Raw genomic sequence first — 60,948 nt, 5'->3', positions numbered from 1 at the left:
TGGAAATTCTGTCGGGTGATGTCATTCCCTAGGTGCTTGTACTTGTTTCAATATTATCTTCTTAATTGCGTGATGTTAGCGTGCATTAATATTTGAATTAGATGAGATGGTGATGGCCAGATGAATGGGAAAATTTGGTGGAAACCCACTTCTTCATCGAATAATCGAGAGTTGTGAAAGTACCTTTATATTATGGGTGTGTATCTTGTTCTTGCTAGTTGCTTGTTTTTTTTTGCATCATCACCTATTTTGGCCATCCGATGGCAAAGATCCAAACGCCTCATTGGGCTTTGTCGAGGCCTGAAGCGTTTTCCATGTCACCTCTATCATCTCCGTTCACCAGCAGTGTCGTCATCTTCTCCCAGCGTCAATATGGTAGCCTCCGCTTATATAAAAAAATTATGGTGAAGTTGGGGGCGGGGGGCGGCAAACATCCCCGCTGCCTGACACCGCCCACACTGAGGCTGAGGGTACCCTGCCTGCCTCCAGGAACACCTTCGTTGCCATGACGTCTCTCTCACCTCCACCGCTGGCCGGCGATCTACCCCGATGCTCCCTCTAGGTCCGCATGCCATATGTGTATTCCCCAACTCCAAATCTTCATTCCATTCAACCTCCACCGCTAGTGCAAGTTTAGAGACAACTGATAGATAACCAAAATCAGTCACCCGAAACAGGAATAGAACTTTAAAAGTGTATATATATTCAAATCCTTAAAATTTTGTACACGTAGAGAAGTTGGTGATATGCAACTATATAAGTTTTCAAGACTAGCCTGACTCAAGATCATATATGAGTTATGGACTTTAAAAGTAACAGAGAAAGACAAAAATACAAAATGGATCTCATCCTGGTTTACATATCTAGCCTTGCAAGTTCTTTCTTTTTAGAGCAGAGCCTTGCAAGATCTCAATATGCTTGGAAGTCATCAAATTTCAATTAGCTCCATAGGTTCTTTTGGCCACTCTTGAATAAGCAGTACGATGTGGGTGGTCCTGGTAGATATTTCGTTGAATCAAGGCAAATTTGTTAAATGCTATTCCTTTTGTTTCAAAAAATAAGTCATTTTGATTTTTTTAAATACATAGTAGAAATTATTTATCTAGACATAATGTATGTCTAAATGTAAAGTAAAGATTATGAAACTAGAAAAGCAATTCCTTTCACGGGTCCCTTCATGTAGATGCGGTAGAAACAATAAAGTTCATATTCATTCATAACTAAAACTTTGGGCTACTCTCTTAGATTTACAATATAAGTGTGAAGTGACGCATATACTCTTAGTTTGGTATAAAAAAAACTTATTAAAAGCTTCTTGGTCCTTGATTACCGGCCATCATTGTCAAATCAAGCTCTGGACGGAGCTTCTACCAAGTGATTCAAGCTTACATGGTTCTCCTTCGCAAGAAACAGGATGCGTCCACCATTGGTGATTACCGGCCGATCAGCTTGATACATAGGTTCGCCAAGTTGCTTACCAAAGGTTCTCTATCGGTATAATTCTTTCGCAAATCCTACAATTTATGGGCTCGAGAAAAATACCAAAACTTTTAGACGCCACCACATACATGTGATGTGATTCTCTTCTTTCTATAAAGGACATTATCTAAAATATTATATCCCAAACCTAATGAAACCAAATAAGAGAATAGAAAAAAAAATACATAAACCAAACCTACATCACCTTCATACCATCCTATGTTTTTTCAATACATGTTGGCCGCATGATATGATCGGGAAGAAATCTTAAGTATATATGCCACTTAAGTCAAATGAAACGTAAGAATGATCAAAACTGAAAAGATATATGAGAAAAAAGTGCAAATTTTCTTATGAGAGTTTTTTTTCTACTTCGAGAGACTTTTGTCACACGTGAAAGAGCGTTCACACGTGACACGTCACACCTTTTGTCAGCGTTTACCAGAGTCAAGATGGAGGGGGAATGCAGTAGACATGACCAAACCGGACCGAGTTCCTGTCGATCTCCGTCGGACCAAACCAAAGCTGTCGCTTTCCCCACTCACTGTGGCCGCCGGAGTCCCCAATGCCGCCGTCGGCCGCCGCGGCCAGGCACCCAAGGGTGCTGCTGCCCTTCACCTCCGACACCCTGGTGCGTGCCCAGCGCTCGTCCGATCCGCCGGCGCGCGCGGCTCCGGCCCGGCCGTGGTACTGACTCATCTTGTTTTCTTGCACCTGCATGCTTTATTCGCAGCGCATCCCCGACGAGCTCGCCGCGGAGGTCGGCAGCGATGAGGCCCTCGTCGTCGGCCCCACCGGCGGAAAGGCCAAGCCTTGGCGCGTCGAGGTCGGGTGGGACGGCGATGGCGCGTTCCTGGGCCGTGGGTGGCCAGGGTTCGCGGCCGCGTGCGGCGTCGCCCCGAGGTGGCTCCTCGTCCTCCGCCACCGCGGCCACGGCGTGCTCTCCGTCAAGGGATTCGACGCCGACAGCTGCCTCCTCAGGGAGCACGGCGCGCGGCCGCCACCACCATCAGCAGCAGGTAAAGAGAAGATGGATTCCCCATGCCATATTCTCTCAAGTTGTTAATGTCGAAGTAGTAGTATCAGTCAAATTCCCCGTAATGTCATGAATATTATAACGAGTTCTGATAAAATGTTTTGAGTACCCGTCTGTGTTCTCCACGTTTTCTTCCCTTGTAACTTGTAAATGCAAACCCTCTTCGTCCTTCCTGCTGTAGGATTGTTTTCTACTGGGAAAAAAAATGAGAGGTCAGTAGTGTTAGTAGTCTTCTTGGACACTGAAAAGCTGGTTTCCAGCATCGAACTCGTTGTAATGTGGTGCATGATTATTGAAAGGCAGAAAAAGATCTTCTAAGCAAATGAGGGTCAAGAAGCTTTTTACCAGACGTGGAGTATACTGGATGTTGGCTAACTTCTATAGTAGTTCCCTGCTAGGCTGCTACCAATTCATGATTACTCGTATTCAGTCCAAAGTGATTGTTTGTAACTCATTTTGTTCAGTTGAAGCAACCACGGGCAGCCAGGACACTGCCCGTAAGCTGCAGTTCCTCAGAGTGCTTCCAAAAGATTTCAGGGAAAAGATGGTTTGCAGACTGTTGCTACTAATTTGTTTTTCTCACGTTTTCTATTACCGGAATGGCCTGACTTTCCTCTTTTTGTGTGTTCTTGCAGCTAATACCTGCTAAAATTGTGCAATACATCCCCAAAGAGCATTTGGACTACCGTAAGGCCATTGTTTCTGGCCCCCTTGGCAAAGTTTCTCCCATCGAGCTCGAGATGAATCAGTCAGGAGTGTTCTTCAGAGGTGGCTGGTCACAGTTTCTAGTGCTTCATGGCATCACTGAAGATAATTCTTTGCTGTTGAGGTATGAGGGCAACATGATGTTTACAGTCAAGGTCTTTGAGGCAGACGGACACCAGAGAGAGTCTAAACATAAGGACATTGGAACGCAACAAGGTGAGCAAAAGATGAATAAGTTTTTCATATTTTGAATTGGGAGTGTCTATACAACACTTGAGTGTTTTGGAGGATTTCAACACTTGACATTGGAACCATCCAACTTTTTAAGATCTATTTCTTAGACTAGTTCTAACTTCGTGCTAGAAAATAAATCAAGTGTTATGGAGGATCTTTCACTATAACTTAGTTACACCATCATAATAAAAAGTGGCTGTAACTGCTTTGTAACTGTAATTTTGTTATAAACTATCCCTGCTGGCAAGCCCTCTAAAGCACTCATGTGAGATTTAGCTTTTCTCTTTGAATCCGTTAGCAGTGAATTATATCATGTGCGGAATACTGAAGTGCATGTCTCTTTTGTCTTATCAAGTATCAACATTACCAGATATTCGAGAGCGGCAGGAAGAATCATCTGTTTCCATTCAGAAGCGTTGCAACAGTAATTGGCTTAACAACGGTGGACAAAAGATGCAAAAAGGTCCCATTACTCGTCTAAAGAAGGCACCATTATGGAGGAAATCTGTCTTCAAGATTGGGCCGCCATCATGGATAAAGAAGGAGATAAATGCCAACTCACTTAAAAGGGAACTTGTAAGCACAACCATTTCCCTATTGAATAAGATAAATTATTAAATTGTATTTCCATGTTGAGTTACTAGGGAGTGGCATATGAGACTTGATTCAACAGATTTGATTTACATATGGAGAAACAAAGGCCAACATGTTCTTTTGATCATTTGATGCTTTAACTACAGCTAATATATATGCATGCTAACAGGAAGGGACAAATCAATATTATTAATTTTTTATCAGCAGTCGTATTTGTCATTTATATCAGTATATGCCCTCGAAGAACCTTTTATTAAACCCAGATAAACAGTGTTCAGATCTAGCAGTCTGCAGTCAGTATTCATCCACTGTAATATAATGTGTATCCTCGCCTGCTTACTAAAACCAACATGATTGCAATTATTGCAGGCTTTGTCAGCAGCTTTCTGTGGTGCAATTGGGCTGCCGGAACATTGCACGATCACGCTCAAGACCTCAATGAGCAGTACCGAATCCTGGCAGGTGCTTGCTCTCCCATCGAAGAAGGGGAGCTACCAGCTTAGGAATGGTTGGATGAGGTTCTGCAAGGAGAACAGCCTCAAGATAGGAGACATCTGCACCTTCAATGTCATCGAGACCACAATGTGGCACGTTGTTGTCACACGGTGTAAGGAAAAGATGAATCAGCTCTGTTATGTGAGTTAGTACTGAAACACCTCTCCTTTTATCCTATGAAACATCAACATTAACACACATCAAAACAGCAGGAATATCCTTCTATTTCCAGTCGGATGCATATGAGCAAGAGCAAGTGGCCAAGAAGTAGAAGGAACAAGAGATCAAATGGCTCCAGGAGTTTTTTGAACAAGACAGCATTTCACAGGAAATCTTTCTATGAGATTGGGCCCCCATCTTGGATAAAGAAAGTGATCAACGCCCACACCCTTGAAAAGTATCTTGTAAGCACAAAAGTTTCCCTATTTTGTAAGATAATATGTTCAACAAGAATATGAGCTCAAAAGTTGCTAAGGGATTAGATCTGAGACTTCTGTAAACAGTTTTTACTTTCCCTATAGAGAAACAGAGACCAACAGTACATGCACATGTTAAGAGGAAGAAATAAATCAATATATTGATTTTATATCAGATATATATAGCATTTTTCATGTATATGCACTTGTGGATCTTTTAATCGAACCCAGAATCTGAGTTTTGATCTAGCAATCAGTATTTGTCCACTGATAGATAGTGAATCGCAGACTGCTTACTGAAACGATTGTGATTGCAATTAATACAGGCTTTGGCAACAAGTTTTTGTGATGCGATTGGGTTGCGGGAATCATGTATGATCACACTTAAGACGACAATGGACAGTACCATATCTTGGCAGGTGCGTGGTATCTCAATCAAGAATTGTCGCAGCTACCTGCTTATAAAGGGCTGGAGGAGGTTCTGCCAGGAGAACAGTCTCAAGAAAGGTGACATCTGCACCTTCAATGTTATCGAAACCACAGTTTGGCATGTCATTATCACGCGCTATAAAGAAAAGATAGATCAGCCCTGCTATGTGAGTTAAATACTGAAACACTTGTCCCTTTTTCTATCACAAAGTATCAGCATTAACATTATAACATATACTCAAAACCTGCAGGAAAAACCTTCGGCTTCTAGTATGAAGCGTAAGAGAGAGGATGACAGGTCAATTAGTGAAGAACAAAAGAGGCCAAAAGGCTCCATGACTTCGTGGTGCAAGGCGTCATCAAAGACAGGATGCATCTTTGAGATTGGACCACCAGCTTGGATAAAGAAGGAGATCAATATGTGGGCAATTAAAAATCGTCTTGTAAGCACAGTCACTTCTCTAAAAATGTTAGAAAATTAGAAAGAGGATAAACATATTCTAATTTTTAGAAGAATCCAAACTGAAATTTTAGTATATAAGGTTACATAAACAAAAAAGCTCGACCAACCTAGGAGGAACTAGATGGCTTTTTAATTGAGAAGGAATAACCACCCAAATTCGCCTTGATGAATTCTTGAATTGAGTGATCTGGGCATCCCCACCCTTGACCAACTGAGCTAGTTCCTTGGCATTTAAAGTTTCTGCAGACAGTTACATTTTCAAATGCAGAAACAGGAACCAACACTTTCACTTGATGCTTTAAATAGTGATAATATATATGCAATTGCTATCACACATATCAATTGATAATACATGTGGACATGCTATATATGAAACAGATCAATGTATTAAGTGCTCCAAGAACATGTTATCAAATCCAGCATGAACAGGAATTGGGATCCAACAACCTGTGTGATACATGGATCATTGGCAACCGCCTACAGAAATAAATTAACTGACCATTGTGATTACAATTCGTGCAGTATTTGCCACCGGTCTTCTGTAAGGCGATTGGAATCAGGGAACCTTGCAAGATCACCCTCAAGACCTCAATGAGCAGCACCACATCTTGGCAGGCACGTGTTGTTCCGTACAATAGGAGCAGCCACCATGTTAGTGGTCTCCAGAGGTTCTGCCGGGATAATGGGATCAAGGTGGGGGATGTGTGCACCTTCAAAATCGTTGACACTACCCTGTGGCATGTCATCATCGAGCCTCGGTAACCTAGTACCAGTTAGCACATCAATTCACCTGTGTTTTGGTATCTGTTGTTAAAAAAACACAGGATGTTACTGTTCGTAGCATTGGATGTACAGGTTTTACCGGTACCTTGACTTGTACTGTTATAAATGCTTGATTGGAACACTTCAGGGAGAGGTCCTGTCTGCAGACTCAGGGTGCAGTTACAAGATCGATGTCATTGGCTTAACTTCATCGAATTGATTAACTTAGATCGGGTGGTGATGGAGAGGAAGTTTCAGGTTTGTAAGCTAGCTAAGATTCAGGTTCTAGCCAAGGTTGAACCTTAGAGAGCAATCAGATGCAGCAAAGGTCAAAGTTCACGTTGTTTGTGAACCTACTATGAGGCTAGAAGTTCGGTTTCATTGTGGTGGCTTTGAACCTGACTGAACTATATGTTTTTAATCAAGAAAACTCTTGATTAATACTTATCAAACTGTGCTACAACCAAAGCTTATATTTCTTTTTTGGAAAATGGTAAATAATGCTGACAGTGCACGCATAATTAACCTACTAAACACGGTGTCATACTGGTGATACTATCTACACATAATTTACCGGGCAGATTACAAAAACCCAACATTAACCTACTTAAACTGTCAATCTTAGGTCAACAACGAACCCTTCCAACGTACATACATAAACTGAAAAAAAAATCTAACCTTGGTAAATGCCCCCATCAAACTACAAACAAATAGAACTAAATAAAACATTGCAATCCTTGGTAATATACTCCCGCTAAATATTCCTAAATGGAAAAGTCTAATTTGAGCCCTCTAGTCTCGTGATTTCGAGTATACAAGAAATGGAAGGGGAGGTGATGTCAAGGGAAGGGGAGGGGACGTCGGGAGGGGGGGGGGGGGAGTAACAAATTGATGCACCTTCAACTCCGGTGACGGGTGACCTCTTCTTCGACGAGCACCTCTTCTCCGACAACAGCACCAATATCGATGAGCACATGAGAGTTAGGGTGGAGTTTTAAGTTGAGAAGAAGTTTTGTGGCTACCGGAATAGTGGGAAGGATTGAAAGCTCGCCGGCTTGGGGTTTAGGATGGTGAGAGGATAGTGGCGTCGTCCTATCACGGTGGTAGAGGAGGCCGGTTGGGAGGATCAATGGCAGGGACCATTAAGGTAGTGGTTAGTAGTGGCGGTGGTTTTGGGCGGTGGACCCAAGTCAGCAAGGGAGCCTCTACATCTTTTTTAAAAACAAATATCACATACCCGTTTAATTCGCTCTCACAAAAATCGGACCCAGATCTGCTAGATGTACTCAGGTGCTGTAATCACTAGGCTAGAGACTAGTTTCAGGGGCGTTCTTAACTAATCCATATTGGAAGAGTCATACCCTCCTGGTTGCCTCCATTTCTAAAATTTATATCCAAACTTATTCTAGTTAAATGTTCTAACAAATCCAGCTAAAAAAGATTGGAACCCAGCCACCCAGGTGACCAAATGCACCTGGGCAGTTGTAGGTACGACCCAATGTTCCAAGGGGAAATTGTGTTCTTGCCACTATTTTGAACCCTAATCAGTGTTATACTAAACGCTAAATGATAAACAGTCGGTCACCTCCCGTTTAGCTAATTATTTCGGTAAAACAGGTGTTTAAACAGGCAAAATGGTTGTTTAAACGGTCCAAATAACAGATTAAATGGAAATAGTGTATCACTGTGTATCGTTTAAACTATGTAAACGAGTTAAACAACCGTATAATTTAAACTATGTAAACGACCGTTTAGGCAAACAATGACCCTAATTGTGATTTTACCGCCACATTCTTTCATTTTGCTTTTTTACCCTCATATTTGGAAATAAAGTCTCATTTTACTCCTACACCGGCAACAACACATAACAGTGTCAAAGAAGACAATTTTGCCCTTGCAAATATACCCCAACTTTTTTAGAACCCCATGAATATACCCTTACAGATTTTTTTAGGTGCTTGTTTGTCTGTTTCGGAATATCTATTTGAATAAGTTGTACCGAATCTTGCAAAAGAAGAAGAAGAGTTGTGCTGATCAATGAATACCTTTTTTGCCGAGCTTGTCATGAAAAAGTTTGTCGTGAAAAACTTGCATTGTTCGGAACGGGAAAAAGAAAAAGCGGTTCTATAGCCTATAGGAAATTACAGAGGGAACGGAGGGTGGGGGGGGGGGGGGGGTGATGGGAGAAAAAGGCTAGGGAAGGGTTTAATTTGTACGGTGGCTGTTTCACTGCTCCTGGATCCAAGAACTAACACTCGTAGTAGACTAACTACGGCGCTCCATTGGCGATGCATGCGATCTCCTGCACTCGCACCTACTCCCTCCGTTCCAAATTATAAATTATAAGTCATTCTAAGAATTTTGGAGGGTCAAATCATCTCAAAGTTTAACCAAAATTATAGAGAAAAATACAAAGATTTATGACATCAAATAGGTATACTATGAAAATATAGGTAACAAAGAATCTAATGATACTTAATTGGTATCATAAATGTTATTATTTTGTTATATAAATTTGGTCAAATTTGGAAAATTTTAACTCTCCAAAATTTTTGTAATGACTTATAATATGAAACGGAGGGAGTAGTATGTAGCTAGCACGTACCTACGTACGCACACATTTGTACCCCCTAGTGCAGCCACAGCCAGTCAGCCACAGCTGGCTACAGAAGCCTACGCAGCAGAGAGAGAGCTAGAGAGGAGCGTGCGTGCTGGTGGATGCTGCCCTGCCACTCGCGCCGCCTGAGCCCGCCCGCCGCGCCGCACGGACCTGGCGCGCACGCTGCCGCGGCTAGGAATGAAAATGATAGGGAAATAGAAAAATGGATATTCGAGATATCCGAATATATTTTTATACATATTCGATTCATTTCTATTCTAAGAGGTGGAAACCGGAAGGAAACAAAAAACAGATATCCAAAATATCCGAATCTATTTCCATACTTAGCCGCAGCCACCGCACCGCCCGAGCCCTACCTCCGCACTGCACGGACCTGGTACGCGAGCTAAAGGTAGCTGTCGCAGCCGTAGCCTCCGTGCAGGGCCCGTGCCGCCGCAGCTGCTGGCCGCCACGCGCCGCCTCTGCTCGAGGAAATCGTCTCCTAAACCTTCGTGCATACGTCAAACTTTAAATTTATCTTTTAAAAAATATTTTATTCTGATCATCGAGATTCTCTATTCTATATCCAGTTCTTCAATACTCTTTCATACCCTACTTTATACCAACTAACAACAGCACAACCTACTTATTAGATTATTTTTTCTCTCACCCCTACTTCCTTTATTTGCTGCACTCCCTACCACATCATTCTCTCTCTCCCATCTCTTCACCCTTCTCTCTAGTCTGCCATCCCCGCGCCTCCTACCTCACCGGCGGCGACAGACCTCTCCCTTCACATGGGCTTACGCACAGCCACTAGTGCCGTCTCCCTAACCGACGGCGGCAGATTGGTGGAGCAGAGCCCCGACGGAGCTCTCCTCCCCATTTGTGGCCTCCCGTGCACCTACAGGCCTCCCCTTCCCTCGAGCTCCGGCGGCGGCGACGGATTGAGCGGCTCGGCTCTCTTCCACCATCAGATCAGTGACGACAAGCGGTGGCGGCGCGGCCTCAATTTCCCCAGCTCACTTTTCATTTCCTTTGCCGCCCCCTATGCACCTCCTCCCTCGCCGCCCTCTGCTCCTCCTCCCCTATCCACTCGCGCGAGCGTCGGTTGTGGCGGTGGAGCCCCGACTCGCGCGCACGCCGGCCGCGGTGGCGGAGCAGAGCACAGGGAGCAACGGCTGGAGGTGAGGTGGGGCTAGCAAGCGGCATAGCGCTCCTCCTCTATCCCGCTAGGAATAGCGGACACATTTTCCCATCCTCTTATTTAGCATTGCTTATTATAGAGTAGATGGTGCTGGGATTTATGCTACCCTGTACTGGAGGAAGGGGTAGCGTACCTAGTGCAGACAACCTAAGGTTCGCACGGGATGGGAGAGAATGTCGGGGAGAAAAGTAAGGGAAGAACCACACAAGTTGAAGGGATACAGAAATAAATGATATATTTATGTTTTCTTATATTAAAAAGTGTCTTTTTCTAAATATTTTAAATTCTTGACGCAGGCACGCAGCTAACGGAGTCAATACTAAAAATAAACGAAGACTTTAGAGTGAAAAAGTAAAAAACAGAGATAAAAATATAGTGAAAAAAGTAAAATAAAATTACAATTAGAATTTAAAACAGAAGCAACGCAATAACCCATCGTGTCCCAATTATCAACGGGGGAAACCTTTGGGTTACCCAGGTGCCTCTACATGTCCCCGGCGGAAAACCCCACTCAACCCAGGCATGGCTTCGTCCGGCGACCACGCCGCGGCCGCCAAGCACCTCAGGGTGCTGCTGCCGTTCACCTGCGACAGTCTGGTCAGTAAAGACCGGCGCCTTCTCTCGCCGCCTCTGGCGATGCTGATCTTTTTCTTCCACTCTGCAGCGCATCCCCGACGAGCTCGCCGAGGAGATCGGCGCCGAGGAGGCCCTCGTCGTTGGCCCGATGGGCGGCAATGGCAAGGTCTTATGGCGCGTCGAGGTCGGGCGCGACGGCAACGGCGCGTTCCTGGGCCGCGGCTGGCCCGAGCTCGCCGACGCGTGCGGCGTCGGCGCAGGGTGGCTCCTCGTCCTCCGCCACCGCGGCCGCGGCGTGCTGACGGTCAAGGCCTTCGACCGCACCCGCTGCCTCAGGGACCTCGGCGCTCCCGCTCCGTCTCCAGGTAACAAAGATTCCGCGCATTTGCAAGAATCTTAGGATTCAAGACTTGCGAATTCGGTTCCCTCTCCGGTTGTCGGAGTCTCAGATGAATTAGAAATTAGTCACCTGAATTATAAATGGGGATCAGGAGCTTGCGACAAGTTACCTTTACAGAAAAGAGTATATGATTTCCGTTTAGTGATTAATTGATGTAGCCTAGCAGCCCACAGAATTGCACGGCTAGTTTCTTTTTGTGGCAAGCGTTAACTATCTTTTTGTTTCTTCTCTTTCAAGCCCAAAAAAATTTTGCTAATCAATGTGGACTGACTTAATTAAGGGGGTGCATGCTTTTTTCTTGGGTGGGACTTTCTAGAGAAACTCTAAAAAGCATGTTATCTCCTTTTATGATAAAGTAGATTTCTGTTTTGTGTTCAACTTGGATGCTATAAAGCTAATTTTTACATTGTGGGTCCTTAAAATGTGCACCTGATTTTGTAAAGATTTAAAACATTTTTGTTAATGATTGGGGACAGGGAAGCTTTGCAAGAAGATATTTGAACCGAAGTGGTATATGGGACCTTACCTGCTTCTAATTCTAAAGTGCTAAGAATGAATTTCTATTTCCAGTTCAAACTGGTTGTTTCTAACTCTTACTTTATTCAGCTGAAGCAGCCGTGAGTGGCAAAGCCACCGCTCGTAAGCCACAGTTCATCATTGTGCTTTCAACCGATTTCATGGAAAAGATGGTTCGCAGACTGTTGCTGCTAATTCTTTTTGCTCACTTTATTTTCATTTACTGGAATGGCCTCACTTTACTCTTTTATTGTATTATTGCAGCCAATACCTGCTAAGTTTCTGCAACAGCACATCCCCAAAGAGCACCAGAACAATTGTATGGCCATTGTTCTGGGCCCCCATGGCAAAGTTTATAACATTAAACTTGAGACATATCGATCGGACATGTTCTTCACAGGTGGCTGGTCGCAGTTTATGGTGTTTCATGACATTACGGAATCTAATGCCCTGCTGGTGAGGTATGAGGGCAACATGGTTTTCACTGTCAAAGTGTTTGGCACTGATGGAATTCCGAGAGATTCCAAGCAGAAGGAAAACAGAGCTCAACAAAGTGAGCAAGTGATACATAACTTTATTATATTTTGAATCTTCTAGTAATGGATTAGAATGAGTTAAATATTGAAGTGAATGTCTCTGTTGTCTTATCAAGGATCAACATTACCACATAGTGAGAAGTTGCAGAAAGCACCATCTGTTTCCATTCAGAAGCATAAGCGTAAGAACAAGACATCATTAGGAAGGAACTCGATCTACAAGATTGGGCCGCCATCATGGATAAAGAAGCAGATCAACACCAACACACTTGAAAAGCATCTTGTAAGCATAACCTTGCATTTGATTATTAAATAAGATAAAATCATCTGTTTGATAGGAATATGAGCTGTAAACATTATAGGTCATGGTTTTATTGGCATCAGAGACTTCTATTACCTTCGTCTTTTCATTATGGGGAGATTGAGCCAACATCTTCATTCCATTGCCTCTAACTACTGATAATACATGTGCATGCTAACAGGATGAAACTAGTCAACGAATTGACATACTAGATTTGAAATAATGCTAGATATTGTATTCATTTATGCATTTGCAATTATTGCAGGCTTTGGCAAAAGCTTTCTGTGATGCTATTGGGTTGCAGAAACCATGCACAATAACACTGAGAACCTCAAGAGCAGATGGTACTAAATCTTGGCTTGTGCATGGACTCACATGCAAAACTAGCAGCTACCTGCTTGTGCAGGGTTGGAGACAGTTCTGCCAGGAAAATCATCTCAAGGAAGGGGATACCTGCACCTTCAATGTCATCGAAACCACACTGTGGAATGTACTTATCACGCGCCATGAGGAAAAGATGAATCAGTTCTGCTATGTGAGTTACATGCTGAAGCACTTATCCCTTTTTGTCTAGTGAATTATCAATATTTACATGTACTTGGGATCAGCAGGAAACCCCTAAGAGCAAGAAAAACAAGTCAAATACTGATGGACAAAAGATGCTTCAAGGCTCCATGAATTATTTGAACAAGAGTAGGACAAAAAGTGTCTTTGAGATTGGGCCACCTGCTTGGGTAAAGAAGGAGATCAATGCCAGCACAATTGAAAATCACCTCGTAAGCACAACTATTTCTCTATTGATTGTGAGTAAAAAGTTGTAAATAGGATAAACATGTTCCAACTTTTAGGAAAAACTGAACTGAAATATGCTAGGATATGCATGCAAGACTTTAAAGGGCTTTGTTACTATTGTATATGCATGCAAGCCCTCTGCTGAGTAGCTTACATGTCAGAATGCCGAGACATGAACTTACTTTTTTATTTGATGCTATAGTTACTGATAATTTATGTATGTGTGTTATCACAACAGGAAACAAAATGATAAGAAACTACAGCACTAGGAGTCATTATTCATCCACAGTGATACATTGATTGTCAACAATTGCTGACATAGTTTGTTGGTTGATTGGACTTCTGTGATTGTCAACAATTGCTTACATGCGACTGCAATTCTTGCAGAATTTGCCACTGCCCTTCTGTAAGGCGATTGGATTTCGACAACGCTGCATGATCACGCTCAAAACTTCTACCAGCAGCACCAAATCTTGGCAGGCGTGTCTAAACCTGTACCAGAATTGCGGCCAGCTGGTTGGAGGCTGGAAGAGTTTCTGCCTCGATAATGGGATCAGGGTGGGCGATGTCTGCACCATGGAGATCATAGAAACCACCCTGTGGAATGTCACCGTCGATCGTCGAGAAGATAGGACCAGGTAGTGCTGCTGTTTGAAAGCACTGGAGTTGGCCAGTTTGGGAGAGCTTTTGTTTGGGGCTTCGTTGTAAGTTGGCCAGTTTGGGAGAGCTTTTGTTTGGGGCTTCGTCGGAGTAGCTGACACTCCTAGAAGCTCTCTCCCAAACAGGCCTAAGTGCCAAGCCAAGTTAAGGCATGCACCAGTGTCCACTGGACTCCCTCTTGGAAGTGTAGATGAGGCCAACTGCCGAAGTTGCAGTAGCCATAACAACTGCAGGTCGATCTGCTCAAGTTAACAAAACACAATTATTGAGGATGATGGCTATAGAACACTCGAGTAGAGTTTATTCCATTGGCCACACGTTACCATGCAGTTGCAGAGTTGATCACGCTATGTCGTCTGGCTTTCCTTCTGTTTAAGATGCACCTACGGTTTACTAATGTGCATTGGTGGTGCTGATGAGTCACGAGTGACTGATGCAGAATGTACGCGTGGCCACAGCCGATTGTACTGGAAACGTGCCATGATGTTTACCATTGGCCTCTTGATTTTTTTTACTACAAATATCACGTACGGGTAGCTATATAAACTCATGTTGTTTTCGCAAATTTACATCGTACAATACCTTTCAAAGAATATAATTCTGCTGGTAAATTTAGATCGTACAAATTTACAGAGAAAAATACTAACATCTAACACAACAAATGAGTAAATTATGAAAATATAATTCATAATGGATCTAATTATTCTTATTTATTTTAAAATATATTGCTCTTCTCTATAAAGATCAAATTTAGAGCAGTTTGATTTAAGACAGACCAAAGTACTTTATATTTCAGGATGGATGGAACCAACGTACTTTACATTTCAGGACGGATGGAGTACGATGGATAGGAAATTATAACAAATCAATATCTTCCATTATTTGATAAGAGAGGATGTTAGTGGTTGCATTGGTCGCCCAAGATGAAAGGAGTCGAGTGGGGACTAGTGTGGACTGTGGAGTGAGACCATAGAGAGGGGGAGAAAGAATCGAGGTGAGAATTGAGTATGTGTCTACTAAAGTAACCACATTTGAAATTTATAAAATCTAATTGCATCTTTAGAAATTTATAAGAATTTAATTTAGTTCGATACAACGGGGCGTGTTTGGTTCCCATCATAGGTCGCGGCGTTAAAATCATGGTCGCACCATAAAGCAAGTTTGACTTTTATTACAACTCCCATTATCTCTCCCGCTATCCCCCCCCCCCCCCCCCCCCCCCCCCGGCAATGGCTTCGTCTGGCGGCCGCGGCGCAGCCGCCCGCAAGCACCTACGGGTGCTGCTTCCTTTCATCTGCGACAGCCTGGTGAGAACCTGAGCGCCCTCGCCGTCGCGCCGCGCGCTTGGCCGCCGGTGACTCCGGCCGTGGAAACTAACTCATCTCGCCGCTCTGCAGCGCATTCCCGACGAGCTCGCCCAGGAAATCGGCGCCGGGGAGGCCCACGTCGTCGGCCCGCCCGCCTCCGGCAAGGAGGTCTGGCCCGAGGTCGGGTGGGACGGCGACGGCGCGTTCTTGGGGCGCGGGTGGCCGGAGTTCGCGGACGCGTGCGGCGTCGAAGGTGGGTGGCTCTTGGTCGTCCGGCACCACGGCCGCGGCCTGCTCACCGTCAAGGCCTTCGACAGAAGCTGCTGCCTCCGGGAGATCGGCGCTCCACCTGCAGGTAAAGATTCCACCTTTCATTTCCCCCTCATGCAAGGTGCCAAATGATTCAAGAAAACCCTCTTTTTCAGTTCATTGTAAATGTGAAGTATACTTGACTGAATAGCATCTTTTGAGTTCATTGTGCAAGTTAAGCCTTCACTAAATCCGAACCTTGCCTCTTCTTGAAGTTGGATATCTGTGCTAAAAAAAGACGATGGAACAGAGAGACCAGTAATGTTGGTGACAATCAGCTTGAACTATGAAACGGCAATTATGATATTGAATGATAGAGTCCTTACATATATGGCTCATACTTATAAGATTGACAAAGAAATGATTTTAGTATATAATTGGGATCAGGAATCCTGAATATTTGTCTGTACTTAGTATATGCGCTCTTGATTAAGTTCTAGTTCAGTATTGCCAATTAGAAATTACTTGTGTGATTCTGCTTTCAGTCAAGCTGATTGTCTGCAGTTACATTTCATATTGTGCAGTTAGCGCAATCCCGAGCGGCAAAGGTTCCCTCCATAAGCCACAGTTTATAAGTGTGCTTCCACCAAAATCCTTGGAAAAGATGGTTCGCACACTGTTCATTGCAAATTGTTTCCTTACTTCTCTTACTGGAATGATACGACTTTAATCTTTTTATGTGTCCTTGCAGTTAATACCTACTAAGTTTGTGGAACAATGCATCTCTAAGGAGAACCTGAACAGTTACATGACTGTTGTTCTCAGACCCCCTGGCAAAATTGGTCAGATTGAGCTCAAAATGGATCAATCAGACCTCTTCTTAACAGGTGGTTGGCCGCAGTTTCTGGCGTCTCATGGAATTACTGATGCTAATGCTTTGCTGTTAAAGTACGAAGGGAATATGGTATGTACAGTCAAAGTCTTTGAGCATGATGGATGCCAGAGAGGGTCCAGAAACAAAGACATCAGAATGGAACAAGGTGAGCAAAAGATAAACATGTGTATAATATTTTTGATATTGTCGAGTGAATTAATGAATTACATATTTGGTTTGTTGTACATTACTAGATATGGAAGAGCAGCCATCTGCTTGCACACAGAGATGTGGCAGGGACAGAGGAAAGAATCCAAAAGGGCCCATGACTCGTTTGAACAAGGCAACATTACTGAAGAAATCTGTCTATGAGATTGGAAATGGATCTCCATCATGGATAAAGAAGCAGATCAATGCCAACACACTTACTGTCTGTTTGGTTGGGTGGTGGAGTCCAATCCGAATGGAGCCAACCCCTTTTTATGATGTTTGGATGAGAGTGAGAGAGGTTGGAACCAACTTAGGAACCGAATATTCTTGTAATATGCGGGTCGGTTGCATCCGCCAAAATCTGGCGAACGGAGCCAACCCCATTTTCTCCGTCCCTCACCCGTCGGTCTCCATCTCCTTCCCGTGCCCGGCCCTCGAGCTCCATCGCCTCCACTGCCGCCGTCGCGTCGTTCCTCTCCTCGTTCTCTCTCCCCCAGCCTCGAGCGCATCGAGCGCCGCCGTCCCCAGCGCTGCGCCTCCCTCCACCTCCCTGCATCGCCGGCGCCCTCCTCCCTGCCCCGACGCCCTCTGCTCCTACTCCTCCTGTTGGGGCGCGTCGGCCGGCGCGAGCAGAGCTCCAGCTCGCGGGCATGGCACAGGCAGAGCTTCAGCTCGCGAGCATGGCGGGCGTGGTGCAGGAGCGCGGGTGGAGGCCGGCGCAGGCGAACGTCGGCGGCGATGAGAGCCAGCCCCCCTCCTGCGCGCACGGGAAGCAGCTGCTCCACCTAGCCGGCCTGGCCTGCGCCGCCCCCAACGGCGTGGCCTGGCCTGCGCACGGCCTGGCCTACACGGCCGCAGGCCGGGGCGGCGGAGGTTGGCGCGGGCTCGGCGAGCAGCGCGCGCGGCCGCGGGCTGGGGCGGCGGAGGTCCGCGGCGGGCTCGGCGAGCGGTGCGCGCGGCCACGGGCGGGGGCGGCGGAGGTCCACGGCGGGCTGGGCTAGCGGCGTGCGTGGCTGCGGGCGGCGGAGATCCGCGGCGTGCTCGGCGAGCGGCACGCACGGCCGCGGGCGGAGGCGCGGGGGTGGGGGTGGGGGGGCGCTGAGCGGATCCGCTGCGGTGAGGAAGAAGATAGGGTGTGACCCTGACAAGTGGGACCCATGAGTACTGTAGCAAACGGTGTCAAATATACCATCTGACCCCTTTTTTCCAATCCCTCCAACCAAACAAAAAAATGGGATGAAACCAACCCAACCTAAAACTATTAACTAAACATAAGATGGGTTAGAGCCATCCCAAAACAAAGGATGGAACCAACTCAACCCACTAGGTCCCGGAACCAAACACACGGTTAAGGAACTTGTAAGCACAACCATTATATTAAAACGTGTCTGATAAATTTGCTAACAGAAATATAAAATTATATAAAAGTACAGGTTTAGATATAATATAAGATGATGTAAAAAAATTGCCATGCATATGTGCTTCAAGATGTTATTATCATGCCCAAGAAATGTAGATTTTAGATCTGGCAATCTATATTCATCTACTGTAATGTATAGTGAATCGTCAGCCACATACTGAAACTCATGTGATTGCAATTGCTACAGGCTTTGGCAACGTCTTTCTGTGATGCGATTGGGTTGCGGGAACCTTGCATGATTACGCTAAAGACCTCAATGATCAGTACTGAATCTTGGCAGGTGTGTGGTCTTCCACGCAAGAATAAGAGCTACATGCTTAAGCAGGGTTGGACAACGTTCTGCAAGGAGAATAATCTCATGGAAGGTGACATCGGCACCTTCAATATCATTGAAACCACATTGTGGCATGTCATTATCACGCGGTATAAAGAGGAAATGATAAATCAGTTATTCTATGTGAGTTAAACACTGAGGCACTTGTTGCTTTGTCTTATGAAGTATCAAATTTAACATAAGACTCATAACACTCAGGAATCTATTTCTGCTTCTAACCAGAAGCGTAAGAGCGAGAATGACAAATCAAGTAGTGAAGAGAAAATGAGGCCGAAACGCTCCATGGCTTCTTTGAACAAGGCATCATTGAAAACATCTGCCCTTGAGATGGGGCCACCGGCTTGGATAAAGGGGATTAATGGCAGCTCAATTCAAAATCAGATTGTAAGGACATCTTTTCTCTATTGATATGAGCAAGTTACAGTAAAATAAATTGTTCCCAATTTTAGCAAGAATATATGAACTGCATTTTGCTAGGATATGGCATCTAAGACTTTCACTGACAAGCTTATTGGAATAAATATGCTTTAATTGATAATCACTAATAATATATATGATTGCGCTATCACAAGAGGAAAACAAACCAATATAGTAAAGCCCTTATTTTGACAAAGTATCTGCTTAATTACTGAAGCACATCTCTTTCTACCTCTAATCAGAAGTGGAAGAGCAAGAGCCAAAGGTCAGGTAATAAAGAACAAATGAGACAAAAAATCTACAAGACCTCTTTGAATGAGGAATCATCTAAGACAAAGTGTGCCTTTGGGATTGGGCCACCAGCTTGGATAAAGAAGGCGATGAACGATAGCACAATCGAAAGGCAGTTTGTAAGCACAATCATTTCTCTATTGACTAGTTACAAATTGAATAAGTTCGTTCCCAGTTTTAGCATCTTTATGAACTGAAATTTTGCTAGGATATTGCATCTAAGAGGAAGCCGATATTTTCATTTGATGCCTTCATTGCCGATAATATGTATTTACTTGCATGCTGTCACAGGAGGAAACAAATCAATATGTTACAGTATTTATTTCTGACATATAATATCAGCTCTTGATAATGTTTGTCATATATATACATTTCAAGAAAATGTTATCAAACTCGACATGATCAGGAATTCAGAACAGTTGCTTATTATACATGGATTGTCAACAATTCCTTACAGAAATCATTTGGTTGACCAATGAGATTGCAATTCTTGCAGTGTTTGCCATTGTCCTTCTGCAATGTGAATGGACTACGAAAACCTTGCATGATCACTCTCAAAACCTCCCCGAGTAGCGCTAGCACCTCATCTTGGTTGGCGCGTCTTCATCCCTACCAGAATTGCAGCCAGCTGATTGGATCAGGTTGGAATAGATTCTGCTATGAGAACAAGATCAGGGTGGGCGATGTCTGCACTTTCGAAATCATTGAAACTACCCAGTGGGATGTCAGCATCGAGCGCCGATAAGCTAGGCAAAGGTAGTACCATCAGTTCACCTATATGTATGATGGTGTCTGTAAATTGAAAACACTGGATACCACTGCTGTTCTCATGGAATACACAAGGTTATCAGTAGGTTGGCTTATTTGGGTGGGATCTTTTGGTTTTTGGGTGCCAAAGTTGCGATAGCTCCAGCAATTGCACATTTGCACCGGATCCAGGCTTCTTTGTGCCACCAGAACATTCAGTTCTTGGTGGTATAAAGTACTGTTAGTCCCAGAAAATCTGAATCCAAAGCTTTGCCACAGTGTAACAAGACTTTGAGCTACTATCCAGTGTATTGTTTATTATTAGTAGATGACTATCCGAACTTTAACATATCGTTGCTCTATGAATCTTTGCTGGTTTTTTGAGTTTCAGCTTATGTGACAGTAGTTTTTCCAAAAACATTAGATGATGGAATTTTCCGGATTCTGCCTTTTTGTTTCTAAGTGAGAGATCTACGTATCCGGAAATTCTGATTGTTCTTTTAGAAAATTGCAGACACATTACTCATCATAAGAAATCACCTTGTTGCCCCAATTATGACAATTGTAATTGAAAACTGCCGTATATTCTACCTTTTTGTTTCTAAGTGAGAGATCTATGAATCCGGAAATTCTGACTGTTCTTTTAGAAAATTGTAGACACATTACTCATCATAGGAAATCACCTTGTTGCCCCAATTATGGAAATTGTAATTGAAAACAGTGTTGTTTATTTGGTTTTTTTAGATCCTCAATAAATACATATGCAATGGTATATTTGATTGGCTTTATTGGGTTCTCTATATAATTTTTATTGGTACATGGTATTGCTTTAATTAGCTGGAGTAACTACAGCTAGCAGAGTTGGTTCATGCCCCTCGCCATGCATGGCATGGCGCGTTTGGCAATCGTGCCATTCATGCCCAAGCTCTTTTCAGTACAACAAAGCCATTAAATTGCTTATCATGTTGCATGCACATAAGCAATTTAATGCCGTGGCTTTACTGTAGTAAAGAGCTTGGGCATGAAAATGTTGGAGTGGATTTATCGGGAACCACACGTCCACGGCACCAAAATTCGCACATACTCCCCCCCCCCAAAAAAAAAAAACCCGCAGAGAAGCACGTGTCCCTCTCTTGCATTCTCAACCCAGGAACAATTCTAGCTAGTTCTGGGCATGCATATCAACTAAACTTGCTGTTACTTGTAAAGTGGAAGATGGCCATAAAGTTTTTCTCTCTTCAGCAAGTAAAATAGCCAATCAATACTAATAATATATGTGTCAAGAACAGAATGAGTTTCTTGAAAACTGGAAGCAACGAACTGGTTCCTTTGCCATTGCAATAGTTGAGCTTGCCGTCCGTTGCATCGTATAGTCATGATTGATGAAGGGGCCTTGTTCAACTCATACAGATGCTAGCACATCGTTGTCCTGCTCACCGTGGAGGTCGACGCGGCGGCGCACGCGGCCGCGCTCTGGCTTCAGTGTCCTCACGCATGTTCGGGTCGGGGTCCTCTGCCGCTCTGGCGCCGGCGACCCGAGGCTACCGCCCTCCCATGACATGAACTGGGCGTACTGCCCGCACGAAAGAGTCATGCTATTTTGGAAGCAAAAAACGTCAATATATTAGGATCAACATTTGTATGGCATCGAAACCACATTATGGCATGTTGTTATCATGCATTGTAAGGAAAGATATACTTGTCATGTTAGTTAAGTAATAAAACTCTAGTTCCCTTTTGTGTATATACTTTTCTCCACTTTCTTTCCAGGTTTGTTTTCTTTTTATGCTAGCTAAACTTCAGTGTCTAGCCAAAGTCAAACCTCATATCATTATCAAATCAAACATTAGATTTCAGATGCAGCAACAGCTATACCAATAGTTAAAGTCCACGTGGTTGTAACCCAGGACTAAAAATTCAGTTCAACTATAATGGACTGGAATCCCACCTTCAAATTAAACTTTTGGTAGAAGAACTTGACTCAACAGAAAGCTTACAATACTAAAGTTTCAGACTAATAAGTCTAATACTGCGCTATAATCAAGGCTTAGCTTTGTATTTTACTTGAAAGTGGAAATTTTTATTTAATAGTTGTACTAAAACTAATATCTTGGTAAGTTTTTTAGATAACTCCCTTCGAATTAAGTCCCCAATAGCACAAGATAGAACGAAAATCGAATCTCTCCTGGAGTATAGAGGATCTCAATGTAGAAAAATGCAGTGCCCCCTAACATTTTGAAGGCATGGAAGTTCTGTTTTGGTTCTCTAACGAACTATTAAAACTAGAACTTGCAAAGTTTTTGGGCTAGATTGAGCTTCAAAGAGAGTCTCTCGTCCTAGTCCTAGGCTTGAGGGAAAGGACTCGAGAGAAAAAGTTAATCCGATGGACGATCGTGGTGGTAGTTTGTCCAAAAGAGTGGACAGTTTTATCCTTGCTAGCAGATAATGCTTGGTACTCACTTCATCCTAAATTATTATTGGTCGTTTTGATTTTTTTAGATTTGTAGATTTCACTATGCACCTAGATATATTATATATGTAGATACATATAGTGGCGGAGCTAGCAGAATTTCATGCCTAGCTAGGGCCACTTATGTAAGCGCTTAAAGTGCTAAAATCAATCCACATACCGATAAATACAATAGCGATAGTCTAAAAGTGCTTAATTTGTTTGATTTAGAGTAAATCCCCAATTCCAAGTCTAATTGTACAACAAACTTAATAAATCTTAAAGAATTATATAAAAAAGTACCTAACTAGTGCCGAGTCCGCCTACCAATTTATCATATCTTCATCAATATATACTAGGAAGTGAAAAAATATAATTGGACGCAACATATCACTTGAGATGATCTATAATATCCACAGGGCCGATCTAAAGGGGTCACTACCGGATTCCGCGCATTTGCTGTGTGCCCCAGACACACGGCGAAGGCCCCAAAACACACGGCAAACATATTTGCCATGCGCGGCTCACGGCGAAGCTCCCACGGCCACTAGCCCTTTGCCGTGTGCTAGAGCGGGCACACGGCAAATTAAAGTGGATGACGGCGGGGTCGTGGCGGGGACAGTGACGACGCGATGATGGCGGCGCTGGCTTCCGGATTTGCCGTGTGCCGGCATCCAAGGCACACGGCAAAGATTCGAACTTCGTCGTGTGCCTGGATCCGAGGCACACGGCAAAGATTCGAACTTCGCTGTGTGCCAGGATCAGAGGCACACGGCGAAGCTTAGGTCGCTTTGCCTGCACAGGAATCCCCAAATGGTCACTTTGTCGTGTGCTAGGATCTAGGCACACGGCAAAGTGACCAAACATAATTTATTTATTTTGTATTTTAACGTGTAAATGACCCCAAACAAACAAATATCAAATGTAATATTTATATATCACAACAAATATGACAGGCATCATATATATAGCATAATAAGGCTCAAATATCACAGACATCATATATATAGCATAATAAGGCTTACAGGCAAGTCAAATTCACATCGTCTGACCTCAAGTTCACAATCCAGAGTAATAAGTAGACAAGTTCACAAACTGAAAGTCTAAAAGTAGCACGATTTCACAAATACAAACTTAAGTTCTACAATGGAGGTTGGTCGAACGGTGGAGGGCCGAACTGAGGAGGGGAGAATGGCGGAGGCCCCAACAGAGGTGTGAACGACTGTTGTCCAGGGAACATCGGTGACATGCCCGGTGACAACTCAAGCGTACTCGACGCCGTCGATTGATTCTGCAGAACAAAATATAGATTGCATTTAAGACAATAATCAAGTTAGAAAAAGTTATAATCTAAAACATTTCAAATTTCTTAGAATTATCTAAGTGACTCTAAATCTCTATGTTATTTAAACTTCAATCTAAAACATTCAAAATTTTATCGAAGTAGCTACTTTTAGTAAACTACAATCTCTAGGTCAAAGTGAGTCTAAATCTGTACGTTCTCTAGGTCTCTAATACTTGAAATGAAAGTACCAAGGTTGTCAAGTTCCTCATAGGAGGAGTTGTCGGAGCCGTAGCCGGAATCAGTGGGAATGCCATCGGAGGTAATTGTTGACCCATCTGAACCGAAAGACCTTGAATGAAGGAGTACATCTGGGCCATATGCTACTGAACCTCGGCCTGCGCCCTCCTCGCCTCCTCCTCGCGTATCCTCCTCTCCTCAGCTATTGCTGCCTCGTGTGCTGCCGTTTGCGCCGCCATCTGGGCCTACATTTTTTTACTGCAATGTTACAATGCAAAGCAAATTTATATACATATTAAATGAACGATGAATAAATCAGGATTTACCTCAAGTTCCTGTACTCGAAGCTCTGCCGCGGATAGCCGTGGGCGTATGGGCGGGGCACTGTCCGTGTTCCTTGCTCGAATCTGGGCGAGAGTGGGGGTAGAAGCCGTGTCTAGTGTGCCCTCGCCTATAAAGTACCGGCCATGCTTCTTCCCTCCTCCCACCCTCATGATGACCTCTCCGTCAAGGTCATGGGCACTCGGATCCCAGTCGGGCCCATGGACCTACCTTCCCGCCTCTGTGTACATATTGATGCGGGCATGGACGGAGGGATTGGAGTACACCGAGGGCGGATCGTCCGGGTTGTAGGTGACCTCGGACGCCTTGCCCTTGTGAGCCAAAGTCCATCCCATGAACCGGGAGCACTCAGCGCCTTGATGTGCCTCGGACTGCAAAAAAATATGTTGTTTACAAATTATGCATAATTGAACATTAGATTAAAGAAATGAATTGCATACCCATCTAGCTCTATATTTCTCGTTGCTAAGGCTTCCTTGATGATGCGCTGGTCCTGGCGTAAGCAAATGCCGCTCTCGACAAGGGTTGTGCACGGCCTCCCACACAGGTGTGAACCACTTGTCCACGATGCGTTCCCAGCACATTGAATCATTACGGCACCACCACGCAGGCACCTACACGTGATCAAGTGAATAACATATGAAAAGTGAAATATAAGTAACACACTTGATCTTCTGATTAAGGAACATAGCATCATAGTTTATGACGCACTGGACTTGTGCCTCGTAGTGCATGTCCTTTACAAGCTTGATGCATCGGTTGTGAGACGTAACCGATGTGCGTTCCTCGTATCCCTCCTCACACCTGTAGAAATCCTACATATAACCATGATATATCCAGTAATTTTTAGAAATATGTCAAATGAATGCGATGTATTAAGGAGTGTATTGCAAGAAATACTTACTCACAGTTCAGCCTTGACCCGCTCTGCCTTGTTGTCGAAGCACCTGTTTTCTCGATCGAGCTGATCGGGAGCGTGGACATAGTGCTCCCACGTCCAGGCCGGCTCGTACCTTCCACCAATGTGGACTAGGCCCGGGAAGTGATCCCTGCACAAAAGGCCTAGGATGTCGTTGACCTTGCGCTTGTGAGCACCTCCACTGAGTATTCTCCAATTCCTGCCAAAAGTGATTAAGATAAAATATTAGTAGTGGTAACATCTAAAGTTTATTGTGATTTTCAAGTGATCAAATGAAAAATAGTTATAACTTCTAAATTTACTTACTGGGACCAGAGGGTCGAATCAACAAGCGTAGGGCAAGAGGAATCGACCTGTTCGGGAGTCACGAGGGACCCCGCAACCAGACAGCCGGTGTAGTAGAGTCCTCCTCTGTTGCGTCCTCCTCCGCATCCTGCCCCTCACCACCAGACGACTCCGCGGAAGCTACGGTGTCATCCTCCTCCTCCTTCTCCTCTTCCGGCTCGTACTGCTGCTCCTCCTCCTTAGCACACCGCCGTGTTCGGCCCTCCCTCGACCCTTGGGGCCACCCTTTCCTTAGCCCAACCCTCGACCCCTAGCGACGGACCCCTCAGCTTCATCTTGGGACCCCTGGTGTCGGATTGTTATTCCGACCAGTCCACCAGGGGTTTTCCCGGTGGTAGAGTTTCAGGATGGGGATCTGAGGACCAAGAGCTCGATGGTAACACGAAGACGCAGGGACTTAGATAGGTTTGGGCCGCAATGTGCGTAATACCCTACGTCCTATGTTCGGGGTTGTATTAGGGTTTGTGGAATGCTGCGAAAAAGAAGAGCTCCCTATGGGTCTTCCCACGTCTTCTTTATAGACTAGGAGCCATAGGGGTACAAGGAAGGTATGCTCGGGTTGTTTTACAAGGAAGGAGGTCGGTTAAGATCCCTAGATATCCGGGCTTCTAGCTGGAGCCTCTCATCCTGATCTACTGAAGATCCCTTTCAGCGCACAACCGAGTCCTGCACGCCGAGTAGTCGTAGCAAGTCACCGAGCAGGGTAGTCTCCCAGGTTAGGGGACCCCACTCGGCAGGGAGGTACATAGATCTACCTCCGTCAAGCCCCCGAGCACTGGAGGGCCGAGTTGAACCTTGTCGTATTGAACGAAGTCCTTTGGTGCTCATTAGAAATGTCCATCATTGTTATAGATCCAGAATGGGATGCGCCCCTGGGCACACCCATTGGGTGTAGCCCCCGAGCCTCGAAAGATTTCAGAGAAGCATTTTGAGGGTCAAAGAACTGATCTCCGACCTCTGTCGATCGAATGCCTGAGCACCAAGCAAACATTTTTGCCATGCCGACTCCCTGAGGACATCGGTCCTTAGCTACCTCGAGATAGCCGTAACACATGAATCCGACTCGGTTCCCTGACCCTGAAGCCCTGGTTTTAGTCATTGAGACTTTCCGAGTGGTTCCGGCGTCCGAGCCCTGAGACCCTGGCTGAGTCACAGAGACACACCAGGTTGTGAATAGGGCTGGAAATTGAACCCGCGGATGCGGGTACCCGCGGATTTCAGACTCAGTGGATGCGAGTGCGGGTCTCAAATTTAACCCATGGGTGCACCCACACTCGAACCCGCAATATGCGGGTGCGGGTGCGGATCTAGAATTTCACTCGCGGATGAACCCGCACCCGCACCATACATAAACCCTGGCCCAAAAAACATTTTGGCCCAGCCCATTTATCCAACACATAAATATATCTGGATGTAACCCTAACTCCCAATCCAAAATTCCCCACCCGCAACTCATTCAGCCGCCACACACAGGCAGCCCGCCCAAGCACCAAGCTGCAGCACCCGCCGCCCCCTCCCTATCCCAGCAGCCGGCCACTGGCGGCTCTCGGCAGGCAGCCAGGTGCCCAGGAGGCAAGCGCCTAGGTGGCCCTCGGCAGGCACCCAGGCGGTGGGCCCCAGGCGGCACTCGGCATGCACCCCTCCCTCGCTTCCGGCGTCCCCTGCTGGCGGCTTGCTCAAGAAGAAGGTGGATTTGTGGTGCTACTACTATGTTGGATTGTGATTTGTGACTTTGAAATTATAGATTTATTGTTAGCTTGCTATTATTACTTTGAAAATATGTTGTTTAACTATTCAAATTGAGGTATTTGTGCATTCTTATTATAGTTGTTTCCAAACAGGGGCGGAGCCAGGAAGCCATTTTTTTCATTGTTAGGGGGGCCAACCATACAAATTTAATCAAAATTTAATCAAAATTTAAATTCATAATGGAAATTTGGGGACCATAGGGGGGGCCAGGCCCCTGCCCGCCCCCTGTCTCCGCCCCTGTTTCCAAACCCGCAGCACCCGAAACCCACCCGAAACCCAGATGTGGGTGCAGAAATGCACCCGCGGGTCTACCTGCGGGCGGGTTTTCCCCAACCCCGCGGGTTTGCCTGCGGGCGTGTTTTTTTGCCAAACCCGCACCCGCATCCGCGGGTGCCATCCCTAGTCGTGAATGGCGCCCAGCCCCCGAGCAGAGTCGCTGGTGGAGTCACGAAGACGCGTCGAGTAGTCACGGTGTCCGGGCCCTGAGGTCCTAGCTGGGTCACGGAGACACGCCCGAGGGATCGCGGCGTCCGGGCCCTGAGGCCCTGGTTGGGTCATGGAGACATGCCGGGGGATCGCGGCATCCGGGCCTTGAGGCCCTGGCTAGGTCACGGAGACACGCCGAGTCATAGATGGCACCCAGCCCCCGAGTAGGGTCGCTGGTGGAGTCACGGAGATGCGCCGAGTAGTCACGTCGTTCGGGCCCTGAGGCCCTGGCTGGGTCACGGAGACATGCCGGGGGATCGCGACGTCTGGGCCCTGAGGCCCTTGCTGGGTCACGGAGACACGCCGGGTCGTAGATGGCATCCAGCCCCCGAGCAGGGTCGCTGGCGAAGTCACGGAGATGCGCCAAGTAGTCGCGGCGTCCGGGCCCTGAGCCCCTGGCTGGGTCACAGAGACACGCCGGGTCATAGGTGGCGCCCAGCCCCCGAGCAGGGTCACTGGCAAAGTCACGGAGACGCGCCGAGTAGTCGCGGTGTCCAGGCCTTGAAACCCTGGCTGGGTAACGGAGACACGCCAGATCATAGGTGGTGCCCAGCCCCCGAGCAGGGTCACTGGCAGAGTCACGGAGACACACCGAGTAGTCACGGCGTCCAGGCCTGACAATTTAACTTCGAGTCCACCTCGGAGTCCAGGAGCAGCCTGACATAAATTGGACGCCCAGGCCACATCCGAAGTCCGAATTCGACGATCCACATATGGATGGAAAGCTAATTTCATGGAGCTTCTATTGGCATTGGTTTCAGGCCCAAACTCATTCTGAGTCGTCAGGAATTATCCAAGGAAGTTGGTGTCCAGAATCTATCCCGGTGCTGCGACATCGTAATTTGGCATTTGGGCCGTGTATCTTCGTTGAGCCCATTAGGGGCGCGTCCAAGGGGAGCCACGCCCCTATCCCCTATATCTCAGTAGCCGCCGCCCTCATTAGGGTTCGGGTTTTGCTTTAGATCAATCTGTCTTTGAACAGTCGCCGTCTTTCGGTTTGTAGAACCCCAACTTTCGAGCTTAATCATTCATCTGCAGTTGTCACTTCAATTTGAGTGCTGCATTTCTTTCGAGTTCTTGCTTGTATTCTTCGTTTCGCAGGCAAGGATTAGCCTTCTCGGCGAGGTCAACCGGATTGTGACTACGGTTGATAACCAGAGGAGTTGTGGTGTTAAGATTGCGGGCTTCGAGTTGCTGACTTGAAGCCGGATTGGTGTGTCGCACTCTGACCAAAACGAGTTATCCTTCACCTTACGGAAGATAGGACACCCCGTTCATATCAACATGAATAAAAAGTGGTTACGACTTGTATATTAGGACGGAGGGAGTACCTAGTATTTGGTGTACTTCCACGAGTGCGCGCGTGCGAGCGTATATATTCTATGAGTGAGTGAATTATTAAGGGGAAATGCCACGGGTGCTGATGATTGATTCACCTAATTAATGTGGGAGACGTGTAAGGGAGAACTGAAGACCGAAAATTACGAACGGTGGTTATAATGACCGGAGATTGTGCATTGGAGAGACGAATCACTCCTATTGGTTACGGAGGGGAGAAACTAAAATAATATATAATACCTAATTAGTGTGCTCAATAATATATAAACATAAACATAGACCCTAAACCCTAAACCTAAATAATATATAATACCTAAATAGTGTACTTAATAATATATAAACCCTAAACCCCGAACCCTAAATCCTAAACCCTAAACCCTAAACCTAAACTCTAACCCCTAAACCCAGCACCAAATTATTTATCTATTCATCCTAATTATTTAGGTATTTATTATATTATATTATAGGAAAGGCATTTTCCAATTAAGCTAGAATTAATTAAGTAAAAGTGCTCAAAACAAGACCCAACTTTTTGTATGTGCTATATTAATCATAAATAACTTACTCAAAAATTTTCCTAATTTTTGAAGACATATTTTTATTACTAGAAATTAAACAAACATTATTAATCAAACTTTAGAAATGCATTTCTACCGGCGGTTCGCACTGAGCATCGCCTGTAGAAGGCGGTTCGCACTGACAACCGCCTGTAGAAATGCATTTCTACATGCGGTTCGCACCGACAACTGTTTGTAGAAATCATTTCTACGGGCGGTTGGTAATACCAACCGCCTGTAGAAATATGCTCCATATATATCCCGCGTCAAAATTCGCCCGAAATTTTCTAAGTCCGGTGGCACCATTCTTCTCCCTGAGCGCCGTTAGGCTGCCGAATTTTTTCACGCCACCCTCCCCGCCGCGCTGCCCACCTCGCTGACCCGCCCACTGCCGTCTCACCAGCCTCGGAGAGCTCCGGTCGCGCCACTGCCGCCGCGGCACGTCTTCGTCGTCAGTGACCCCCGCCGCCGCACCGTCGTCGTCAAAGCTCCTCTGTCGACGCACCGTCACCGCCGCCGCCGTCACCACCGTCGTCGCCGTCGTTAGAGAGCCCCGTCACCGTCACCGCCACTGCCGTCGCACTATCAGAGAGCCCCGCCGCCGGTAAACCCTCTCTCCTCAGCGGTGGCGCGCCAACAGCGAGCTGCAGCGGCAGCGCCGGCCGGCGGCGGCGCTCTGGGCGGGCCCACTGGCCAGCGCGTGGGCCGGCCCAACTGGCTGGCTGTTTTTAATTTTTATTAGTATTAGTATTAGTAAATCATGTAAAATGTAAAAATAAAATCAGAAAAAATCGGATAAAAAGGTTATAAAAATGTAAAATTTGTCATATAAAAATTAATACAAAAATGATCATGTATTTGTATATATATGATGTATATAATAAATAATTATTATGTCTTTTTATATATGTAATGAAAAGGGTATAAATGAATATTTCTCCGAATTACAAGTCGTTTTGTCCTTTGAAAGTTCAAAAGGAGCTAGGTAACAAAGATTCTAGTATAGGAGAGCATCTCTTCACCCTTTCGCTAATGGTCAAAATTTGTAATGTATGTTTGATGAATGTAAAATTAATTAATTATTATGGCTTTATATTTGTTAGCTCAATGAGTTCTCCAAACAAGGACCAAGGATTAGGGTCCCACCACACGGACCTGGGTGATTCGTAGGAACAAGGCCACCAATCCGATGGTTCAGGATACCACACCCCTAGCGACCCTGCGCCTAGCATAGATAGGGCCGCTCGTTGTGAACTACAACGTGACCCTAATTATGATCCACAAGAAGATGAGGTAAAGTACACATCCATGATTTTGTTTGTGTACATAATTAGTTGATTTTACAATGTCTATTACACATCCATGATTTCATGTGTACTTTATTACATGAATAGGAGATGTTGTCTCAAATCCGTGATATAGTAGCCGAACAACAAGTGCCAGAAGAAGACGCACCATGCTTCAGTTTCAACATAGGGAATCCGTAGTGGCCCCGTACAACTTTGGGTAAGTACGAGTTTGCATACATAAAATTAATAATTTCAATACACATGCATCACAAATTTGATTCGCGCAGAGACCACTAGATCTGCTTCATCATTTATCCCAGGGATGGAAAGGTGCTGGTCGATCCTAGACTCCACAGATTACGCGCCTTCAACATATGCACAATTCATGACCCACTTAAAGCGGTAAGCCAAGGTATGCATGCTTACTTTTATCGATGAGAGTTTAAGAATAATCGATGAGAGTTTAAGGATAACATGGTGATTCTATTCGAGATCATAGGGCATATAGGTTTTATAAGTATAAAGGTGGAAGATACGACGTCGAAAAAAGGGCAGCCACGGGTAGGGGTGGTAATGGGCCATGGCCCTAGTGGCCTCTTCACAGCCCAATAAAGCCCTTAAAATTTTTAGTTCAAAAATACATATGTTTAGAGCCCGGCCCTTTTAGGGCCCGATCCTTAGATTTTCTAGTTCAAAATGTTGGGCCCTTTACCACCCCTAGCCACGGGAAATATTTTATAACTGGCTGGTAAGTATGTAAATTTATGAATACATATCATACATGTACAATACATAGGACAATGTTACAGCTAATTAACCACTTTCCCGTTATATAGTGCCACAAGCAACCAAAAGGATCGGTCCTCTATGGATTCTATGTGTGCGAGTTCATGCGAGAGAACGGACGATACATCAGCAACCCTGATAAGGGAATATAAGTAATAGCCATGTATATAGTTTTGTCATTAAAGTTGCAAATGTATTATCAAGTGTAAATATATGATGTTTATAAACTTCCTTTCCAGCAATTTGAACTACAAAAGGTGGATCACATGACCGAAGGTGCTTTATACAACACAGTCGAGTACCTGTGCTCTTTTCTCTTGAAAGAAGTCATTCCATGCGATGGCAAATATCACGATGCTACCAGCGTGTTAGCAAGGCCAGAGTTTAGGGAGCTAACAGATATTAGTAGGCTAAGTCTTAGTCGAGATAGTTATTAAAGCAGAGGTGAAAACATTGATGTATATTTAATGTTTGATGTATATACGTGTAACTTTATAATTGTAAGTCCAAAACTTTGATGTATATAAATGTATGATATAATTAAATTGCATGTTTCTATAATTAAACTTTGATGTATATAAATGTATGATATAATTAAATTGCATATAATTGATGTATATATAAAATAGGGTTTGAAAATCACTGGCGGGATAATTTGAAAAATTTTAAAAAAGGTGAAAAAATTACCACATGCGGTTCTTAACACAACCGTCTATGGAAATTGATTTCCACAGGCGGCTGTGTTAAGATAACCGTAAGTGGAAATCGATTTCCACGTGCAGTTATGTTAAGACAATAGGACAACCGCCTGTGGAATTCGATTTCCACAGGTGGTTCTCAGTTAACCGTCAGTGGAAAGTTTGATTTTCACTGACCCCTTCTAGTGGCGGTTCTGGAAAACACCAGTAAAAATGAGTTACGAACCGTCTGTATAGAACTTGTGAGTACTAGTGATACGTCCCCTCCCCTATGTCCTTTGGACGTAGGTGCATGCCTTGCGTGCACGCACGGCTTGTACATGCATACGTATATACGCACCATGATGCTTGGCGGCGTCAAGTCAGCAGCCGTACTTGAGGTCCGACCAGTGGTTTTGGTAGCCTTCGTGTGTAGATGTAGTGGATCGATCTGGCTCGCGACGGCGTTTCGTCGCAAACATCGCTCGGACGGCAACCGGCTCTATAGAGAATGCAAAACTATGCTTATAAGATGAAAAGAATTGAATTCATCTTAATGCTTAAATACCCGTGAGGGCGAGGCTATCCTTGGTGACTAAGTTTCTAGACCGGTTAAGATATTTGTCGAGCGCGCGTACGTGAACGTATACACGGCGCTTGTGCTTCGTCCAACACCAAGATGAATTAGCATCTCTCTCATGCAGCCCATGACATGCAGGCAGGGTTCACCTTTTCGTTTTTCTACCGAATCCCGCCAACTCCCGGAAACGAAATTTCGACCGAAATTTCGCCGAATTTCGCTAATTCCGAACGGAAAGAGAATTCAAATTCAAAAAACGAAATTTCGGTGAATTCCGACTGAAATTTCGGTGATTTCGACCGAAATTTCGGTGATTTCGACTGGAAAATGATGTCCGTTGTGATTTTCGTACTGTTTCGGAGGTCAAATGAAAAACTTTTGAATACCAACTTTGTTCAGTTTTTCGAGATCTACAACTTTTGTTTCAGGAACTTTTTCATTTGAGCAATGGTTTGAAAGTTATTTAATTATTTCAAAAACTACCAATTAAAAGTCTTGTCATTTCATGTGACAACTTCCATTTTCTCTCTTAGGTCTCAACTAGACTTTTATTATTCTTATTATTGCGGATATGCCTATTAAATTTCAGGGACATTGGTTGATCCAATTGAAAGTTGTTTTAAATCCAGGACAAATATGATTTGAATTGGTTATCAAATCATGTGACAGTGTTTGAATTTTTTTTATTCAATTTGTATAGAGAATTCCTAAAATGTAATTTGTATAGAGCGAGGAGGGGTCTGGAGAAATGTCAAGCTGCGTCGGATACTAAAAAGCTATAAATTCTACCTCATTAGACTACAAATAATCTTGTTTTTCAACTAAAATGCAATTTTAGCATAGCAAATGATCTTAGATTTGAGTGTGTTCTAGTCCTATTTGCTCAGAAGAACACCTAGTTTTTTATCAAATTTTTTTCGAATTTTTTATAAATATTTTTGAATTTTTAAATTTGAAAACGAAAAATACCGAAAAATACCGAAATTTCTCTTCCCGGTAACTAGCGAAAATGAAAAAAACCCCGAAATTTCGGCGAAATTCGACCGAAAAATTGAACCCTGCATCCTGCATGCAGGCCCAGCAAGATTAGCTAATGTCCCTAATATTTAATTGTAGAAATTTCTGAGTCCGGCTCGATTTGAGCCAAGAAAAAACGGTCAGACGTCTGCTCCCGCACGCAAGACACATCCGGGCCAACCAAGGCTAGCTAGGCAAAAGAACCCGCCGCGCACGCACACCCACACCCACACCCAGACGCGAGTCCCGTCCGCTCCCTGGGCACGCACGCAGACGCAGGAATCAATCACGCACACACAGAGGACAGGAGAGGAGAGGACAGAGAGGACTGCCGCCGTTGCCGTTGACCCGACGCCGAGCTCGCAGCGAAGCCACCCGCAGCAGCAGTAGCGTGGGGGGTGACAGACGGAGGACGGGAGGAGCTGCTCTGGCTCTGCTGATTGGGCGCAGGAAACAGAGCTCGGTGGTGACAGGCCTTGCCACAGGCGCCCGGCCGCGGCTCTCCCTCCGCTCCGCCTCCTTGCCCCCTGCTCCATTCTATCCTCTGCTCTGCTATTCCTCTCGCCCTCCCATGGCCTGCAGTCGCCGCCGAGCACGTCGCTGTGCCTTGCGCCACTCCGTCTCCTCTCTCCCCCTCTCACTTCTCCCAGCGCTACTGCTGCCACGCGCTGCACCTTCCCCTGCATCCTTCTCTCTCTCGCTCTCTTTTCTCTCTTGCCATGCGAGTGAATGGAGCAGGAGCCATCCGTCTCCACGTCGCCCAGCCAATAGGGGCGCGCCACCTCGCCATATGGGACCCACGCGTCAGTGACACACTCTCTTCCCTTTTTAGTCCATGAGCTTGGTCCACATGGAATAGAGAGGGAAAAGGAGGAAATCCCTAGATCGGCTCATGGATATCGTACAGTACCGGTCAGAAAATGCTACGTCCACTCGGATATCGTACACGGATGAATCAAAACTCATTTTTCAGTGCTCTAAAAATTCCCAGAAATTTTTTAAATAAACTAGAGGTACTCTAGACCCTACCCAAATATTTTCACCCCAATTGCATTAACACAAATTCCAGAATTAATTCCCAACCAATACCCACAATACCTCATCAAGAGAAGAGAGAGAGAAAGGGAATAGTTTAAATTGTGATATAAAAAAGTTGACCAAAAATATAAATATTGAATCGAATAATTTGGCATTTCATCCGTAGCAACGTACGGATACGTTTGCTAATTATAAAATACAAAAAGACATGTATGCTCATTGGTCGATACCATAAAATACATATATTGAATCAATGAAATCAAGAAAACATAAATGGAAGGATTTAAAGAAACCAACAACAGTGCCAAACTCAAATCTATACCTAATGCTAAAGAGGCAAAATTTCTGCCATAAAATTTCTTCCGCCAAGTTTTCTACTTGTCGGCGCCGACTTGCTCCGTCTCGCGGCTGCCTGCGACCGTGTCTAACACGAGTAGGAGAGGGCAAGAAAATAAGTATAAATACAAGATTCCAGGTATAAATAAAAAAATATTGAGAACAAAAAAATCACGAACCAAAGAAAACCCGAAAAAACCCGGGTGGTGCGCCGCTGCCGCCGGGGCACGCAGGCCGCTAAGACCGTGCAGGTGCTGCCAGGATATGCGGAGGCCGATGCCGCCACGCGGGTTGCCGGGTCCATGGTGGAGGTCTCGGTAGCCGCGTGCACGCAAACGGGCGGATTTGCCCCATGCCAGCTCGGAGAGAGGCGGGTCGACCGTTGGTGTCGGGCGCGTGGGTCACTGATGCCACGCTACTGCCGCCGGGCACACAAGCCGCCAGCAGTGCAGGCCGCTGCCGCCACGTGGTTTGCCGGGCTCCATGGCGGAAAAGATGCAGACGAGAAGACCGGAGGAGCAAGAAAACTTCCTGTGTGGCCATCTGCACGCTGTGAAGTGGATAAGACCGATCCAATTTGGGAGCAGTGCCTGGCTGCCTGTGCCCAGTGGTGGTGATGGTGGGATCAAATGCGTCCGGGTGCGGAATCGCCGACGGCTGGCGCACCCTAGCCTGCCTCTATTGCTTGCTGTCATTAATATGATTATTCTAAAATGAGTATAATATCTCACAAGAATCAATACAATGAATTATGATTGTATTTTGAATAAAATGATAATTAAGTTGCGCTCCTGTTGCAACGCACGGGCATTTTTGCTTAGCATTGCTTAGACTGGTAGAAGTCGGGTGATTTCCTGTCATCTGCGAGATATAGGTGGTTACCTTTGCTCTGTCGGAAATGGCTATATTATCTATCTTGGAAAATAACCATATGTTGATGAATAAATGAAGACCGGGCAGGATCATGACAGAGAAACAACAAGGCATGGAGGTCTTGGGTGTCTATCTATCCCTGTCTATGTTGGTTAAGGACCGTGCGCTCTGTAAGACTTCATGTCATGTTGAACGACGCCTCTCACTTAGCTAGCCGGATAACTCGTTCCGACCGTGAAGCCGAGTAGTTCAGGTCAGGCCAGGAAAGCGATCGGTTAAAGTGCACGTACTGGTGGTTGCGGAGTACTAGACCAAGGGCAAGCATGCTCAGCTGACCTGGCGACGACCTTAGGCCGTCATGGCTTGGACATCCCTATATGATGGCGCCGGGATAGGCCTACGAAGTTGGTTCCTGAATTGTTCCAAAGGTCACCCATGCTACTGTTGTGAGTGCACTTCGCAGGGTATGCTGGTTTGTGTTAGGAATTTCACCAGCTGGTTAGGAATCGATTCGAATCGCCGTCTCCTTCGGTTAGTGGGAACTTGACATGAGCAGCGACATTGTAGTAATGCTAATAATGATGGAACATGATGGTTATGATGATATTAAGATGACGATAATGTTTTTGATTAACTGGCTATGGTTACTACTATTTGTTTAGCTTACAGGATGATTGCTTTAGTATAGGCAAACAGAGACAGGTTTAATGAACTAGATCTTAACTTGATGCTAAATATGATATTTAGTTAAATAGGTGCCAACCTAGTTATGCCAAGTAAGATAAGTTTAAACTAAATTGCTAAAAGATGGATCATCTTTACAATGACTTAAGCTTTTATGCAAAATGTTGTCAAGCCCGCTCCACCAAAGCCTTACATAATCCTTAGTGTCGACTTTATTTTTGGTTTATGACGGGTAAATCTAGCTGAGTACATTCTCGTACTCAGGGTTTATTCCCACTTGTTGCAGATGACGTGATGTATCATGGCTACTGCAAGACTTGTCTCCATCCAGCAGTGGATGATGACTGAACCATTGGGCAATGGTTCTTCTGAGTGAAATTTGTGAGGATGCTTTCGTTGGATGTGATCCATAGACTGGCTATGTATTTGAACTAAGATGGTTTCAAAACTACTTCATCTTCCGCTACTTGAACTTTGTTTGTAATAACTAAGTACTCTGATATTTATGTAATATTTGTGAACTATTTCAGACTATGTTGTAACATGTGTTCGGTTCACTGAATTATGTACGATCTTGGTTGATTGTGTTGGTTGTTCGGGATCCGTCGAGATTCCATGGACTACCGGGTTTATATGGGCTCAAGTGTGATGGTTTGATCACTCCGGTGATTGCTATTATACTTGTGCTCTTATAAATTGGTCGGTTCTATGACAGTGACAATCGCTGACATTAATTTAAAGAGTTGCTGCAACAATCTGATTAGCGCAATCAAGGAAATTTGGCGCAAGCACTATCCGGATTCAATCAAGAACATAGATAACTATGAACTCATTGATATTCAGGTTCCAACACAGTCTAACAAGTATGTGTCAACAGTTCAGGATGCATATTTTATTGATATTCAAAGTTTTATCTTCCATCCTCCTTTTGATTATTGACTTTTTTTTATGTAGCCATGACTGTGGGTTCCACATGTTAACGCACTGCAAACACTGGGATGGTTCTAGGCTGCCAGATTTTAAGGAAAAAGACATACCAACTATACGCAAGATGTTGACATACAAATGGCTCAGCCATCCAGAAAATACTGTTGCATGGAGATGTATTATGAATATTTGCTAGGTATGTCTTTTCCTCTTGCCCCATTGTCCTTTTTTTTCCTTTTTTTCTTTTTACTACAGTCATGTATTTCTAAGTTCACATTTCATGAGATCATCACTACCATATCTATAAATGGCAAAAGAAACTTTGGTGCAATCTATTATCTCAAATCCACATATATAGGGCAACTTCTTGAATAACATACCAAAAGAAATGAAAAGCTACATATGTCTACTTTTAAAATACAATAATTTGTTTACAGCATATTCATATGTCAAAACCCCAAGAGAAATTAAAAAGCTGTCATCCATAATCAACTAAACAGACACAGCTCCTGCCTCACAACTCCATTTGACTTCTTATCTGGGCACCTGGCAGCATTATGAGTCGACGACTTGCAAACGCTGCACTGGTTCTTCCTTTTTGGCTTATTGCTTCCTTCCCCTTTTTGTGCCTCTTTTCCTTCTTGGGCCCTTTAGTTTTAGATTTTGGCGGGTTCCTTATATCAGCGGATGCAGTAACAGCTGGTCCATTGGACACACCAGCTGCTGCACTTGAGTCACCTGTAGGTACTGCATTAGCAAGTTAGTGAACAACGCATTCAAAACTGGGACATCATGTCAAAAATTGCAAGTTTTAGAACATTTTTAGTTCAGTACCTTAGGAGCAGCTGGATGATTAGTCACATCATGATGAGTAGACGCTCCCTGATGCTTGGTTCTCGTCTTAATTTCAAGAATTTCAGCATGCATCATGTTAATGTGACTATCTATAACAGCATAGGTTTCATCTGAAACTGACCCTTCAATTGCTAACGATGAAAATGCACTAGACATGTTAACTAATCTCACTGTCTTTTTGCTGTTCATTGGCATACCTCGGGCAGCAAAATCAGCTGTTACATGTGTACTAGGATTAGAATTCCCATCACCTGGAACAGCTTGTAGCGTCCACCTTTTTTTGTATGTACCGTTCTGGTATATCTTTCACACCCAGCCTGGTCATAATCTTCATGATGTGACAGCAAAGCATTCCATCCCTCTCAAATTTGTTGCATTCACAAATGTAGCTTTCATGCTCTTCAAATGCAGTCACAAGATACACCCTCTTGCATAGCCATGAACAGAATTGTTATTAGGCAACAGCCAAAACTGGTGTTGGCCATCAGTTTTGACATCATACTCAGCTGTTTTTTTCAAATTCCTTTGAGAACTTGTAGAATAGATTATTAGTGCACACAGTTGCAGCATGCTTCTCTATGGGATACCAGGACCATCTCCTCCGTTCCTTTTCTTCCGTACTAAAGTCTTGTCCGTCTTGAGCAACAAGGTACTTGTCTTGAATCTTTTGGTATTGCTCAACAAAGTGTAGGATCGACATATTAGGGTTCACGTATTTCGTCAAAATTGCATTGAATCGCTCACTTCTCTGGGTTGATTGCAAGAATGGGAAGAAACAGTGCATGTAATATGCTGGCACAAAAGACTTCCTCAGGTCATATAAATGCTGAAAATGCTCATTGCCATGTAGGCCATGTTGGATTGATCTCCTTCCTAATAGGCCCAATGGCCTATTAGGCCCTTAATCCGCGCCCTGATCAGGGGCGTCCAACCCTTAATGGTTGGTGGGCCCCCGCTGTACAGCGCCATATAAAAGGGGGTGAGGGGCCAGGCACTCGGTACGAGGTTCACTGCGCCACCAGCACCCTCACCCACATTCTCTAAACCCTAGTCGATCTGGAGGGGGCGCTGGAGCAGCTGGAAGACTCACTGCCGCTGCCGTCGACGCTGATCCATCGACGTCGCTGCCACCGTCCTCGACTCTGGCGCTACGCCCACGACGCCTCTGCACCGCTCGTCGCCGCCCTTGAGCAGATCTCCATCAACGAACCAGAGATGGCCGCTTCAAGCTCCGCCGGTGGTGATGGTCTCTACTTCTCCCTTCCTGTGTACTCTATGTTCTAGATCTAGGACCCCTTTTGTACTCAGATCAAGAAAAGAGAAAGAAATCCTACTCAATCCGTGCACTGTGTAATCCTAGAAGAGTAACAATGGTATCAGTCGCCTACACACATGTAGATTGAGGTCGGGAAAGAAAGATTCGAGTGTGAATCGAAACAAAAGTCAAAGAAAAGCGAATCGATTTCTAATCGAACAGAAATGGATCTAACCCTAACCCTAGAGATGTGAAAGGGCGCGGGACCAACCTAGTCTACGCGCCACTGCCGCCGGTGCGCGCAACGTGCTTGCGCCGTCGCTTGCCGGACTTCATGGTACAGAGGAGCCGCCGGCTCGCCGCTCCGGGACGCTGGGGTCGTGCGCGCAGGGCTCGAGAGCATGGCTCCGTCCACGGCCGGCTCGACGGCGGCGCGCTCACCCTCTGGCGAGCGCGTGCGCCGGCGAGCAAGCCGCGGTGGCGCCGTCCCGCCCGCTCCGCCTGGCCACCATGGCCAGTGGCCGTCGCCGCTGCGCAATGGAGAGAGAAAGGGGAGGGGCGAATGACCTAGGGTTTGGGGGACACCGCGTCGTCGGGTTTTGATCTGGTGAAACGCGCGGACGACCGTCCGATCAAGATCGGCGGCCGAGATAGTGTCTCGCCTCCTGGGCCGGCAGGCGGCCCATGCGGGCGGGGGAGGGGATGCCGCGGCGGGCCAATTCGGCGGCCCGGCCATTGGCTGTCGGGCCTCGGGCCCAAGAGGAGGCGGCCGAGCAGGCCGCGGGCCGGTTTTTGCTTCTGGGCCGCCTGATGAGTGTTCTGTTTTATTGTTTTTTCTATTTTCCAGAAGCAATTTCAATAGTTTTTTGAATGGTTTTGATTATAGTTTGATCTCTATTCAATTTTGCACTAACGTGTTTATTGTTTAGAGATAAAAGTTTATAGTTTTGCTTCTGGAAATAGAAATTCCTACATGTTTCCGCTGCTAAGTTTATATAGTTGTTTTTTTACTTTAATTCGAACCAACGAGACAATTAAAGTTTAAGAGCATGGTTAAAAGGTTGTTTTCAAGATTATGGTATTGTTAATTTTCTGACCAACGTTGTTAATTACAATACTGTAATTTCATAGTTCTTGTGCATTTATTTCTATTTCTGCCCAACAGTGATATAGATTTAATTGCATAAATAGTTGTATGTTCTATTTTTGACCAACGTTGGAATTATTACATGCAATTGTTGTTATAAAGGATACAACTATGGCGAATGGATCAAGAAGGTTGATCTTGCTTTCGTCTGTGGAGAGGTGGATGAGATGATCACCACTCCAAAGCCCACTGAGCCACCGGCTCCAGTGAGAGGGGAATCTGACACTGATGCTGAGTGGCAGGAAAAGGAAAGGGACTATGCTCCTTTAAAGATGGCTTATGATCTCCAAAAGATAAAGTGGAATAATGCCAACAAGAAATGTGTGGCAGTGATAAAGAACACAATTGATCCTAACATTTTGGGTTCAATTGGAGAGTGTGATTCAGCTGCAGAGTACCTTGAAAAGATAAAGAACCAGTTTATTGGTTCTTCAAAGACTTATGCCACACAGATCATAGAGCAGTTGGTCACAAAGAAGTACTATGGCAATGCCGGTACTATAAGAGATCATATCATGGGGATGTGCGCCTTGAACTCCAAGCTCAAACCAATGAACTTGGATCTCAAGGAAGAGTTTATGGTGCACCTGGTGTTTGCCTCTCTGCCAAAAGAGTTTGCAACGTTCATTGTAAACTATAACTCACAGCCAGAGAAGTGGAATATGGAAAAGACAATTGCCATGTGTGCGCAAGAGGAAGATAGACTCAAGAAACAGAATGGTGGGTCTATCAATTTTGTGCATAATAACAAGAAAAGATCTTTCCATGCTGCTTCTTCCTCTAAAGCCAAAGACAAAGACCCTATGCCACAGAAGTATCAGCAACAGCGCCCTCCAGCTCAAGATGAGTGCTTCCACTGCCATGACAAGGGGCATCGTAAAGCAGATTGTCCTGGCTACTTAAACATGATAATGGCAAAGAATGGTGAGAATGTAATTTCATTTGTTAATGAATTCCTGTATATACAGTTTTCTAAATCTACTTGGTGGATTGATTCTGGTGCAACTGTGCATGTTGCAAATTCTTTACAGGGATTCCGTTCGACAAGGACTACGCAAAGAAGCGAAAGACACATTAAAGTCGCGAACGGAGTACAAGCAGATGTGGAAGCTGTTGGCGATGTCTCCCTCGAGCTAGTTAATGGTTTCATGCTTGTATTAAAAGATGTTTTATTTGTCCCTTCGCTTCAAAGAAACTTGATTAGTGTATCACGCTTAGACACAGATGGTTTTGGTTGTCATTTTGCGAATGGCAAATGTGAACTATGGTTTGATAATAATTGTATTGGTGATGCTTTCCTTTACAATGATCTTTATTTACTATCTATGCGTGATAAAGTGCATTCTGTATGTGATGTGAATGTGAATGAATCCTTGTCAGAGAAAGAAACAAAGAAAAGAAAGAGAACTCAAGATACTTCATCGAAATTATGGCACTGTCGTTTAGGCCATATTTCGAGGGGGAGAATTGAAAGATTAGTGAAGAGTGAAATTCTTCCTCAGCTAGAGTTTTCCGATCTTGAACAATGTGTTGAATGCATTAAAGGAAAATTTGTAAAGCAAATTAAAACGGGTGCCAAACGAAGTGCAGGAACATTAGAAATAATCCACACTGATATATGTGGCCTGTTTCCTGTGAAAAGTGTGGATGGCTATGATTCGTTCATAACATTCACAGACGATTACTCCCGCTATGGTTACATTTATCCAATTAAAGAAAGATCTGAGGCATTGGATAAATTTAAAATATTCAAAGCTGAAGTTGAAAATCTGCTTGACAAGAGAATTAAAATAGTAATGTCAGACCGTGGAGGGGAGTACTACGGTCGACATACCCCTTATGGACAAGTTCCTGGACCTTTTGCGAGATTTTTACAGGAAAATGGTATAGTTGCCCAATATTCCACACCGGGTGAGCCTCAGCAAAATGGAGTAGCTGAAAGGCGCAACCGTACACTGATGGATATGGTGCGCAGTATGATGAGTTATTCCACACTGCCATTAAGTCTGTGGATGGAGGCGTTAAAAACCACCATCTATATTCTCAACAGAGTGCCAAGCAAATCGGTGCCCAAAACACCGTATGAGCTATGGACAGGAAGAGAACCCTCACTGACTCACCTTCGGGTCTGGGGGAGCCCAGCTGAGGTTAAAGTGTTTAATCCAAGTATTGGAAAATTGGATCCCAAAACTGTAAGATGCCATTTTATCGGTTATCCTGAAAAGTCGAAAGGTTTTCGTTTCTACTGTCCAGACAGACATACAAAGTTCGTAGAAATGAGACATGCTGTCTTTCTAGAAAATGAAATGATCAGGGGGAGCATGGTACCTAGAGAAATTGACCTTGAGAAGAAGCGGGTGTATGTGCCTACTTCTATGATTCAAGAGCCATTTTTCTCACTACCTGTTGATGCTGCACCAAAAGTTCCTGAAATAGTGACGCCAGTACCTTCTTCGGTTGTTGCTGCGCCAACTATTCCAGATATTACGGTGACAACACCTATCGCAACTCTACCCATACCAATAGTGAGCGAAGGTTTGGAACCTGTCATCCAGGAACCGCCTAAACCCGCGGTTGGACATGAGGAGGAGGAGCTACAGCCCCCTATGGAAAATGTGCCAGAAGTTGAGGCACAAAATGTGCCACAAGCAGTGGCCCTTAGAAGGTCACAAAGAGAAAGAAGGTCGGCTATTTATAGCGACTATGAAGTTTATAATATAGAAGAAGTCTATATGGAGGGTGATCCCACTTCATATGAAGAAGCCATGAGAAGTGTTCACTCATCTAAATAGCTGGAAGCTATGAAGGATGAGATGAAATCAATGAGTTCCAATGGTGTTTGGGACTTAGAGGAAATTCCTAAAGGAGCCAAAACAGTAGGCTGTAAATGGATCTACAAGATAAAACATGACTCCAAAGGGAATGTAGAAAGATTCAAAGCACGACTCGTGGCAAAAGGCTTTACGCAAAGGGAAGTGATAGAATATAACGAAACCTTTTCTCCGGTTTTGTGTAAAGATTCCTTCAGGATTATAATGGCATTGGTGGCACATTATGACTTAGAATTACATCAGATGGATGTAAAGACGGCGTTCCTTAACGGGGATCTGTATGAAATTGTTTACATGGCTCAACCGAAAGGTTTTGTCATGAAAGGAAAAGAACATATGGGATGTCGCTTAAAGAAATCCATTTACGGATTAAAGCAAGCCTCTAGGCAGTGGTATTTAAAGTTTGATGAAACCATAAGGAAATTTGGATTTAAAGAAAATGAGGAGGATGACATTCTACTTTCTAGTAGCGATGTTGGTCTGCTACTGGAGACAAAGAAATTCTTGTCCTCAAACTTTGATATCAAAGATCTCGGTGAAGCTTCATTTGTTTTGGGAATTGAAATTCACCGAGATAGAACAAAGGGGGTATTAGGACTATCACAAAAGGCATATTTAGAAAAGGTTCTAAAGAAGTACAGTATGCATATGTGCAAGCCTTCACCTGCTCCAATAGTCAAGGGCGATAGATTTGGGAAATTTCAATGTCCCAGGAACCAGTATGAGATCAATCAAATGAAAGCGGTTCCATATGCTTCAGCTGTCAGAAGCCTATAGTATGCTCAAGTTTGTACACGCCCTGACTTAGCATTTGTTACCGGGATACTTGGCAGATATCAAAGTAATCCAGGATAGACACACTGGATCATGGTAAAGAAAGCTTTACGTTATGTGCAAGGCACAAAAGGCCTCATGCTAACATACAGAAAATCCGATTCCCTAGAGATAAAAGGGTACTCAGATGCGGATTTTGCAGGGGACATCGATGACCGAAAGTCCACGTCCGGTTATGTGTTCACACTCGCAGGGGGAGCTATATCGTGGAAAAGCTCCAAACAAAGCGTCACTGCATCATCGACGATGTACGCTGAATTTGTGGCATGTTATGAGGCCTCGAGGCAGGTTGAATGGTTAAAGAAATTTATACTCGGTTTAAGAGTGGTAGACAGCATTCAAAGACCACTCAGAATGTACTGCGACGATGAACCAGCAGTGTTTTATGCTCACAACAATAAGTCAAGTGGTGCTGCCAAACACATTAACATAAAGTTTTATGTTGTGAAGGAGAAAATCCAGAATCACTCTATTACACTCGAGCATATAAGCACAAAAAAAATGCTTGCAGATCCGCTCACTAAAGGCTTACCACCCAATGTGTTCATTGAACACATAGCCGGCATGGGTTTAAGGGAAAGCTTGTGATTTCTGGAGAATAAAAAGGGCCCCAAAGATAAAGAATTTGTTTCAAAACAGTGATGTGTATGGTAGCTGTTGAGTCTATCGGTCTTGGACCGTGACGATAAAACATGCTCTATTCATTAATCTGTGATGGAACAATTACAGAAAAAAGGTTTAAAGTTAAAGTACAAAGTGAGATCAAGGGAGAGAATGTTGGATTGATCTCCTTCCTAATAGGCCCAACGGCCTATTATGCCCTTAATCCGCGCCCTGATCGGGGGAGTCCAACCCTTAATGGTTGGTGGGCCCCCACTGTACAGCGCCATATAAAAGGGGGTGAGGGGCCAGGCACTCGGTATGAGGTTCACCGCGCCGCCAGCACCCTCACCCACATTCTCTAAACCCTAGCCGATCTGGAGGGGGCGCTGGAGCAGCGGGAAGACTCACCGCTGCCGCCGTCGACGCTGATCCATCGACGTCACTGCCACCGTCCTCGACTCCGGCGCTACGCCCATGACGCCTCTGCACCGCTCGTCGCCGCCCTTGAGCAGATCTCCATCAACGAACCAGAGATGGCCGCTTCAAGCTCCGCCGGTGGTGATGGTCTCTACTTCTCCCTTCCTGTGTACTCTATGTTCTTGATCTAGGACCCCTTTTGTACTCAGATCAAGAAAAGAGAAAGAAATCCTACTCGATCCGTGCACTATGTAATCCTAGAAGAGTAACAGGCCATACTTATCTGTCATATAAGACCATTTTGTCTCAAACTCCTCCGGAGTCACTGTGTAGTTAATACAATCTTTGAATTCTTCTTCTAGCTCTTGATTCCAGCAAGACATGGCCCTATTGTGCTAGAAAATTTGTCCATAATGTGCCAGCGACAATTTCGATGTGTTGCATTTGGGAATACAAGTGCGATAGCACTTCTCATAGCAACATCCTGATCTGTTATGATGTTCAGAGGTGCCTTGCCTTCCATGGCTTCTAAGAAATGTCTCAAACAACCATTTGTAGCTAGGTATCTTTTCATCCCTTATGAAGGCACACCCCAACTGGAATGTCTGCCCATGTCTATTGATCCCAATAAAGGGTGCAAATGGCATGTCATACATATTCGTCATGTAGGTTGCATCAAATGAGACACAATCATTGTAGGCCTCGACATATGCATGCCTTGATGCACTATCAAGCCAGAATAAGTTTTGAATTCTATTTTCATCATCCAACTTGAATTTGTAGAAAAAACCAGGATCTTCTTCTTTCATCCCCCTAAAGTGGTCTAACGCTTGATGCATTATGATAGTGGAGTGGAAGTTGCTCACATCTTTACTTTCATATGGAGTAACCTGTGCAGATCCATAGAACTCTGACATAAGCTGCATTATGCACCCTGTGGTTAAGTTGCACCCATGAAGCAACCTAATAAAGTCTTTTTCCTCCCTAGGGATACCTTTGTGAGACCTCATAAACTTTTTCAGTGAAGGTTTCACAACAAGATCATGGTTGTGTTCTGCAATGAAGTCAATCACTCTCCACCTTGCACCTATAAACTTCACAACCATTCTTGCTTTGCAATTTGTGTATTGCATCTTCTCTCTTTTCCTTTTTTTTGCCTCCATCAAGTTTCTTCTTCTTCTCAGCATCTTCCTCATCATTGTCTATTTCTTCTTCAGCATCTTCTTATTCTTCAACAGTGGAATCACCGTTGTCAGTACCATCAGCAACACCCTCGATTGTCTGCTCATCTTTCCTTTTCCTTCCATTACCTTCCCTGTTACAAACGAATGATACTTTAGACATTTCCCTCGTCACAGTAGCTCTACGCGACGTGCCTGTACGGATGGAGAAACCATTTCTTTTAGCATATGCGTTGTAATACTCCCTCGCTTCGACTTTAGTATCAAATGTCTGTCCATTGAATGGCATTTGAGGTGTGGACACGACCTCTTCACCAATTTCATCAGGTATAATTTGCACTATATCGTTACCAGCAGCATCCTGCTCATCACCATTAGAAGCTCCAAGAACATCATCTATTCTTGCTTCTTCAAGTCATAGCCTGATCTCAGACACAGTAGGCACATCCTGTTTGTTTGGCAGCTGCTGAGTGCAAAATATTGGTTCGCATGCATCTTTTGGACCTTGAAACATTGCATCTAGGAAATCATAGTTAAATTCTGGTGGAGGTACATTCAAGTCCATAATGCTTCTTGCTACTCTGTCACCTGTAAAGAAAAGAGATTGTGTTAGTGTAGTGATATTTATGATAAAAAACAGTACTGATTTGAGCAACAATGTGTTCTCAATTAAGCAACAATGCTACGTTCTATCAGGCAACAATGTGTTCTCAAATGTGTTTCTTTTTCTGGACATGGGATGACAGACATCAAACAAATCACACTTATGAGATGGATCTTGCTGAATGTTTTTCTTTCTTTTTCTGAACACATTGCCTACTGTTTTTGGCACCTTAATTAAGCAACACTACTAGTACTATCAGACAATAATGCCTTCTCAATTATGCAACATAATTGAACATATATGCAGATCTCTATCATGCATATATTTTGTGTCATAACTGGATCATGCTTTTTTTGATGCATCCTCAAATCCGGAGCTTACTTGTGCTTCTCAAAGCAACCTAATAAACTCTGACATAAGCTATGTTATTTTTACTGCTTTTTTTGCGGGTAGTTGGGTTTTTGTGAGTGGGTGTTGTGGAAAATCAGCTGAAATACATTGATCTCAAGATTTTACGATGAAAGGATAGTCTAGTACTACTTCCCCTTTTTGTACTAAACTTGAGCAGAATAACATCCCTACTTGTTACAGAAGAGTCCTGGCTGCATATTTTTTTGCCTTAATTTGTATCTATGCAAAAATGGTTGTTTCTATGATTCAGTAAAGAAAGTCCTAGCATTATTTACTTTTTATCAGAACAATTAATATAAGTTCCACAGCCTACAGAATGAAACCGGCTGCATTTGCCAAGAACCTACAACTTTGAAAGTTCTAAGGATATACCCATGTTCATTTCTGCTAACAATTAGATCCCACGTATGATTCAGTAAAGAAAATCAGCTCACGAATGTTATCCTTTTTTTGGCACTTCAATTAAGCAATATACAGATATTTTCAGACAAAAATGTCTTCTCAAATAGGCAACATAATTTCCATTTTCATCATTTTTCATCCTACAAAAAATTTCTGACACGTTATCATTTTTTAAACATGCAGGACATGTACAGCTTATCCTGACATTTTGCAGCGTGGTGGGATTGTGAAGCAAAAAAAGTTAGTTGCAGATGTCTAGGGACTAGCTAGTTGTATATTGCTGTTGTTCTACAAAACCTGCAATTTGCAGATCTATGGGATGGCAAACATACAACCAATCAGAGTAGCACTATCTTTATTTTCCTGAACCAAATCAGACTAGATGGGATTGCAGTACCTAGAACCATATATTACTCAAGGTCCATGATGAATATGTAGATAAGTAATTGTGTTTTTTGATTGAGAATGGAGAATTATGAATGCTTTTGGATTAGGCAAATCTGATCTTTTCGTACCTGATTGGTTTTTGGATGAGTTGCTCATGCGCCTGCCTTGGAGTTTTAGGTGCCGTCCAGAGAATCCTGGCGGCACCCAGGTTGCCGGCGGCGCCGTCCAGAGAGCAACAGTTGCCTGGGATTTCGTGATATGATTTGAGTGGCTGCGGCGTCATCCACAGCCGTTCTGGATCCAGTAAAGGGGAGGGGCATATTTGCCTTTTCCCATTTTTACTAGTATATGTGGGGCTGGATCATGCCAGGCGTTGGCGTTGTGATTTTTCGGTCTTGACGGCATTCCTCCTGCCAAAAAATGCATAGTTGCCAAAAGAAAAGCTATAGAATAATTGAACTTACTAAAAACGGCGAGGCCGTGCGATTGATCTATATTATGGTCGGCCGTATTTTAGCCGCTCCCTATATATTTTAAGGAGACGGGCCACACAGTGTTACTAAAATGTTACTGGGTTGGATCTTAATTAATAGGGATGACATATTTTCAAAGATGGACACCCTTGATACGTCCGTCTCCGGAAATCATTGGATATTTAAAGACCTGAATACTTTCTGACCGTCGTTGCTTTCATTCAGCCTAGTTACTGGTACGGTACACCGTATATATGTGTGATGCATACCTACGTACGCGACTTAGAGTAGTACGCGGGCAATACTCAGTCTCCAGTCCTATCTCCTGTTGTCACTAATAAGGCGCAACAATGCAATACCATCATGCTGACGATGGGCATTAACCCGTAATAACAGCTGAGTGATGCGGGCGCCGTGGGTTCAATTTGAATCGGTTCTCAGATTGAATAGTGGATCGGCCGGTAATAAAAGTGCAAATTCCCATAATTCTTTGGGTCGATGATGCACAAAGTGATGATTAGTTTAGGAACGGCATGGTCGCTTGCATCTTGGTTTCTTGTGATTATATTACTCCACTGTCACGAAGAAGAAACGGAGAGAGGCTACAAGGTTACGGTAGGAAAGACAACACTTTTTATATTGTAGGCGTCAAACAACGAGCACAACCAACGACCAGTAACCTACATCCAGATCAAGCAGAGATTATTTTATTTTATTTTGCAGAACTACAATAATAAAGACACAAACACGTACACTCAAGACTCACTAACCTTCAGAATACAAGATACTGGTTGATTATCGAGATTAATAAAATAACCGCAGATGCCTCACCTACTACTATTGAAGAATAGTGTCGTTAAATCTTAGGATAGAGCCGACATCAAGTCGATAACTTAAATCTTAACGTACAGGTTCCACCGTAAGAAATTTAACCAGCTGCTAGTTCGCTAAAAAAGAAGAGTATATAATTAAGATGATAGTTTCCCTAAGAAAATAAAGTTGTATGTATGAGGTCAAAATATTTTTATTATTCAGCTTTAAAACACAAATTAATATAGTATTAACAGATCTTCTACAGAAATTCGGTTGCATACTGAGACTGGGTCAATTTGGAGAGAACGTTTCAATTTATTAGGCAGAAGATCAGTAACAACCAATAAAGACGTGATTGATAGACTGGTTCCAGATCGATGCTGCTCCGTGACGATTGGTTGGTTGGACGCGCAGCAGGGCCTAGCTGGTGCCATGCATGAAGCCCTGCCAACCCAGGCTCCAGAGAAACAAGAATCGTCATTTCCATCTCTTTCGAGCCTTGCACGCGGGATCAGACCGCGAGTGCGCATGCATCATGCATGGCTGGCGAGCAGGCAACTGAACAACTAATGTTATACCTAGTATGAGAACGAGCGCGTAGCTCAGTGGCTGGTGACTTCGGAGCGGTCGCTGCCCCCTGAATTCGATCCCTAGGATCACAACTCGGGTGTCTCACTGGGGCATGCCCCCTGCCCTTAGAATAAATTTGGTTGCCTCCTGATGTGGTGCCATAATGGTCAAAACGACGTACCCGTCGTCTACGGAGCCCTTGGCGACTTTGTTGATCTCGCGAAGGACATGATCTGTGTAGTTGTATATTTTAATATGTGCATAGGGGTGTGCGTGTGTGCGTGTGTGAAGGCTTTACGTGTGTTCGCACATGTTCTGATACTATAACTATACCCATTTAAGAGGTATAGAAAAATAATATTTACTCATACAGTCAACCAAACATAAGACTTAGGACAAGTCAGACCCCAGAGAGCAAGTCAGGCTTCTTTGATCACCGAACCCATCATCACATCCTGAGTCCTGACTTCATGTCAATATTTTGGCGTAAAATGCTATTAACATGGTGGACGATGGCACCTCCCTCCTAGAAAACTTGGTGGGCAATTTCCTGTAGGATCTTCAAAGCCACCTGCACAAACCCATCAAGTATCTGAACTTCATCTTGTTAAATTAACAATAAAGTAGTTTATCTAGTCACATTTTATTTGTTGAGCTATCTCAGACTGTTGATAGCTTGGAATGAATTAATTTGAGATAGCCTATTGGTTAGAACCGTCCTAGAGCATCTCCACCAGATATTCTACCCAATCTTCTATTCATATTACTATTAAGAGATCTCCAAAAAGAAGCATCTTTTCTCCTAAATAAAGGAGACAACCCCTCTCCCATATCCCTAAAGAAATATAGGAGATAAGTTTTAGATAATCTGCTACAGAAGTGCTATCTTATATCTTGGCTGCTTTGTGTTAATGTGCCACTAATCTGTTTCTTATGGGCCAGAAGTTACAATTTTTTGTTGCCACAACATATTTGCAAATTCTAATTGCACTCTTGTAGCTGCACATTGTTGGATTGTATGTTTTCCAAAGGAAGATGTAAAATCTGAATGGCTGGAGTTGCTAGCTAGCTAGGAGTAAACATGTATATGTTGTTAGTATAACAGACACTACAGGAATTCAGGCCATTTTCGTCGGTAATTGACCGACGAAAATAAGTGGAAAACCGACGTATTCGTCGGTTTTCCACTTATTTTCGTCGGTAATTGGCCGACAAAAAAATTTGGTCGAAAATAAGCCTTATTTACGTCGGCCGCCGACGAAAATAACTAATTTTTGTCGGTTTTTTGTGGCCGACGAAAATTAGCCGTTGACAAGTTTTATTTTCGTCAGCCACAAAAAACCAACGAAAATTAGTTATTTTGTCGGTTTTCCTCGCCGACGAAAATTATTCTGACCAGGGGCCAAAAATTGACCCATCTCTATTCATTTTTCCACAGAAATATATATTTCCATCAGAACAAATTATCTATTCACAGTCCACACATATCAAACACATCGAAATCGATGTCATTCAACATAACAAAAGTTCTCAATTGTCATTCATCATAACAAGGTCCACACGTCTCATTCAACATAAGAAAGTAGAGAAGACATGATAGTACAAACATTGTTAATGTCGAGCATTATTATTTTTAGAAAGTAGAGAAGACATGATAGTACAAACATTAAATAGTCTGTGGCCGCCCTTGAGGTGGAGAAGCCTTGAGCACTCCACAAGACCATGAGGACCGGAGGCAAGGCGAAGCAGCCTCACTTCCTGCGACGCGCATGAGCCGTTGCAGTTGCAGGGTCGGCCAAGGGTGTCCTTCATAAAGTTTCTGACAATCTCCGCCCCTCTTGTTTCTTCACCTGAACCCTGAAGATTGATGATGGCAATGTTGTCGGTCAAAGCATGACAGAACACAAAAATTAAACACACAATCTTTTAAAAAAAATGGATTAAAACACAATCTTAGTGCAACATAACGGAGGCTGCTACTATTGCTACTGCCGAGCATAATAACACGATCTTACAAAACAGCAGCCATGAGCTACACGTTATGCTGTATAGCCTGCTAATTAATGCAGAATATTACACACTTAACCAGCCTATTACTGCTATTACTTCATGCTGAAATTAAGCAAAAGTTAAGGCTATGAACCTGGGGAACCTAGCATGCGTCTAGAGTTCTAGAGTCTAGACACACAGAATTATTTCAAACAGCTTCAAGAAAAGTATGTAGGAATGGCTGGAAAAGTCGACAAGGATAACAATATACAGCGCACCTTGGCAACCTTAAGTAGACGTGACAAGCAGCTTCTCCAGTCAAGGGTATGTTTCCTCCATGATGTCACTACAAATCGGTGAGATAACTGAATCTTGCAGAGCAAAGCCACTCTCTCACTGGGATGATGAGTTGAACTGTATTTTGTTGATACATTTCCATAATACACCTTCCCAGTAGATTTGGTTTTATCTGACAGAAAGCTTGCTGCCTTCAGGTCCTACGCACACGCAGAAGGTGGACTTTTTGTGTTCAAAGATGCATTGGAACAAACAAAGAGCTCTAAGACAGTGGACGATGCGTGTGATAGTCTCTTACATGTAGATAAGTCAGAAGATCTTCAACCAAGATGCCCATTGGTCATTTAATTGGAACCCTAAGAATTACAAGGATGAATAAAATTTCAGTCATGAAAAGGAAACATGATTTTAATCGAATGAAGCATTATTAGCATTTAGGACATTGACACACATGACACACCTTGTGCTCACTGGAGCAATCTCAAGCGAAAGCAGAAGTCTCACATCACCCAAAGCGAAACCAGCAACCATGTAGCACGGTTCCTGTGACAGCTGATCCCATGCGTCAAGAAGAGAACCACACTGCCTTTTTATCTTAGTCACATGTGTTGCAAAATTGCAAGACACAACCCCTGCTGATGCATCAGGACCAATGTAGCTGCAACAATATTGAAAGCAGCATATATTAGTTTTTAATTGAACACAAAAGCAAGGTATATACAGTTCACGTAATTATACAAATATGCAGACATACCAGACGTAGCTAGTGTTAAAAGCATCCAATTCATCTTTCAGAAGCCAGTGGCCACTTTCCTTGTTCGTCGCTTGATATTTCTGAAGTGAGCTACTGTCGCCTACAAACAAAAATAGATTATGTTAAAAAAAGGCAGCTTGCTGTATATCTAAAACTGTTTTCCTCCTGTTGAATCGTAAAGTTGCAGATACAATTACATTTGGACAGATCAAATGAGATAAAACTAGTGGAGTCCCCTTAGAAATAAATCAGCACCAAAGGAGAGGGAACTCCCGGTCGCAGAGGAAATCAGGCTGCTTATTTACTTGCAGAAAAATATCTCACATGGTAATATCTGTGTAGAGTTGAAGTTAAAACACATGTTCTGGAATGCTTCCATCTCCATTGTTCCACTTGTGTTCCCTTCGAAAATTCTGGTGTTCTTGTTTAACAGGAGCCACACAGTCCTGCAGAGTTACAGAAGACAATTAAGAAAAACTAGTGGCACAAGCAAGAAGTACATTATAATTGTGCCTGTACAATAAATGGAGGAGAGTTCAAGCAAAAGCACCTTTGCTCCTGTGTGCCTGCGGTATGAATGAGGAAGCAGATGGGTGTTGTGCTCTCTATGGCATAAATTTCGTTGCCATCTTCTCCCCTCGTCTCTGTCAGATTCAAGTCTCCACACTAACAAACAAAGATCAGTTAGTACAAGCATTCATGTAGACTCAATCTATCGTAACCTAGAAAAAAATCCAGCTCACTATGCTTGGCGCAGGACGACTGAATTAATTGTTTGGAGTGAACCAAATTCAGCATTATTATTTTGTAGAAAAAAAGTAGAGAAGACATGGAAGTACAAACATTAAATACGCTGAAGAAAAGCAAACAATATTTATCACGTGATGGTCTAGAGCATTGGCTGATTGATAAAGTAAGCATCAAAGCAAAAATGTATTAACCTGCATTTCATGTTAAGCTAAGAACTTTCACAAGGGACAGATAAGTAAAAAAAGAAATAGTTGTATTTGTTTCAGGTCAACCAAAGATGACTTCAAGAAAAGGAAATAATGGATCTTCTACATTAGCACAGCCAAATTGAGGCTGTCCAATACATGCAGAAACACTGTTAATCAAAGTATTCTAAAGATTAGCACCTACTAACTGGCTAACTCACAGATCACGCAAACTCTCCATTACGGGGAAGGGAGGGGGAGGGGAAGCTACTCACTGAATCTGTCCTCGACGAGGTAGTTGAAGGTGTGGCCGTCGCAGTTGTAGGTGAACTTCTTGTTGCTGACGGGGAGCTTCTGCAGGCACTGCGCGGCGATGGACAATTCACCTGCAATAGTATAATATTCTTGTAAGAATACTCACTCAATAATCTTTGCACGTCACATCCCTCAAAAATGCTTGATTGTAGCACAATGGTATCACAGTACTTAAACATGGATCACCTTCTTCATCTTTGAGTTGCTGTAGCTTGTGCAATTCACTCTTTTCAGAGGTATCAAGGTGCCTAACCTGCAAGATTTTACATACGCATCCGTGACATTCATAGAAAGATTATTTTCCATAAAAGCAACAAAAGGAAGTACCTGATAATGAAGTGTCAGATGCTCAGAACTCAGAAGGAGATGAAACATCTTCTCTAGATTTTGCACACAGCCTAACAACCTGTAGCACGTAATCAAAATTAATAACAGAAATCACTGTTTCTCTTGTACGTCCCCATAGTGCTCCCACCCCCGTTCCGTCCCCAGCCCCATGCGGATGCGAAATGCAGAGTGAGGGCACAGGTTGCTTAATCAAATGGAAACTTCTAAGTGAGAAGACTGGATATTGCACATGTCAAACACCATAATTGCAGTAATTCAAATATGCAATTTACTACTAATAAACGTGCAATCAAGAAATGTATACTAACAAGTAGGATCCAAATCAGGAGCTGCAGTTTGAGCCATAAGGATATTCTTTTGAATCACAGGGAATAGTTTTTGGTTCTGAAACATGGAAATCAGAAAAACAAACACTTTGGACATTCTTCACACTACCTAATTTCACTTTGTCATTCGACTGAAAACAAATTGAAAAAATGGTGTGAATTAGTTTCCTGTACTAGTCACAACCCACAGCAGCACAAAGGCCAAGCAAAGAAGAAAAAAAAGAAACAACACTCCTTGCTCTCTCTCTCTCTATCTTATCTTCCTCCTCTATCCTGTTTGCTCAGTTCTGATGGGTTCTGCTCAGCAGCCTCCTCTCTAGTACAAAAGACCTACAAGTGTTGTAGACTGTGGTGTGGTGCAGGGACAGAGGTGGCTAGAAATGGGGACTAATAGTAGCATTCGTAATCCTACAGTCATGCAAAAAAAATCCTAGACCCTGACCTATGCATATATATTGAAAAAAGGCATTTTCAACAACAAATTCCAGAAACTAGGATCAATATAGAGTAACTCCAATCTTATTCACACTTAACTGAAAGTTCAGAAAATAACAGATACGATGCAGAAAACATACAACAAGCTGTAACTGTGAATTATCTTTGATTTAGCTTTCATGATATATTAGAAGACAATATCAATACAAGAATCAGGTTTGCCAAGTGTACTGTGGAGCAATGTCAACCACAACAACTAAAGCTAAGTAGCAATGAGCTGGTTTGCCCTCTAATTTATGCAGCTGCTATACTTAGTGAGTTGCAGGACTTCAGTCAGGCAACTCGGACAGCTGATCTCTCAGTGTAGTCATATGAATAAAGCAAATATGAGAGTTCAAAGCCTACAGAGCCACTCGAAGGAGATCAACGGTGTTTGTACATATTCTGATCTCATGTACAATTTCAATATTGTGTGCATCACATAATTAATCTTCTTGCGCTAGAGTAATGTAGAATACAATACTTCCGGAAGATTAAGTTTCCAAATGTAGGAGATTTTTTGAAACAATAATTAGTTTGCTAAATTTAGAATGTTTCTGAAAACAATACCGACTACAGAATGCAAATGACAAAACCTGCAATATGCTCGAGTGACAACTACTGAATGGATGCAAGTAGTTGCTATCAATTAGAATATTATTTATATGTGCTTCAGCTATATGGTCAAATATAAAACACTGACTTTGCCTTCAATATTATCATACAGGAATACATTATAAACATGTGGATAGAATTTTCTTCTTCAAACAAAGAGAATGACAAAGAAGGCAGTGAAATACCTGAGCAGTCAGTAGATGAACACTATGTATTGCCAAAAGGGGTCTTCCATCATTGACATACCTGGACAAACTCAAGGGTCTTCCATCACGCCACGCGCCAGTCTCCGAAGCTCCGAGGGACAGATCTGCCAAGGTTCCGATTAGCTGTCTGTCTGTGTTGAATCAATAAATTCTTATGATTAAGCAAAAGCCATCGGATGAAAAATCCTTGGATATGCACATGAGGGATATTGACCAGCCAGATTTGCAACTAGCTCGAGCATACAACAATCCAGCAAACCAAACCCTAACTAACACGAGGAGCAGTAAGAACAAACACAATACAACCCTATACATTCCACAAGGATCCCAACCTTACTGGCAAAAATCTCCATCCCCGTGCCCTCCTCAAGATATGGTTTCAACCAATCGATGACCAAATCAACATCCAATCACGAAATGGGATCGAATACACGCACAAGCAACAAATGATGCAGCAACGAGGGACATGGAGGAAGGAGATGCAGCAGATACCGCGACGGAAATGCGGGACGACTGCTAGGGAGGCGTCGCTGCTGGGGGATGGGCCGCCGCGCGCACTGCTCCGGCGCCGCTGCCCCGCACGCGCTGGTCCACTGACGCTGCCACGCATGCGCTGGTAGCCGCCGGGGGAGGCGGAGGCGGTGGGGCCGACGCAGGCGAGCGCGGCGCCGCCGCCGAAGGAGGTGGAGAAGGCGTTGGTGGCGGCGTGGGAGTCGCGCAGGATCTCGTCGGGGTTCCGGGGTTTGTTGCCGCCACCGCTACGGGGGCTTTTGAGACTCGGCCACCGCTCTTCGCCGCCGCCGATGGTGCAGTGGAGCTCGCCGGGAGAGATGGGGGCGTCGGAGCGGTCGAGAAGGGGGAGCGATGGGCGTCGGAGCGATGGGAGCGATGGGCGCGGGGCCTCGGCCGGCGGCGCGGGAGGCCGGGCCTCGCGGGGCGTCAGCAGGGCGGCGCGGGAGGCCGGGCCGCGTGGGGCGAGGCAGGGGCGGCGGCGCGGGAGGCTGAGAGAGAGAGGGCAAGCGGCGGAAATGTGAGAGAGAAAGCGAGGGAGGCTTAGGGCATCCGGGGTCATGGGCCACTAAATTTTCGCGGGCCTTCTGGGCCCACGAAAATTGTGCGGAGGTTATTTTTATCGGCCTGCGGATGCCGATGAAAATAAGGAGGTTATTTTTGTCGGGCTGCAGATGCCGACATAAATAAACTAAATTTCGTCGGCTCCTGGGCGGCCGACGAAAGTTAGGGACTATTTTCATCGGCTTCATTTGGCCGACGTAATTTAACGTATTTTTGTCGGCCTATCTTGTAGCCGACGAAAATTATTGCGGCCGACGAAAGTGGTTCATTCTCCAGTAGTGAGAAATCTCTTTGCATTCCATTACCGTGTCTGACCTGATAGAATGTTTAGAAGACCCCGTATATAACATGTTAATCATGCGGTGAATTCAGTGTAATCCAAGCAATTTTGTTGTTTACACAAGGGACTGGTTCTTTGGATTTGCTCAAAATGGTCCTGTGGCAGCGTCTTTTGTATTGTTATTAATGTTTTTTCAGTGCTTTTTTGCCTTGTCAGCTTATGGTACCTCATGGTAACTGAATTAGATTATACACTTTTTTCCATGAGACTTCCAGAATCTTCAGAATTTTGGCTTGTTCTTAGAGTAACATGCATATCAGGTTCCAAAGCTACACCAAGTATAAATATACTAATATAAAACTAACATGTCCCAGAGGCGATTTTTATGGATTCTATAGATAACGTTCAGATGCCTGAAAGATACTAATAACAAGTCTTAATTATGGCAATCAACTTATGGAAATGCAAAATCTAAAACAAACATTTAGAAAAAGCTTAACAATAATCATCAGATAGTCCCTTAGCACTTACAAGAACTAAGAACAACAATACACAAACAACAACTAAGAACAAACACCAATCACAAGAGATCTTGAAAAGAGTGTATTAAACGACACGGTTCATTGCTACGGTCATTAGAGCGCAAGAACGATGGACAACGAACTATCGATAAAGAGGACACGTCTATCAAGGTGTTTGTGTTAACAAAGAAGACCACTATATGCTTGATTTGTTTTAGTTATTGAAAAATAGGGTGAAGGATATCTCAAAGAAACATCCTATAGTTCAATAAGTTAGATTAACTTTAATTTATAAAGTTGGGGTAAATCCTTAGTCATATTTTATTTACAAAAGATGATATTCCCTTAAGCCATTTAGACATAATTTAGGAAACATAGCACACATGAGAACAACTAAGAGCATCTCCAACAGTTTAGTATTTTTCGTTTCCCAAATCATGTTGTTTGCCAACTCCCAAAATAATATGAGGAGGAAAAAAGATCACATCTCCAAGAGTTTTGTATAATTCACTTCCCAAAGTCCAGATCTAGGAATTTTCCTCTCTGACAAACTTGCATCGGGAACCCTGAGAGTGAAATAAAATTATGTTTCTGCCCTCGATGCGTGGAGAAAGACCGATGTGAAGCTCGAAACCCGCGCGTATATTTGCGCGCTGGACCGGGAGATTTGCCAAGTTGGAAAAGATGGTGAAGGAGTATGCCAAACTGTTAGAGAGGGTTTTTTCTCATTTTGCCAAAAAAAACAAGGATAGGGAAAGAGGATGGCAAACTGTTGAAGATGCTCTAACCGAATTGTTACATATATCGTGTTTAAACTAAACAAGTTATAATTAATAAAGAAACATTTGACTTGGCATTAATCAACTTGGGTTTGATTCATGAAAGCCCCAAGGTCAAACCCTAAGTTGCTTTTATTTAAAAAACATTGAATAAACATTAATCAAATTAATATGATTCAAGCCTCAAGATCAGCATTACCAACAAAAGGAAGCATGGTAAATTTAGTTTTAGCAAAGGGATCATTGTTACCACGATGAGGATTACCTCACATACCGTAACGATTATGTGGAAGGCGATCCGCATCACGATCAAAAGCAATGTCATCATCGAAGTACTCATCCTCACCATCACGAGGGTTGCGTGGACCTCGTCGCTCAGGGGGAGGAGGAGGGGGAGGTCGTTGTTGTTCAACATGTTCAATGCGGGTGACAGCATTGTTGATGTGGCGCATCAACTCTCCAAACTTCTCTTCCATGTACGTGCGCTGATCAGCAAGAAGCTTTGTAAGCTCGGTCTTGGACACACACTCATTGAAATCTGCAGGGGACTCCAAATCATCTTTTCCTGATCCTGACATGGTTAGAATACAGCAAAAGACAATACCAAAGTATTATCCCTATCAACTAATAACTACTGGGATGTGGGGAAAGCGGAATGCAATATCACAAGCGGCTTACCACCATCTTGCAAGTGTTCTTACCAAAGCCAACAGGGTGGCACAATCTGTTGTCGAGCTCGGGTGTAACAGTTGCAAGGAAAGAACCTGTGCTGACAGAAGTATGTATGTGGAGCTATAAGCAGGCTCAATATGAATCAAGGATTAGCAAATAACGAAAGCATATTAGCAAAGTTCGATAAGTATCCAAAGCACAAGTCACAATTGCTGGCTAAGACGTGTCCCTAGACGAAGCACAACAAGTTGGAACAACAGGCAAAGGATACATATCAAAGAATAGGCACACAACAACTCTGCACTTGTTTTTAATCTTTTCCCGATTTTCCCTGAATTTCCCTTAAGGACTAGTAGAAATCAAGTTTTTGATTTTTTTGAAATATTTTTTAATATTTTTCTCTGGATAGGGATCCCAAAAGATAGAACCACAAAAATTGGGAGCTTAAACAGAGGTACGATGTGGTCCACAGAAAATCAAGCATGTTTACCAAAAACCGTGCAGAAACTTCGGAACTCGAAAAGTTAATCTTCCTGATTTGTTTTATTTTTTTAAAAAAAATGTCAAAATCAACAAAGTGGGTGAATCGTATGTGCACTTTTTCGTTATCTTTCTGC

General features: G+C 43.9%; 4 protein-coding genes and 2 long non-coding RNA genes across 12 annotated transcripts; 3 read left to right on the top strand and 3 right to left on the bottom strand.

The window, feature by feature from the left end:
- The first annotated feature begins 1,936 nt into the window (after positions 1-1,936).
- On the top strand, positions 1,937-7,010 carry LOC120693894 (putative B3 domain-containing protein Os04g0347400). 4 transcript variants are annotated; one of them, XM_039977089.1, is made up of 10 exons: positions 1,937-2,110; positions 2,213-2,498; positions 2,980-3,062; positions 3,151-3,436; positions 3,810-4,030; positions 4,418-4,684; positions 4,753-4,947; positions 5,286-5,555; positions 5,640-5,831; positions 6,374-7,010. In XM_039977089.1, the coding sequence occupies exons 1-10, from the start codon at positions 2,045-2,047 to the stop codon at positions 6,611-6,613; spliced, it is 2,106 nt and encodes a 701-aa protein (XP_039833023.1). In that variant the 5' UTR covers positions 1,937-2,044; the 3' UTR covers positions 6,614-7,010. The 4 variants fall into 4 exon arrangements, 3 of the variants coding, with proteins under 3 accessions (XP_039833023.1, XP_039833025.1, XP_039833024.1); XR_005683198.1 differs by having other exon boundaries at positions 1,947-2,110; positions 5,286-5,466; XM_039977091.1 differs by having other exon boundaries at positions 1,947-2,110; positions 3,825-4,030.
- Positions 6,194-7,763, bottom strand: LOC120693896. Its single transcript, XR_005683199.1, has 2 exons — positions 7,511-7,763; positions 6,194-6,655 (listed from the first exon to the last, which is right to left on the bottom strand). It is a non-coding gene; the product is annotated as an uncharacterized LOC120693896 (long non-coding RNA).
- A 3,117-nt stretch (positions 7,764-10,880) lies between these two features.
- Positions 10,881-14,517, top strand: LOC120693895 (putative B3 domain-containing protein Os04g0346900). Of its 4 annotated transcripts, XM_039977095.1 has the most exons (9): positions 10,889-11,016; positions 11,084-11,360; positions 12,002-12,084; positions 12,176-12,230; positions 12,312-12,464; positions 12,564-12,730; positions 13,014-13,283; positions 13,357-13,524; positions 13,928-14,384. In XM_039977095.1, the coding sequence occupies exons 1-9, from the start codon at positions 10,942-10,944 to the stop codon at positions 14,180-14,182; spliced, it is 1,503 nt and encodes a 500-aa protein (XP_039833029.1). In that variant the 5' UTR covers positions 10,889-10,941; the 3' UTR covers positions 14,183-14,384. The 4 variants fall into 4 exon arrangements, with proteins under 4 accessions (XP_039833028.1, XP_039833029.1, XP_039833027.1 ...); XM_039977094.1 differs by having other exon boundaries at positions 10,881-11,016; positions 12,176-12,464; positions 13,360-13,524; positions 13,928-14,508; XM_039977093.1 differs by having other exon boundaries at positions 12,176-12,464; positions 13,928-14,517.
- Positions 14,518-15,426: 909 nt separating this feature from the next.
- Positions 15,427-20,348, top strand: LOC120693887 (putative B3 domain-containing protein Os04g0346900). The gene is made up of 10 exons (XM_039977087.1): positions 15,427-15,507; positions 15,598-15,862; positions 16,341-16,423; positions 16,508-16,796; positions 16,885-17,055; positions 18,189-18,199; positions 18,448-18,717; positions 18,793-18,978; positions 19,254-19,421; positions 19,799-20,348. Exons 1-10 carry the CDS (start codon positions 15,430-15,432, stop codon positions 20,045-20,047), a joined length of 1,770 nt encoding a protein of 589 aa, XP_039833021.1. The 5' UTR covers positions 15,427-15,429; the 3' UTR covers positions 20,048-20,348.
- Positions 20,349-45,565: 25,217 nt separating this feature from the next.
- Positions 45,566-49,171, bottom strand: LOC120693908. The gene is made up of 2 exons (XR_005683217.1): positions 49,019-49,171; positions 45,566-47,674 (listed from the first exon to the last, which is right to left on the bottom strand). It is a non-coding gene; the product is annotated as an uncharacterized LOC120693908 (long non-coding RNA).
- A 2,998-nt stretch (positions 49,172-52,169) lies between these two features.
- On the bottom strand, positions 52,170-58,077 carry LOC120693910. The gene is made up of 12 exons (XM_039977107.1): positions 57,498-58,077; positions 57,046-57,109; positions 55,364-55,442; positions 55,223-55,289; positions 54,997-55,107; positions 54,337-54,452; positions 54,111-54,232; positions 53,787-53,886; positions 53,493-53,690; positions 53,331-53,388; positions 53,014-53,232; positions 52,170-52,603 (listed from the first exon to the last, which is right to left on the bottom strand). The coding sequence occupies exons 1-7, from the start codon at positions 58,075-58,077 to the stop codon at positions 54,137-54,139; spliced, it is 1,113 nt and encodes a 370-aa protein (XP_039833041.1). The 3' UTR covers positions 52,170-52,603; positions 53,014-53,232; positions 53,331-53,388; positions 53,493-53,690; positions 53,787-53,886; positions 54,111-54,136.
- Between the last annotated feature and the right edge of the window lie 2,871 nt (positions 58,078-60,948).

This window comes from Panicum virgatum, unplaced genomic scaffold (genome assembly GCF_016808335.1).
Source record: "Panicum virgatum strain AP13 unplaced genomic scaffold, P.virgatum_v5 scaffold_199, whole genome shotgun sequence".
NCBI classification, from domain to species: domain Eukaryota; kingdom Viridiplantae; phylum Streptophyta; class Magnoliopsida; order Poales; family Poaceae; genus Panicum; species Panicum virgatum.
Note: the sequence above shows the minus strand (reverse complement) of the source record. Positions and strands in the feature narration are given on the sequence as shown.

Excerpts from the sequence above, each read along its gene's own strand:
- LOC120693894 (XM_039977089.1), top strand. The coding sequence starts at position 2,045 with ATGCCGCCGTCGGCCGCCGCGGCCAGGCACCCAAGGGTGCTGCTGCCC. Across the intron at positions 2,499-2,979 it reads GCCACCACCATCAGCAGCAG|TTGAAGCAACCACGGGCAGC; the intron begins GTAAAGAGAAGA and ends CATTTTGTTCAG. Across the intron at positions 3,437-3,809 it reads GGACATTGGAACGCAACAAG|TATCAACATTACCAGATATT; the intron begins GTGAGCAAAAGA and ends TGTCTTATCAAG.
- LOC120693895 (XM_039977093.1), top strand. The coding sequence starts at position 10,942 with ATGGCTTCGTCCGGCGACCACGCCGCGGCCGCCAAGCACCTCAGGGTG. Across the intron at positions 12,085-12,175 it reads CCGATTTCATGGAAAAGATG|CCAATACCTGCTAAGTTTCT; the intron begins GTTCGCAGACTG and ends GTATTATTGCAG. Across the intron at positions 12,465-12,563 it reads GGAAAACAGAGCTCAACAAA|GATCAACATTACCACATAGT; the intron begins GTGAGCAAGTGA and ends TGTCTTATCAAG.
- LOC120693887 (XM_039977087.1), top strand. The coding sequence starts at position 15,430 with ATGGCTTCGTCTGGCGGCCGCGGCGCAGCCGCCCGCAAGCACCTACGG. Across the intron at positions 15,863-16,340 it reads GATCGGCGCTCCACCTGCAG|TTAGCGCAATCCCGAGCGGC; the intron begins GTAAAGATTCCA and ends CATATTGTGCAG. Across the intron at positions 19,422-19,798 it reads GCACAATCGAAAGGCAGTTT|TGTTTGCCATTGTCCTTCTG; the intron begins GTAAGCACAATC and ends CAATTCTTGCAG.
- LOC120693910 (XM_039977107.1), bottom strand. The coding sequence starts at position 58,077 with ATGACCCCGGATGCCCTAAGCCTCCCTCGCTTTCTCTCTCACATTTCC. Across the intron at positions 54,453-54,996 it reads CCTCGTCGAGGACAGATTCA|TGTGGAGACTTGAATCTGAC; the intron begins GTGAGTAGCTTC and ends TTTGTTTGTTAG. Across the intron at positions 54,233-54,336 it reads GCAGGCACACAGGAGCAAAG|GACTGTGTGGCTCCTGTTAA; the intron begins GTGCTTTTGCTT and ends GTAACTCTGCAG.